Consider the following 72089-nt stretch of genomic DNA (forward strand, 5'->3'; position numbering starts at 1 on the left):
GGTTACCCATGATGACATCTGACGAGTCCTCTGCCTGAGCTGCATTCATCAAGTTGACCTTGGCGAGCTTGGGGTTATGCTTGACCACAGCTGTACTTGCCGATCTCACAGGAGGAGGAGGAAGACGCCTCTGGTTGAAGCATTTGTTGGCATAGTGACCCTTCTGTTGGCACTTGTTGCATGTGACCTCTGAAAGCGGACGGTGATACGGAGCACTTGATCTTGGAGCTTGAGACGAAGTCTTGTTCTGAAAGCCAGGGTTGGGTGGGTGGGAAGATCCACTGCCACCTTTGCTCTTCTGATACGGCTGACGGAACGGAGGAGGAGGAAGCCAATACTTCTGCTGCTTGGCCACTTGAGTAGAGGAAGAAGGAGTAGCATCTCTGACTCGCTTCTTGGAAGCATCACACCTCAGTTGAGCGGCCTCTTGCTTCAATGCCATGTTGTAGAACTCATCGTATCTCAAGGGCTCAAAGAGGACAAGAGCTAGCTGAATTTCTTCCCTGAGACCACCCCTGAACTAGTATATCATGCTCTTCTCATCGGGGACGTCCTGCTTAGCAAAGCGGGCGAGCTTCTGAAACAACTTGTTGTAGTCATAGACAGTCAAAGAGCCTTGCTTCAGGTTGCGGAATTCCTCATGCTTGCTCTCAACCATGCTCTGATGAATATGATGAGCTTTGAAGTCTTGATGGAATTCATCCCAGGCAATCACACGGCCTCCTCTAGAATCCTTGTACTGCTGGAACCATTCTGCAGCTTGATCTTTGAGTTGGAAGGAAGCGAACTTGATGAAGTCCTCAGTCCTGACGTTACTGCACTCGAAATGCTTGCCCAGATCCACAAGCCAATCGTCAGCATCAGTTGCCTCAACACAATTGCCGAAAGTCTTTGGCCCGTTAGCAAGGAACTGGTTGAGTGTAGCAAAGTGTTTCTGATTGTTGCCTTGGTTGCCTTGGTTCGCTTGATTGCGCTGTTGAAGAATTTGCATGATCAACTGTGTGTTTGCATTGGTTGCGGCCATCACAACTTGCCATGCCTCTGGAGGAGGAGGAGGTGGTGGCGGATCCTGACTCTGATTCTGATTGGTGCTCTTAGCGGGAGCCATCCTGAATAGGGTGACAACCGTTAGCACATTGACAGATAAATATTGAAGCTGAATCAAACTGGTTGAAATTGCAACATATAGTCTTCACATCCGAACAAAATGAACGAATGCATTCCTCTAGAAATGGTCACATATCCATAAATTGAGAAGCCACTTAGAATTTAGGTAGAGGAATAAACCAACAAGGTACGGATCAAGAACGAATACCCGGTAAGAAGCTTGCGAGACCGAGGAAGCTATGGAGTTGCTTCATGTTCTGAGGTGGTTCCCAATTCACAATTGCAGACACCTTCTCAGGATTCACCGCAATGCCCTTGGCAGAGATGATATGACCAAGATAAAGAACCTCATCAAGCCAAAATTCGCTCTTGGAGAACTTGGCGTAGAACTTGTGTTCCCTCATCTTATCGAGTACCAAACGCAAGTGCTTGGCATGATCTTCCTTGTTCTTCGAAAAGACCAGAATGTCGTCGAGATAGACCAAAACGAAGTCATTGGTGTAGGCTTTGAAGATGAAGTTCATCATGCGAGAGAAAGTCGGAGGAGCATTGACGAGGCCAAAAGACATGACAGTGTATTCGTATGAACCAAAGCTTGTCCTAAAAGCCGTCTTGGGAATATCTTCCTCGCGGATTCGAATCTGATGATAACCCATACGGAGATCAAGCTTGGAGTATACTTGGGCACCTTTGAGTTGTTTGAACAGCTCGTTGATGTTGGGAAGTGGGCATTTGTTCTTGATGGTCTTCTTGTTCAATGGACGGTAATCAACACAAAGTCGGTCCGTTCCATCCTTCTTCTTCACAAAAAGAACACCACAACCCCACGGAGAAGAACTAGGTCGGATGAGACCCATTCTCTCTTGAATATCGAGTTGCTTCTTCAGCTCCTTCAACTCTTCAGGTCCGAGCTTGTAAGGACGCTTGCACACAGGTTCCATGCCAGGCTCAAGATCGATGACGAATTCAACTGGCCGGTGCGGAGGCATTCCTAGAAGCTCTTCTGGAAAGACGTCTTGATACTCGCAAACGACTGGAATTTGCGATATGGCATCCAGTTCACCCTTGTCATTGAGAGAAAATAGACAGATGGTATCATCCCGAGCGGCAAAGACAATTACATCCTCAGACGAATGAGTCAATTGAATCTGCCTGGCTGCACAATCAAGCTGAGCCTTGTGCTTAGAAAGCCAATCCATTCCGAGAATAAGATCAATGTCCGAGTCACCAAGAACGTTTGGAGAAGACAAGAACTTATAGTCACCCAAAGTGATTGTAACATCCGGAACACATACTCGAGATGTCATTTGACGGGCTGGAGAGACAATAGCCAACGGTTTCGACAACACTTGAGTAACAAAATCATGCTTAGATGCAAAAGGTCTCGACATGAAACAATGCGATGCACCAGTGTCAAAAAGAACTCTTGCAGGAATATCATTAACAGGAAGGTTACCCATGATGACATCTGACGAGTCCTCTGCCTGAGCTGCATTCATCAAGTTGACCTTGGCGAGCTTGGGGTTATGCTTGACCACAGCTGTACTTGCCGATCTCACAGGAGGAGGAGGAAGACGCCTCTGGTTGAAGCATTTGTTGGCATAGTGACCCTTCTGTTGGCACTTGTTGCATGTGACCTCTGAAAGCGGACGGTGATACGGAGCACTTGATCTTGGAGCTTGAGACGAAGTCTTGTTCTGAAAGCCAGGGTTGGGTGGGTGGGAAGATCCACTGCCACCTTTGCTCTTCTGATACGGCTGACGGAACGGAGGAGGAGGAAGCCAATACTTCTGCTGCTTGGCCACTTGAGTAGAGGAAGAAGGAGTAGCATCTCTGACTCGCTTCTTGGAAGCATCACACCTCAGTTGAGCGGCCTCTTGCTTCAATGCCATGTTGTAGAACTCATCGTATCTCAAGGGCTCAAAGAGGACAAGAGCTAGCTGAATTTCTTCCCTGAGACCACCCCTGAACTAGTATATCATGCTCTTCTCATCGGGGACGTCCTGCTTAGCAAAGCGGGCGAGCTTCTGAAACAACTTGTTGTAGTCATAGACAGTCAAAGAGCCTTGCTTCAGGTTGCGGAATTCCTCATGCTTGCTCTCAACCATGCTCTGATGAATATGATGAGCTTTGAAGTCTTGATGGAATTCATCCCAGGCAATCACACGGCCTCCTCTAGAATCCTTGTACTGCTGGAACCATTCTGCAGCTTGATCTTTGAGTTGGAAGGAAGCGAACTTGATGAAGTCCTCAGTCCTGACGTTACTGCACTCGAAATGCTTGCCCAGATCCACAAGCCAATCGTCAGCATCAGTTGCCTCAACACAATTGCCGAAAGTCTTTGGCCCGTTAGCAAGGAACTGGTTGAGTGTAGCAAAGTGTTTCTGATTGTTGCCTTGGTTGCCTTGGTTCGCTTGATTGCGCTGTTGAAGAATTTGCATGATCAACTGTGTGTTTGCATTGGTTGCGGCCATCACAACTTGCCATGCCTCTGGAGGAGGAGGAGGTGGTGGCGGATCCTGACTCTGATTCTGATTGGTGCTCTTAGCGGGAGCCATCCTGAATAGGGTGACAACCGTTAGCACATTGACAGATAAATATTGAAGCTGAATCAAACTGGTTGAAATTGCAACATATAGTCTTCACATCCGAACAAAATGAACGAATGCATTCCTCTAGAAATGGTCACATATCCATAAATTGAGAAGCCACTTAGAATTTAGGTAGAGGAATAAACCAACAAGGTACGGATCAAGAACGAATACCCGGTAAGAAGCTTGCGAGACCGAGGAAGCTATGGAGTTGCTTCATGTTCTGAGGTGGTTCCCAATTCACAATTGCAGACACCTTCTCAGGATTCACCGCAATGCCCTTGGCAGAGATGATATGACCAAGATAAAGAACCTCATCAAGCCAAAATTCGCTCTTGGAGAACTTGGCGTAGAACTTGTGTTCCCTCATCTTATCGAGTACCAAACGCAAGTGCTTGGCATGATCTTCCTTGTTCTTCGAAAAGACCAGAATGTCGTCGAGATAGACCAAAACGAAGTCATTGGTGTAGGCTTTGAAGATGAAGTTCATCATGCGAGAGAAAGTCGGAGGAGCATTGACGAGGCCAAAAGACATGACAGTGTATTCGTATGAACCAAAGCTTGTCCTAAAAGCCGTCTTGGGAATATCTTCCTCGCGGATTCGAATCTGATGATAACCCATACGGAGATCAAGCTTGGAGTATACTTGGGCACCTTTGAGTTGTTTGAACAGCTCGTTGATGTTGGGAAGTGGGCATTTGTTCTTGATGGTCTTCTTGTTCAATGGACGGTAATCAACACAAAGTCGGTCCGTTCCATCCTTCTTCTTCACAAAAAGAACACCACAACCCCACGGAGAAGAACTAGGTCGGATGAGACCCATTCTCTCTTGAATATCGAGTTGCTTCTTCAGCTCCTTCAACTCTTCAGGTCCGAGCTTGTAAGGACGCTTGCACACAGGTTCCATGCCAGGCTCAAGATCGATGACGAATTCAACTGGCCGGTGCGGAGGCATTCCTAGAAGCTCTTCTGGAAAGACGTCTTGATACTCGCAAACGACTGGAATTTGCGATATGGCATCCAGTTCACCCTTGTCATTGAGAGAAAATAGACAGATGGTATCATCCCGAGCGGCAAAGACAATTACATCCTCAGACGAATGAGTCAATTGAATCTGCCTGGCTGCACAATCAAGCTGAGCCTTGTGCTTAGAAAGCCAATCCATTCCGAGAATAAGATCAATGTCCGAGTCACCAAGAACGTTTGGAGAAGACAAGAACTTATAGTCACCCAAAGTGATTGTAACATCCGGAACACATACTCGAGATGTCATTTGACGGGCTGGAGAGACAATAGCCAACGGTTTCGACAACACTTGAGTAACAAAATCATGCTTAGATGCAAAAGGTCTCGACATGAAACAATGCGATGCACCAGTGTCAAAAAGAACTCTTGCAGGAATATCATTAACAGGAAGGTTACCCATGATGACATCTGACGAGTCCTCTGCAATCAGGTGTTGGGGATACAGGGGAAGCATAATATCTCACCCAAATCTAGCAATTCCTACATCGAGCTGTATCCATCCTTCAACAAATAACCGAGAAAAACTTCGGAAACCATCTACCTCAACCTTCGAAAAGCATCCGTTATACAAGTTATGGCGATACTCCCGAACTCCCACCCCAGTACTGGGTGGCGTCGAGGTTATCTCACCAACGAACTGCATAAAAGAGATTTTTGATGTCGGCGTGCTAAACTCAGGTATTCCAGAACTGCAACGATAAAATTGTGACGACAACACCTCGGAGCTCAACTCCCCGGGACACTGCCACAACCCCTAAAGACAGGAGGCACCAAGAACAATGTTCTCGTCACAAAGCCATCGGAACGATTCCAAGATACCCGCGTGATCCTAAATTTTTTTTTGTGAAATTTGAGAAGAGAAGAGTCAAAACTCTACGTCAGGATGCCTTACCAGAGCGATGAGGAGACTGGGAGTAAAAAGAATTCCTAAACTCTCCGATATATAATTCCTAAATGACTCAAAACATTTTTCTAGACTCAAATCGGCCGCTAAAAACGATCAAGCAATGGGGCTCCTATGGTCGGGGAAGGCTCTGATTACCAACTTGTATCACCCTCGATGCGGCTATAGCTCCCACGTGTCGAGGCACGACTTAGAGACATAACCGCATTGAAAGCAATGTCGCAAGTTAGGTAATCTTCACAACATCCCATGTAATATAGATAATAAAAGGGGAGATACATAGTTGGCTTACACTCACCACGTCAATCACAGTACATAAATAGCATTACAACAATCAAACACTCATGGCCCGACTACGGCGCCAAAATGAAAGATAACCCAACGTGCGACATGGTCCCGATCACCCCCAACTGGGCACCACTACTGATCATCAGGGAAAGACACATAGTATCGGCGTGAGTCCTCGTCGAACTCCCACTTGAGCTCAAGCGCGTCATCTGGAATGGAGTCATCAGGCCCTGCATCTGGTTTGGAAGTAATCTGTGAGCCACGGGGACTCAGCAATCTCGCACCCTCGCGATCAAGACTATTTAAGCTTATGGGTAAGGCAAGGTAAATATATGGAGCTGCAGCAAGCGACTAACATATATGGTGGCTAACCTGTTCGCAAAAGAGAGCGAGAAGAGGAGGCAAAGCGCGAACGAATAACTAGAGGACATCCTGCGGCAAGCATTACTCCAACACCGTGTTCACTTCCCGGACTCCGCCGAGAAGAGACCATCACGGTAACTCACACTGTTGATTCATTTTAATTAAGTTAAGGTTCAAGTTATCTACAACCGGACATTAACAAATTCCCATCTGCCCATAACCGCGGGCACGGCTTTCGAAAGTTCAAATCCCTGCAGGGGAGTCCCAACTTAGCCCATGACAAGCTCTCACGGTCCACGAAGGAATAGACCTCCTCCCGAGACATTCCGATCAGACTCGGTATCCCGGTTCTACAAGACACTTCGACAAGTTAAAACAAATCCAGCAACACCGCCCGAATGTGCCGACAAATCCCGATAGGAGCTGCACATATCTCGTTCTCAGGACACAATCGTATAAGCAATCCGTACAACTAAAACCAGCCCTCGAGTTTCCCCGAGGTGGCGCTGCAAGGGGCTCTAGGTTGGACCAACACTCAGAGGAGCACTGGCTCGAGGGGGTTTAAATAAGATGACCCTCGGGCTCCGGGAACCCAAGGGAAAAAGAGGCTAGGTGGCATATGGTAAAACCAAGGTTGGTCATTGCTGGAAAATCTTTAATCAAGGCAAACTATCAAGGGGTTCCCATTATCACCCAACCGCGTAAGGAACGCAAAATCCGGGAACATAACACCGATATGACGGAAACTAGGGCGGCAAGAGTGGAACAAAACACTAGGCGAGACGCCGAGCCTTCCACCCTTTACCAAGTATATAGATGCATTAAGATAACATGGCAATATAATGATATCCAACAAGTAAATAATGTTCCAACAAGGAACAGTCTCCAATCTTCACCTGCAACTAGCAACGCTATAAGAGGGGCTGAGCAAAGCGGTAACATAGCCAATCAACGGTTTGCTAGGACATGGTGGGTTAGAGGTTGAATATGGCAATTTGGGAGGCATGATAAGAAAGTGGTAGGCATCGTAGCATAGGCATAGCAAAAGAGCGAGCTTCTAGCAAAGCAAAGATAGTAGTGATTTCGAGGGTATGATCATCTTGCCTGCAAAGTTGTCAGAGTTGACTGGATCCTCGAAAGCAAACTCAACGGGCTCCTCGTTAGCGAACTCGTCTCCCGGCTCTACCCAAACAAGACAAACAAGCAACAAGGACACAATCAACCACATGCAAACTCAAACAACATGATGCAAAGATGATATGCTATGCGGGATGCAATATGGGATGCATATGCAAGACTTCACGAGGAATGAATGAACCTGGCCTCAACATGGAAACCCAAGTGTGCCACTGGAAAGGTGAGATGAAATCGCTTGAAAACGATATAAAGAACGCCGGAATCGGAGTTACGGTTTGGAAATGGCAAGCAATTCAAATATGACCACGTTCTGCGATTTACAGCAAGTAGCCATCTAAATGCAACAAGATGAACATTCTACAGCACCCAAACATGACAACAAAATACATGGCAGGGATCCACTCATGATGATTAACAAAAGACTAGCACTGAGCTATGGCCAATTCATCCATTAACAGGTTCAAACAAGCATGGCAAAAATGCATTTGATAAACAGATTTCAGACTTTGTGAAATTAACACTTGTCTGGAATTTCAGATCAGATAGCACTCTTTGGAGCATGAAAACAATATGCTACAGGACCTGAACATGACAAATTAAAGCATGGCATGGAGCTACTCAAAGATCTTAACAAAAGTCCCTTAGTGACCTTGAGCCGTAATTGCCTAACACATGGTTTGAATTTGTGGATGATTATACAAAAAATTTCCGCCGGATTGAATTTTTCTTCTAGAAATCTTTTAGATTCGGCCGCGGGAGGCACTTTTATGGAAATCACTTTAGGAGAAGCTACTAAACTCCTAGATAATATTATGGTTAATTATTCTTAATGGCGCACTGAAAGATCTACTAATAAAAAAGTGCATGTGATAGAAGAAATTAATGTTTTCAGTGGAAACATGGATGACTTATGAAATTATTTGCTAATAAAAGTGTTTCTTCTGATCCAAATAATACGCCTTTGTCTACTTTGATTGAGAATAATAATGAATCTAAGGATGTGAATTTTGTTGGTAGGAACAATTTTGGTAACAACGCGTATAGAGAAAATTTAATCCTAGGCCTTATCCTAGTAATTCCTCTAATAATTATGGTAATTCCTACAACAATTCTCATGGAAATTATAATAATGCCCTCTGATTTTGAATATAATATTAAAGAATTTATTATTTTGCAAAAGAATTTTAATGCTTTGATTGAAGAAAATTTGCATAAGATTGATGAGTTGGCTAGGAACGTTGATAGAATTTCTCTTGATGTTGATTCTTTGAAACTTAGATCTATTCCACCTAAGCATGATATCAATGAGTCTCTCAAAACCATGAGAATTTCCATTGATGAGTGCAAAGAAAGAACCGCTAGGATGCGTGCTAAGAAAGATTCCTTTATAAGAGCGTGTTCTTCTAGTTTCCATGATAATAAAGATGAAGATCTAAAAGTTATTGATGTGTCCCCTATTAAATCTTTGTTTTGCAATATGAATCTTGATAATGATGGGACTGAATATGATCCACCTTTACCTAGAAGGCGTTCCAAAAATTCGGAGTTTTTAGATCTTGATGCTAAAATTGATAAAAGTGGGATTGAAGAGATCAAAACTCTAGATACTAATGAACCTACTATTCGGAGTTTTTATTGTATTTCCTTGTTGCAATCCGTGTTAAATTCTCCTCATGCTTATAGTCAAAATAAAGCTTTTACCAAACAGTTATCATCAACAACTTCAACTAAATGCATCAAATGTTACAAATAATACATACAACTTAGTTTAATAAATTAATGAATTAAAGCGAGAACAAACCTTCAAATGTAATTTAGAGTGAATCAATTAAGACCATGTAAAGCTATTACTAGTCCAATATTAATTAATAACTTGCACATAATTGCAACCATTGACATAAAAAGGGAATATGATGAGTCATGTTTTGAGAATGTGTACAACATTACTACCATTGACATAAAAGGAGAATTTGATGAGTCATATCAGCTTGTTCATCTTACCATTATACTACACAACACTGCAAGCTAGTTTAAAAAAAATAAGAGTATAGAATGAACATTAGAATAGCCTAATCTATCTTTGACAACATGCACAAGGATACAAATTTAGTCCCCCGCAAGCTATGAAGATTTGGTTTATGTCTAACAACTTGTACAACAAGATAAACTTAGATCCAAAAGGATTGCAATCTAGATAATTGTTTGACATGTAAAGTCGATAAGATGAGTCAGTGCCAATTATCATGTTTTCGTCACTCTTAGATGATATGTACAATAAAAGGCAACTTTGATGACCACTCCAAAATTACATTTGTATGTAGTGCCACCAAACACAACACACCAAATAATCAGTTTGATAAGCATCAAATCACTTTAAAAAAATAAAAGCTATAATGAAAAGAAACCTAACCATGGTAGCTATAAAAAGGTTGCGATATGTAGACTCCATACCATCATCCATCCTTCACACAACTAGAGCACAAGTATCAAATCCAATTAAGTAGTAGACAACACAAATCCACCATGAAGACCTTATTCATCCTAACAATCCTTGCGATGGCAACAACTATCGCCACCGCAAATATGCAGGTCGACCCCAGCGGCCAAGTACAATGGCCACAACAACAACCATTCCGCCAGCCCCAACAACCATTCTACCAGCAACCACAACAAACATTTCCCCAACCCCAACAAACATTCCCCCATCAACCACAACAACAATTTCCGCAGCCCCAGCAATCACAACAACAATTTCCGCAGCCCCAGCAACCACAACAACCATTTCCCCAGCCCCAACAAGCCCAACTACCATTTCCCCAACAACCACAACAACCGTTCCCCCAGCCTCAACAACCCCAACAACCATTTCCCCAGTCACAGCAACCACAACAACCTTTTCCCCAGCCCCAACAACCGCAACAATCATTCCCCCAGCAACAACAACCGTTGATTCAGCCATATCTACAACGACAGATGAACCCTTGCAAGAATTACCTCTTGCAGCAATGTAACCCTGTGTCATTGGTGTCATCCCTCGTGTCAATGATCTTGTGACGAAGTGATTGCCAGGTGATGCAGCAACAATGTTGCCAACAACTAGCACAGATTCCTCGCCAGCTCCAGTGTGCAGCCATCCATAGCGTCGTGCATTCCATCATCATGCAGCAAGAACAACAACAAGGCATACAGATCCTCCGGCCACTGTTTCAGCTCGTCCAAGGTCAGGGCATCATCCAACCTCAACAACCAGCTCAATATGAGGTGATCAGGTCATTGGTATTGAGAACCCTTCCAAACATGTGCAATGTGTATGTCCGACCTGACTGCTCCACCACCAACGCACCATTTGCCAGCATAGTCACCGGCATCAGTGGACAATGAAAAATGGAAGAGTTATGCTAATAGGTAGATGGATCATCGTTGCTTAGCTGATGCACCAGTCTTTGTAGCGATGAGGAATAAAGTGGCGTGCACCATCATGTGTGACCCCGACCAGAGCTAGTTCAAGCTTAAGAATAAAACACAAACAAAGTTCTTGTTTGCTAGCTTCGCTTTTCACTGTTCCATTCACCTTTTAGTTTCATGTTCGTTCCTAACCGCAATCCTAGCCTTACACATCAATAGCTAGCTACTTCTGCTGGCAGGTTACTATTTAATCTATCGATTAATGGTTGATGTATTAATCCAGTTAATAGGTTGATTGATATATTAGTTACTGCTCCCAAGCCAACCGAGCGCTATCAGTTAGGGATTTCCTGAACATTGCACACAATAATAATTCAATGTATTTCAATGTCTAGAAGTGAAAGGGCCATTTTAGCACCAAAACAAGAGGCTGATTAGAAACCATCCATCACTCTAAATGTTAATCTGAATATTTTTGCATTGGTGCAATTTTGAGTTTGATGGCACCAAAGCATTCTTCAAAAGCAAATTTTAGGGGACTCCAAAGAGGTGAAAATCAAACCAAAGTTGCACATGGTAAAAGATAAACCATGCGGTGAGCAAGAGAAAATAATTAGTCACAATAGCAAGAACCAAACACTTGATATGATTTCGTGCAGAGATGGAAACAATTTATATATGAAAAACAAAGCATAAGTTGCATTAGTTTTAATTGATTATAGAAATTTCTTTTACCTGTAGAATAACTCAGTTGTTATCTCTTTAAACATGCATTGTGATATTGACTTGTCTCAATCTATGAACACAAAGCAAATATTGCATTTGCGGTTATGGTCTCCAAACAGATGAGAAATCAGTCTGTGTAGAAGTTCCTTAGAAGGATATGTTCTGAATCAAGGAAATATTGTAGGAGTAAGAACTGGGGAAAGTAGTGGCTGCACCCACTCTCGGTGCACCCACGGTGCACTCACGCAAGAAAACATATCAAAACATTTCGAAAAAATCTGAAACTTCGTGGAGATGATCATCAACAAATGTCATGAGGGCTTGCAAAGTTTGGTGGTCAAATAACATTCGAGAAGCGCTCTACAAAAAAGACAAAATTGCAAAATCTGCTCAAACAGTGCACGTACATTTTGACTAATTTTCAGTGATTTTGTGTTTTTTGTAGAGAGCTCCTCGAATGTTATTTGACCACCAAATTTTGCAAGCCCCCATAACATTTGTTGATGATCATTTCCATGAAGTTTCAGATTTTTTCGAAATGTTTTGATATGTTTTCTTGCGTGGGTGCACCGGGAGTGGGTGTAGAAGAACCACTCTCGTAAGAACTGGAATGGGGAAAAACTGGAGCGCCTTATCCAGCCTCCTCTCTACATTCTACATCGATATCGTCTGTTACATCTTAGCCCCCAACTGTTACATGTTCACACATTTATATAACCCAACAGGATATAATAGTTTTGAGCTAAACAAATTTACTATTGTACTCGTGTCTTGCATAGTTAAAGTTGAAAATCAACGTAAGCAGTGGATAGTTTGAAAGACAAGTGTGGGAAACAAATAGTAGGATATAAATTTCAGTAGAATGTGTGATCAGTTGTTGACCACATAGCCCAGCAAACTACTAAAACTAAGCAAAACAAGATATTCTACCTTGTACGAACTGTCACAATGATAAAACTATGATTTGTTTTTGAAAAATCTGTAGCCCGGAACTAATATAAATTCAAACAAATCTGTCACAGATCCCTGAGCCCATCCAAAAATTAATGGTAGTGGAAACTGAAAGAAGTATTAACCCGATTAGACCCAAATGATCTATGTTCCAACAATTAATGATAGTTGAAACTAAAACACGAGTGGTCTATGTTCTACTACCTATGTGTATAAATATAAGACGTTTGGCGGTTTAAATTGAACTGCCAAAATGTCCAATATTAAGGAACAGCGGGTGTACCAAGTATATTCTATGGTCCAAATTTGTTCATGTAAAGTGTATCTTTAACTGATGCCCTAAAAAATAGCGATGTAATCGGCCGAGTAAAAGATTTGTGGAGTAAATTTACTCAACTAAGTTTTGGCTGCACCTAACCGATCTCCTAAATTTAGCGGAAGTAATATTTTCTTGTCAAATTCATTTCATTTTCAGCCACCGAAATATATCGGAATATACAATTAACAAATTCTTCATGAAAAAAATGAAACCAAAAAAACTAAAACCATAATTAGACACTTTAATAGAAATTCAACTTCCATAACTGCTGCTGAAAGTTGGTAAACATATTTTAGACTTAGTGAAATTAACACTTGTCTGCAATTTCAGATCAGATAGCACTCTTTGGGGCATGAAAACAATATGCTATAGGACCTGAACATGACAAATTAAAGCATGGCATGGAGCTACTCAAAGATCTTAACAAAAGTCCCTTATTGACCTTGAGCCAAAAGGGATCAGAAAATACATTTGCAAGCATGTGAACATGGCAAAAACATAATCAGTTCTCAGACTTAGTGAAAACTGGAGCATGCTGAAACAGATATCAAGTAAGCATGTTTACGAGCTCGATGCACTCACTACAGAGCAAGTCATGACAATCTAAGCATACACACATCAAGAATACACAAAATACAAGCTAGACATGGCACGAAAAATAACATAGCATGCACGGATCAACTACAACATCCTCGGCAAAATTGCTAACAAGTAGACAATCTGCCCAGATTCAAGAAATAGCAAAAGTAGAGCTCGATTGACTCAAGCTAGGGTGCTCCATAATTGCAAACAAAGACATAGATGGATAGAGCACTACAAGATTAACAAAACATCCTTACTGATCATCCTCAAAAGAGGCACGGATCACTAGGAATCAACATGAACATATGGAATATTGAGATAACCAGTCCAAGGACTTAGTGGAAATGCTAAGTCCCTGAAATCAGCATTAACGAATGCTCCACTTTGCAAGCTTGTGCTAGTCACCACACACATCACAAAAATACATGGGTTGCACCTCTGGATAGATGGCAAAACATATAACAAAACTCATGTAGAGATCAGGGGCATATCATGCACACAATAATCATGGCAAAAATGACAAATATCTAATTGGAGCATCAGATCTGACAATTATCTCAAATAGCACTCTTCCAACAGCATTTCGGGCATCAAGATGAACTCAAATGAAAATGATGCAATGAGATGAAATGATGTACTCTCTGAGGTGAACATTTTGATATGCTATATGCCCAAAACGGAGCTACAGATGCGGAGATATAGCATGATGAAAAACGCACAAAAACTAGGGTTAGGGACGAAAAAGTCAACCGAGAGGGAGTTTCCAGATCCAGATCGGGATCTCGCGAGTACTGTAGCGGCACAGAGTCCGAGGTTCGTCGCCGGATTTGGGCCGGCCGGAGTTGGACGGCGAGGCGGCCGGAGAGAGGGAGGCGCCGGAGTGGGGCGGCGCCGGCCGGTGAGGAGGAGGCGGCCGCGGTCATCGACGAGGTAGCGCGGCGGGGTGGCGACCGGAGCGGCGCAGTCGCCGGGGAGGTCGAGCTGCGGCGCGGTGGCGCGGGTCGCCGGAGACGGAGGAGAGGGGCGGCGCGGTGAGCGGGAGAGGAGGCGGGGCGGAGCGAGCCGCGGGGGCTGGGGTTGGGCCCGGCGGGCTTCTGCGATGTGGGGCGCGCCGGCGCCATGTGGCGGAGAGATGTAGGTCGGGCGGCGGTGGGCGGACGTGTCCGGTCCGCTCCGGACACGTCCGGCGGCGGGAGGAGGAAGAGGCTAGGTTTAGGGGTGTTTTGACTCGAAATTTCGGGGGGAGGTCTAGTTTTATAGGTAGGAGGAGCTAGGAAGCTCCAAATGGACTGCGGTTTTCGGCCACGTGATCGTGATTGAACGCTCTAGATGATGGAGAAGGTTTTGGTGGGTTTTGGGCCAAAATGGAGAGGTGTTGGGTTGCAACACACACGAGGCCTTTTCGGTCCCTCGGTTAACCGTTGGAGCATCAAACGAAGTCCAAATGGTACTAAACTTGACAGGCGGCCTACCGGTAGTAAACCAAGGCCGCTTGGTAAGTCTCGGTCCAATCCGGAAATGTTTAATCCCCACACACGAAAAAAAGGTAGAAATGACCACCGGAGGAGAACGGGGCGCCGGAATGCAAAACGGACAACGGGGAAAATGCTCGAATGCATGAGATGAACACGTATGCAAATGCAATGGACATGATGACATGATATGAGATGCATGACAACGATAACAACACACGGAGACAAAGACCCGAACCCGAGAAAATAAAATAACTTAACGCCGGAAACGGCAAGAGTTGGAGTACATATTGGAAAGATCATATCCGGGGTGTTACAGTTTTCCTCTCCTCCACTTCACCCTTGCCGTTTTATTCGCCCTCTCTCTCTATCCTCCCTCTCTTTCTCTATTTGCCTCTTTTTGTCCGTTTCTTGTTTGCTTGTGTGTTGGATTGCTTGCTTGTCATGATGGCTCAAGATAACATTAAATTGTGTGACTTTACCAATACCAACAACAATGATTTTATTAGCACTCTGATTTCTCCTCTTACTGATGCTGAATCTTGTGAAATTAATGCTGCCTTGCTGAATCTTGTCATGAAAGATCCATTTTTCGGCCTTCCTAGTGAAGATGCCGCTACCCATCTAAATAGCTTCGTTGATTTGTGTGATATGCAAAAGAAGAAAGATGTGGATAATGATATTGTTAAATTGAAGCTATTTCCTTTTTCGCTTAGAGTTCGTGCTAAAGCTTTGTTTTCGTCTTTGCCTAAAATAGTTTTGATTCGTGGAATAAGTGCAAAGATGCTTTTATCTCTAAGTATTTTCCTCCCACTAAGATCATCTCTCTTAGAAACGATATTATGAGTTTTAAGCAACTTGATCATGAACATGTTGCACAAGATTGGGAGAGGATGAAATTAATGATACATAATTGCCTAACACATGGTTTGAATTTGTGGATGATTATACAAAAAATTTCCGTCGGATTGAATTTTTCTTCTAGAAATCTTTTAGATTCGGCCGCGGGAGGCACTTTTATGGAAATCACTTTAGGAGAAGCTACTAAACTCCTAGATAATATTATGGTTAATTATTCTTAATGGCACACTGAAAGATCTACTAATAAAAAAGTGCATGTGATAGAACAAAATAATGTTTTCAGTGGAAAGATGGATGACTTATGAAATTATTTGCTAATAAAAGTGTTTCTTCTGATCCAAATGATACGCCTTTGTCTACTTTGATTGAGAATAATAATGAATCTAAAGATGTGAATTTTGTTGGTAGGAACAATTTTGGTAACAACGCGTATAGAGAAAATTTAATCCTAGGCCTTATCCTAGTAATTCCTCTAATAATTATGCTAATTCCTACAACAATTCTCATGGAAATTATAATAATGCCCTCTGATTTTGAATATAATATTAAAGAATTTATTATTTCGCAAAAGAATTTTAATGCTTTGATTGAAGAAAATTTGCATAAGATTGATGAGTTAGCTAGGAACGTTGATAGAATTTCTCTTGATGTTGATTCTTTGAAACTTAGATCTATTCCACCTAAGCATGATATCAATGAGTCTCTCAAAACCATGAGAATTTCCATTGATGAGTGCAAAGAAAGAACCGCTAGGATGCGTGCTAAGAAAGATTCCTTTATAAGAGCGTGTTCTTCTAGTTTCCATGATAATAAAGATGAAGATCTAAAAGTTATTGATGTGTCCCCTATTAAATCTTTGTTTTGCAATATGAATCTTGATAATGATGGGACTGAATACGATCCACCTTTACCTAGAAGGCGTTCCAAAAATTCGGAGTTTTTAGATCTTGATGCTAAAATTGATAAAAGTGGGATTGAAGAGATCAAAACTCTAGATACTAATGAACCTACTATTCGGAGTTTTTATTGTATTTCCTTGTTGCAATCCGTGTTAAATTCTCCTCATGCTTATAGTCAAAATAAAGCTTTTACCAAACAGTTATCATGAACAACTTCAACTAAATGCATCAAATGTGACAAATAATAGATACAAACTTAGTTTAATAAATTAATGAATTAAAGCGAGAACAAACCTTCAAATGTAATTTAGAGTGAATCAATTAAGACCATGTAAAGCTATTACTAATATTAATTAATAACTTGCACATAATTGCAACCATTGACATAAAAAGGTAATATGATGAGTCATGTATTGAGAATGTGTACAACATTGCTACCATTGACATAAAAGGAGAATTTGATGAGTCATATCAGCTTGTTCATCTTACCATTATACTACACAACACTGCAAGCTAGTTTTAAAAAAATAAGAGTACAGAATGAACATTAGAATAGCCTAATCTATCTTTGACAACATGCACAAGGATACAAATTTAGTCCCCCGCAAGCTATGAAGATTTGGTTTATGTCTAACAACTTGTACAACAAGATAAACTTAGATCCAAAAGGATTGCAATCCAGATAATTGTTTGACATGTAAAGTCGATAAGATGAGTCAGTGCCAATTATCATGTTTTCGTCACTCTTAGATGATATGTACAATAAAAGGCAACTTTGATGACCACTCCAAAATTACATTTGTATGTAGTGCCACCAAACACAACACACCAAATAATCAGTTTGATAAGCATCAAATCACTTTAAAAAAAAGCTATAATGAAAAGAAACCTAACCATGGTAGCTATAAAAAGGTTGCAATATGTAGACTCCATACCATCATCCATCCTTCACACAAATAGAGCACAAGTATCAAATCCAATTAAGTAGTAGACAACACAAATCCACCATGAAGACCTTATTCATCCTAACAATCCTTGCGATGGCAACAACTATCGCCACCGCAAATATGCAGGTCGACCCCAGCGGCCAAGTACAATGGCCACAACAACAACCATTCCGCCAGCCCCAACAACCATTCTACCAGCAAACCCAACAAACATTTCCCCAACCCCAACAAACATTCCCCCATCAACCACAACAACAATTTCCGCAGCCCCAGCAACCACAACAACAATTTCCGCAGCCCCAGCAACCACAACAACCATTTCCCCAGCCCCAACAAGCCCAACTACCATTTCCCCAACAACCACAACAACCGTTCCCCCAGCCTCAACAACCCCAACAACCATTTCCCCAGTCACAGCAACCACAACAACCTTTTCCCCAGCCCCAACAACCGCAACAATCATTCCCCCAGCAACAACAACCGTTGATTCAGCCATATCTACAACAACAGATGAACCCTTGCAAGAATTACCTCTTGCAGCAATGCAACCCTGTGTCATTGGTGTCATCCCTCGCGTCAATGATCTTGCCACGAAGTGATTGCCAGGTGATGCAGCAACAATGTTGCCAACAACTAGCACAGATTCCTCGCCAGCTCCAGTGTGCAGCCATCCATAGCGTCGTGCATTCCATCATCATGCAGCAAGAACAACAACAAGGCATACAGATCCTCCGGCCACTGTTTCAGCTCGTCCAAGGTCAGGGCATCATCCAACCTCAACAACCAGCTCAATATGAGGTGATCAGGTCATTGGTATTGAGAACCCTTCCAAACATGTGCAACGTGTATGTCCGACCTGACTGCTCCACCATCAACGCACCATTTGCCAGCATAGTCGCCGGCATCAGTGGACAATGAAAAATGGAAGGGTTATGCTAATAGGTAGATGGATCATCGTTGCTTAGCTGATGCACCAGTCTTTGTAGCGATGAGGAATAAAGTGGCGTGCACCATCATGTGTGACCCCGACCAGAGCTAGTTCAAGCTTCAGAATAAAACACAAACAAAGTTCTTGTTTGCTAGCTTCGCTTTTCACTGTTCCATTCACTTTTTATTTTCATGTTCGTTCCTAACCGCAATCCTAGCCTTACACATCAATAGCTAGCTACTTCTGCTGGCAGGTTACTATTTAATCTATCGATTAATGGTTGATGTATTAATCCAGTTAATAGGTTGATTGATATATTAGTTACTGCTCCCAAGCCGACCGAGCGCTATCAGTTAGGGATTTCCTGAACATTGCACACAATAATAATTCAATGTATTTCAATGTCTAGAAGTGAAAGGGCCATTTTAGCACCAAAACAAGAGGCTGGTAAGAAACCATCCATCACTCTAAATGTTAATCTGAATATTTTTGCATCGGTGCAATTTTGAGTTTGGTGGCACCGAAGCATTCTTCAAAAGCAAATTTTAGGGGACTCCAAAGAGGTGAAAATCAAACCAAAGTTGCCACATGGTAAAAGATAAACCATGCGGTGAGCAAGAGAAAATAATTAGTCACAATAGCAAGAACCAAACACTTGATATGATTTCGTGCAGAGATGGAAACAATTTATATATGACAAACAAAGCATAAGTTGCATTAGTTTTAATTGATTGTAGAAATTTCTTTTACCTGTAGAATAACTCAGTTGTTATCTCTTTAAACATGCATTGTGATATTGACTTGTCTCAATCTATGAACACAAAGCGAATATTGCATTTGCGGTTATGGTCTCCAAACAGATGAGAAATCAGTCTGTGTAGAAGTTCCTTAGAAGGATATGTTCTGAATCAAGGAAATATTGTAGGAGTAAGAACTGGGGAAAGTAGTGGCTGCACCCACTCTCGGTGCACCCACGGTGCACTCACGCAAGAAAACATATCAAAACATTTCGAAAAAATCTGAAACTTCGTGGAGATGATCATCAACAAATGTCATGAGGGCTTGCAAAGTTTGGTGGTCAAATAACATTCGAGAAGCGCTCTACAAAAAAGACAAAATTGCAAAATCTGGTCAAACAGTGCACGTACATTTTGACTAATTTTCAGTGATTTTGTCTTTTTTGTAGAGAGCTCCTCGAATGTTATTTGACCACCAAATTTTGCAAGCCCCCATAACATTTGTTGATGATCATTTCCATGAAGTTTCAGATTTTTTCGAAATGTTTTGATATGTTTTCTTGCGTGGGTGCACCGAGAGTGGGTGTAGAAGAACCACTCTCGTAAGAACTGGAATGGGGAAAAACTGGAGCGCCTTATCCAGCCTCCTCTCTATATTCTACATCGATATCGTCTGTTACATCTTAGCCCCCAACTGTTACATGTTCACACATTTATATAACTCAACAGGATATAATAGTTTTGAGCTAAACAAATTTACTATTGTACTCGTGTCTTGCATAGTTAAAGTTGAAAATCAATCGTAAGCAGTGGATAGTTTGAAAGACAAGTGTGGGAAACAAATAGTAGGATATAAATTTCAGTAGAATGTGTGATCAGTTGTTGACCACATAGCCCAGCAAACTACTAAAACTAAGCAAAACAAGATATTCTACCTTGTACGAACTGTCACAATGATAAAACTATGATTTGTTTTTGAAAAATCTGTAGCCCGGAACTAATATAAATTCAAACAAATCTGTCACAGATCCCTGAGCCCATCCAAAAATTAATGGTAGTGGAAACTGAAAGAAGTATTAACCCGATTAGACCCAAATGATCTATGTTCCAACAATTAATGATAGTTGAAACTAAAACACGAGTGGTCTATGTTCTACTACCTATGTGTATAAATATAAGACGTTTGGCGGTTTAAATTGAACTGCCAAAATGTCCAATATTAAGGAACAGCGGGTGTACCAAGTATATTCTATGGTCCAAATTTGTTCATGTAAAGTGTATCTTTAACTGATGCCCTAAAAAATAGCGATGTAATCGGCCGAGTAAAAGATTTGTGGAGTAAATTTACTCAACTAAGTTTTGGCTGCACCTAACCGATCTCCTAAATTTAGCGGAAGTAATATTTTCTTGTCAAATTCATTTCATTTTCAGCCACCGAAATATATCGGAATACACAATTAACAAATTCTTCATGAAAAAAATGAAACCAAAAAAACTAAAACCATAATTAGACACTTTAATAGAAATTCAACTTCCATAACTGCTGCTGAAAGTTGGTAAACAGATTTTAGACTTAGTGAAATTAACACTTGTCTGCAATTTCAGATCAGATAGCACTCTTTGGGGCATGAAAACAATATGCTATAGGACCTGAACATGACAAATTAAAGCATGGCATGGAGCTACTCAAAGATCTTAACAAAAGTCCCTTATTGACCTTGAGCCAAAAGGGATCAGAAAATACATTTGCAAGCATGTGAACATGGCAAAAACATAATCAGTTCTCAGACTTAGTGAAAACTGGAGCATGCTGAAACAGATATCAAGTAAGCATGTTTACGAGCTCGATGCACTCACTACAGAGCAAGTCATGACAATCTAAGCATACACACATCAAGAATACACAAAATACAAGCTAGACATGGCACGAAAAATAACATAGCATGCACGGATCAACTACAACATCCTCGGCAAAATTGCTAACAAGTAGACAATCTGCCCAGATTCAAGAAATAGCAAAAGTAGAGCTCGATTGACTCAAGCTAGGGTGCTCCATAATTGCAAACAAAGACATAGATGGATAGAGCACTACAAGATTAACAAAACATCCTTACTGATCATCCTCAAAAGAGGCACGGATCACTAGGAATCAACATGAACATATGGAATATTGAGATAACCAGTCCAAGGACTTAGTGGAAATGCTAAGTCCCTGAAATCAGCATTAACGAATGCTCCACTTTGCAAGCTTGTGCTAGTCACCACACACATCACAAAAATACATGGGTTGCACCTCTGGATAGATGGCAAAACATATAACAAAACTCATGTAGAGATCAGGGGCATATCATGCACACAATAATCATGGCAAAAATGACAAATATCTAATTGGAGCATCAGATCTGACAATTATCTCAAATAGCACTCTTCCAACAGCATTTCGGGCATCAAGATGAACTCAAATGAAAATGATGCAATGAGATGAAATGATGTACTCTCTGAGGTGAACATTTTGATATGCTATATGCCCAAAACGGAGCTACAGATGCGGAGATATAGCATGATGAAAAACGCACAAAAACTAGGGTTAGGGACGAAAAAGTCAACCGAGAGGGAGTTTCCAGATCCAGATCGGGATCTCGCGAGTACTGTAGCGGCACAGAGTCCGAGGTTCGTCGCCGGATTTGGGCCGGCCGGAGTTGGACGGCGAGGCGGCCGGAGAGAGGGAGGCGCCGGAGTGGGGCGGCGCCGGCCGGTGAGGAGGAGGCGGCCGCGGTCATCGACGAGGTAGCGCGGCGGGGTGGCGACCGGAGCGGCGCAGTCGCCGGGGAGGTCGAGCTGCGGCGCGGTGGCGCGGGTCGCCGGAGACGGAGGAGAGGGGCGGCGCGGTGAGCGGGAGAGGAGGCGGGGCGGAGCGAGCCGCGGGGGCTGGGGTTGGGCCCGGCGGGCTTCTGCGATGTGGGGCGCGCCGGCGCCATGTGGCGGAGAGATGTAGGTCGGGCGGCGGTGGGCGGACGTGTCCGGTCCGCTCCGGACACGTCCGGCGGCGGGAGGAGGAAGAGGCTAGGTTTAGGGGTGTTTTGACTCGAAATTTCGGGGGGAGGTCTAGTTTTATAGGTAGGAGGAGCTAGGAAGCTCCAAATGGACTGCGGTTTTCGGCCACGTGATCGTGATTGAACGCTCTAGATGATGGAGAAGGTTTTGGTGGGTTTTGGGCCAAAATGGAGAGGTGTTGGGTTGCAACACACACGAGGCCTTTTCGGTCCCTCGGTTAACCGTTGGAGCATCAAACGAAGTCCAAATGGTACGAAACTTGACAGGCGGCCTACCGGTAGTAAACCAAGGCCGCTTGGTAAGTCTCGGTCCAATCCGGAAATGTTTAATCCCCACACACGAAAAAAAGGTAGAAATGACCACCGGAGGAGAACGGGGCGCCGGAATGCAAAACGGACAACGGGGAAAATGCTCGAATGCATGAGATGAACACGTATGCAAATGCAATGGACATGATGACATGATATGAGATGCATGACAACGATAACAACACACGGAGACAAAGACCCGAACCCGAGAAAATAAAATAACTTAACGCCGGAAACGGCAAGAGTTGGAGTACATATTGGAAAGATCATATCCGGGGTGTTACAGTTTTCCTCTCCTCCACTTCACCCTTGCCGTTTTATTCGCCCTCTCTCTCTATCCTCCCTCTCTTTCTCTATTTGCCTCTTTTTGTCCGTTTCTTGTTTGCTTGTGTGTTGGATTGCTTGCTTGTCATGATGGCTCAAGATAACATTAAATTGTGTGACTTTACCAATACCAACAACAATGATTTTATTAGCACTCTGATTTCTCCTCTTACTGATGCTGAATCTTGTGAAATTAATGCTGCCTTGCTGAATCTTGTCATGAAAGATCCATTTTTCGGCCTTCCTAGTGAAGATGCCGCTACCCATCTAAATAGCTTCGTTGATTTGTGTGATATGCAAAAGAAGAAAGATGTGGATAATGATATTGTTAAATTGAAGCTATTTCCTTTTTCGCTTAGAGTTCGTGCTAAAGCTTTGTTTTCGTCTTTGCCTAAAATAGTTTTGATTCGTGGAATAAGTGCAAAGATGCTTTTATCTCTAAGTATTTTCCTCCCACTAAGATCATCTCTCTTAGAAACGATATTATGAGTTTTAAGCAACTTGATCATGAACATGTTGCACAAGATTGGGAGAGGATGAAATTAATGATACATAATTGCCTAACACATGGTTTGAATTTGTGGATGATTATACAAAAAATTTCCGTCGGATTGAATTTTTCTTCTAGAAATCTTTTAGATTCGGCCGCGGGAGGCACTTTTATGGAAATCACTTTAGGAGAAGCTACTAAACTCCTAGATAATATTATGGTTAATTATTCTTAATGGCACACTGAAAGATCTACTAATAAAAAAGTGCATGTGATAGAACAAAATAATGTTTTCAGTGGAAAGATGGATGACTTATGAAATTATTTGCTAATAAAAGTGTTTCTTCTGATCCAAATGATACGCCTTTGTCTACTTTGATTGAGAATAATAATGAATCTAAAGATGTGAATTTTGTTGGTAGGAACAATTTTGGTAACAACGCGTATAGAGAAAATTTAATCCTAGGCCTTATCCTAGTAATTCCTCTAATAATTATGCTAATTCCTACAACAATTCTCATGGAAATTATAATAATGCCCTCTGATTTTGAATATAATATTAAAGAATTTATTATTTCGCAAAAGAATTTTAATGCTTTGATTGAAGAAAATTTGCATAAGATTGATGAGTTAGCTAGGAACGTTGATAGAATTTCTCTTGATGTTGATTCTTTGAAACTTAGATCTATTCCACCTAAGCATGATATCAATGAGTCTCTCAAAACCATGAGAATTTCCATTGATGAGTGCAAAGAAAGAACCGCTAGGATGCGTGCTAAGAAAGATTCCTTTATAAGAGCGTGTTCTTCTAGTTTCCATGATAATAAAGATGAAGATCTAAAAGTTATTGATGTGTCCCCTATTAAATCTTTGTTTTGCAATATGAATCTTGATAATGATGGGACTGAATACGATCCACCTTTACCTAGAAGGCGTTCCAAAAATTCGGAGTTTTTAGATCTTGATGCTAAAATTGATAAAAGTGGGATTGAAGAGATCAAAACTCTAGATACTAATGAACCTACTATTCGGAGTTTTTATTGTATTTCCTTGTTGCAATCCGTGTTAAATTCTCCTCATGCTTATAGTCAAAATAAAGCTTTTACCAAACAGTTATCATGAACAACTTCAACTAAATGCATCAAATGTGACAAATAATAGATACAAACTTAGTTTAATAAATTAATGAATTAAAGCGAGAACAAACCTTCAAATGTAATTTAGAGTGAATCAATTAAGACCATGTAAAGCTATTACTAATATTAATTAATAACTTGCACATAATTGCAACCATTGACATAAAAAGGTAATATGATGAGTCATGTATTGAGAATGTGTACAACATTGCTACCATTGACATAAAAGGAGAATTTGATGAGTCATATCAGCTTGTTCATCTTACCATTATACTACACAACACTGCAAGCTAGTTTTAAAAAAATAAGAGTACAGAATGAACATTAGAATAGCCTAATCTATCTTTGACAACATGCACAAGGATACAAATTTAGTCCCCCGCAAGCTATGAAGATTTGGTTTATGTCTAACAACTTGTACAACAAGATAAACTTAGATCCAAAAGGATTGCAATCCAGATAATTGTTTGACATGTAAAGTCGATAAGATGAGTCAGTGCCAATTATCATGTTTTCGTCACTCTTAGATGATATGTACAATAAAAGGCAACTTTGATGACCACTCCAAAATTACATTTGTATGTAGTGCCACCAAACACAACACACCAAATAATCAGTTTGATAAGCATCAAATCACTTTAAAAAAAAGCTATAATGAAAAGAAACCTAACCATGGTAGCTATAAAAAGGTTGCAATATGTAGACTCCATACCATCATCCATCCTTCACACAAATAGAGCACAAGTATCAAATCCAATTAAGTAGTAGACAACACAAATCCACCATGAAGACCTTATTCATCCTAACAATCCTTGCGATGGCAACAACTATCGCCACCGCAAATATGCAGGTCGACCCCAGCGGCCAAGTACAATGGCCACAACAACAACCATTCCGCCAGCCCCAACAACCATTCTACCAGCAAACCCAACAAACATTTCCCCAACCCCAACAAACATTCCCCCATCAACCACAACAACAATTTCCGCAGCCCCAGCAACCACAACAACAATTTCCGCAGCCCCAGCAACCACAACAACCATTTCCCCAGCCCCAACAAGCCCAACTACCATTTCCCCAACAACCACAACAACCGTTCCCCCAGCCTCAACAACCCCAACAACCATTTCCCCAGTCACAGCAACCACAACAACCTTTTCCCCAGCCCCAACAACCGCAACAATCATTCCCCCAGCAACAACAACCGTTGATTCAGCCATATCTACAACAACAGATGAACCCTTGCAAGAATTACCTCTTGCAGCAATGCAACCCTGTGTCATTGGTGTCATCCCTCGCGTCAATGATCTTGCCACGAAGTGATTGCCAGGTGATGCAGCAACAATGTTGCCAACAACTAGCACAGATTCCTCGCCAGCTCCAGTGTGCAGCCATCCATAGCGTCGTGCATTCCATCATCATGCAGCAAGAACAACAACAAGGCATACAGATCCTCCGGCCACTGTTTCAGCTCGTCCAAGGTCAGGGCATCATCCAACCTCAACAACCAGCTCAATATGAGGTGATCAGGTCATTGGTATTGAGAACCCTTCCAAACATGTGCAACGTGTATGTCCGACCTGACTGCTCCACCATCAACGCACCATTTGCCAGCATAGTCGCCGGCATCAGTGGACAATGAAAAATGGAAGGGTTATGCTAATAGGTAGATGGATCATCGTTGCTTAGCTGATGCACCAGTCTTTGTAGCGATGAGGAATAAAGTGGCGTGCACCATCATGTGTGACCCCGACCAGAGCTAGTTCAAGCTTCAGAATAAAACACAAACAAAGTTCTTGTTTGCTAGCTTCGCTTTTCACTGTTCCATTCACTTTTTATTTTCATGTTCGTTCCTAACCGCAATCCTAGCCTTACACATCAATAGCTAGCTACTTCTGCTGGCAGGTTACTATTTAATCTATCGATTAATGGTTGATGTATTAATCCAGTTAATAGGTTGATTGATATATTAGTTACTGCTCCCAAGCCGACCGAGCGCTATCAGTTAGGGATTTCCTGAACATTGCACACAATAATAATTCAATGTATTTCAATGTCTAGAAGTGAAAGGGCCATTTTAGCACCAAAACAAGAGGCTGGTAAGAAACCATCCATCACTCTAAATGTTAATCTGAATATTTTTGCATCGGTGCAATTTTGAGTTTGGTGGCACCGAAGCATTCTTCAAAAGCAAATTTTAGGGGACTCCAAAGAGGTGAAAATCAAACCAAAGTTGCCACATGGTAAAAGATAAACCATGCGGTGAGCAAGAGAAAATAATTAGTCACAATAGCAAGAACCAAACACTTGATATGATTTCGTGCAGAGATGGAAACAATTTATATATGACAAACAAAGCATAAGTTGCATTAGTTTTAATTGATTGTAGAAATTTCTTTTACCTGTAGAATAACTCAGTTGTTATCTCTTTAAACATGCATTGTGATATTGACTTGTCTCAATCTATGAACACAAAGCGAATATTGCATTTGCGGTTATGGTCTCCAAACAGATGAGAAATCAGTCTGTGTAGAAGTTCCTTAGAAGGATATGTTCTGAATCAAGGAAATATTGTAGGAGTAAGAACTGGGGAAAGTAGTGGCTGCACCCACTCTCGGTGCACCCACGGTGCACTCACGCAAGAAAACATATCAAAACATTTCGAAAAAATCTGAAACTTCGTGGAGATGATCATCAACAAATGTCATGAGGGCTTGCAAAGTTTGGTGGTCAAATAACATTCGAGAAGCGCTCTACAAAAAAGACAAAATTGCAAAATCTGGTCAAACAGTGCACGTACATTTTGACTAATTTTCAGTGATTTTGTCTTTTTTGTAGAGAGCTCCTCGAATGTTATTTGACCACCAAATTTTGCAAGCCCCCATAACATTTGTTGATGATCATTTCCATGAAGTTTCAGATTTTTTCGAAATGTTTTGATATGTTTTCTTGCGTGGGTGCACCGAGAGTGGGTGTAGAAGAACCACTCTCGTAAGAACTGGAATGGGGAAAAACTGGAGCGCCTTATCCAGCCTCCTCTCTATATTCTACATCGATATCGTCTGTTACATCTTAGCCCCCAACTGTTACATGTTCACACATTTATATAACTCAACAGGATATAATAGTTTTGAGCTAAACAAATTTACTATTGTACTCGTGTCTTGCATAGTTAAAGTTGAAAATCAATCGTAAGCAGTGGATAGTTTGAAAGACAAGTGTGGGAAACAAATAGTAGGATATAAATTTCAGTAGAATGTGTGATCAGTTGTTGACCACATAGCCCAGCAAACTACTAAAACTAAGCAAAACAAGATATTCTACCTTGTACGAACTGTCACAATGATAAAACTATGATTTGTTTTTGAAAAATCTGTAGCCCGGAACTAATATAAATTCAAACAAATCTGTCACAGATCCCTGAGCCCATCCAAAAATTAATGGTAGTGGAAACTGAAAGAAGTATTAACCCGATTAGACCCAAATGATCTATGTTCCAACAATTAATGATAGTTGAAACTAAAACACGAGTGGTCTATGTTCTACTACCTATGTGTATAAATATAAGACGTTTGGCGGTTTAAATTGAACTGCCAAAATGTCCAATATTAAGGAACAGCGGGTGTACCAAGTATATTCTATGGACCAAATTTGTTCATGTAAAGTGTATCTTTAACTGATGCCCTAAAAAAATAGCGGTGTAATCGGCCGAGTAAAAGATTTGTGGAGTAAATTTACTCAACTAAGTTTTGGCTGCACCTAACCGATCTCCTAAATTTAGCGGAAGTAATATTTTCTTGTCAAATTCATTTCATTTTCAGCCACCGAAATATATCGGAATACACAATTCACAAATTCTTCATGACAAAAATGAAACCAAAAAAAACTAAAACAACAATTAGACACTTTAATAGAAATTCAACTTCCATAACTGCTGCTGAAAGTTGGATCAATATTTTCTCTATGTCTTTGTTTTGAACTGAGTTAATTTTCTCAATTGGCTTGTCAAGCTTGGACACTTCTTTATTCTTTGCTTCTACACAATTCGATGTTGCATCATCTTTAGTCTCATTTCTAGTCTCCACTTTAGCAAGGAGTGCATGAACATCTAGCAAATTTCATGCTATCAAAAGATCAATGTACTCTTCTTATTAATACCCAAACTTGCATCCTTCTACACAAAATACAAGCAATAAGCTAAAAATTGCGACAAATCCGAGGAACAACAGTACGAACAAGCACTGACCCCATCCTTTTCGCACATGAAGTACACCCATCTAGGATGCTCCGGCGTGCTCAAAACTCGGTGCACCACTAGCCATGGGAGGTGGTCACACTTGATGAACGGCAGTGTGAGCCGACGTGCTATTGAGCTAGTGCCGAGCTCGGCCAACGGCCACCAGGGTGGCTGTGGCGGCGGTCCAACGACAAGTGAAATCCGGGCGCCTAGAGGAGGAGGCAATACTGAGATGCGGCGCACAGTCGTTGCCGGGGTTGCGCGATTCAGTACCCATCCAATCCAGGCGACCAGATGCCCCGAATCCAGCGCCGACGACGAGGCATGTAGATTTGCCGATTTAGGAGGCGGCGACGGCAAGAGAGTTTCAAATCCGGTTCGGCGCGAAAGGCGGCGGGTCGTATGGACCTTCGACTATGCCAAGTGGTGGCCGGCGGCAGTAGGAAGGAGCCAAAGTAGATGATGCACGGGGATGGTGGGAGCGGGTGAGGACGGCGAAGACTTTTTTCCTCCTGTGTTAGGTGGCCGAGTAAATATAGGCGAGCAGACAAGGAGTAAAGTATTTACTCCTATTATGAGTTTAGGAGTTCGGCTAGCTGCCCTAAGACCCCATCCGAGATGGTCAAGTACAAATAGCCAAAATTGTGTTGCAGGTATGAGCCTGGTTACTTTCGCCATTGGAGTACACTGAGCATAATTAGACAGTTTCAGCGCCTCTTACTGCCTGCTTTTGCAGCACCAAAGTTCTATGGGCTTGAGGCGAGGTAGATAAACACGCCAACAAAGGAAAGAACAGATGCCAACGGCCCATGTTTCCCGTCAATTCTCTGCAGATGAATGGTTGATCCGTTAGACACTAACCGATGATTAAATCTGGTTTGCTATTTGGATGTAATAGATAAGCTGGTCGAAGAAGAGAATCTAATGAAATTACCTTAGCCTGAAAAGTTCCAGGTGCCAAAGGTGGATACACAGAAGTGAAATGTCAGCAGCCAGCACCAAAGATATTGCATTCAAACATTAGTATCATGAAGTGATATGATAACTACCAATTCAAACTTCTGCTGTGGAGGTCTGTCAGCGAGAATATCAAATGGAAGGATGGGAGTTGAATATACCTCCTTCAGAAAAGGAAAGAAGGTATTTAAGCTCAGGGAACAGAACATTGCAAAGCAACACAAAACACAATGATATTCAGCACAACAACTGCTAGCTAGCTGTAAGTTCATGAGATTCAGGGCCCGTCTATGGATCCATGGAATGCCAATCATATCGGAGTCCTTAAGCAAAAGCCCTGTGAAGCTCATCCAATAATGGCTACCAATCACGGGTCGGTACAAGGGTTTCCCATGACATGTTCTGTTAAACATATAACAATCAGAATTCCAATTAATGTTGGTACAGTGGAACCAGTTGTCTGAACATGCCACTCGAGTTTTGCAGTAAAACAAAAATCAATCACCAAATGAAGCATGTAACCCCAACAAACCTGGAGTGCAGCCTTCATGGGAACGCGGTATTTGATAACCGCCGGAGAACCCTGAAACCTGCCCTGCGCTTTGGTCTCCAAGACAAAGTTGTGGGATGCCGTAGAACCGATGGACATAGAAACACAAGGTACATACATTGGTTCGTCAACGGAAAATGCCAGCATGGTAACAGTAACAGAAGGACTGCGCATTAGCTAGGAAGCGTGCTCACGGATCAAGCTTCTCCACCATCTTTGATGTGCTCCCGGAGACGAGCTCAAACGCCTCCTGTGGCCAAGAGTCATCGTTCAGTCTAACATCATAGGCTGTCCTGGACAAATAAGAATTTACAGTGAATCGGAGCTGATGCCGATGAAGACAGGCTTGTCGGTAAAGATCTATGGAGACAAAAAAAAGTAGATTTACATAGACTTCAAAATGGCTGTTGAAATTGATTAAAAAGCATGGGCATTGCACCAGGCATTAAAAATATCATATGGAGTAGAACAAACAATCTAATAGTCGATTTATGTACCAAGAATTACGTTTTAGTGATCATGTCACTGGCAGGAAATGGCAATTAATTCATGATATGGTAACAATCGATATGATTCTGGGCCGCGTAATCAAGCAGATAGGCACGCATTCAGTCTGCAGAACCCACCCACAATGGTATGGAGACAGCAAAAATATCATATGGAGTATAACTAAAAATCTAATAGTCGATTTATCTAGTGAGATTTCAATTCACTCAAGTTTCTAACTAACAATATCATATGCAGCCGAACTGCGAAATTTGAAGGCTAAGACGCGAGAGAGGGGGCGAGAGAGGGATCTGGGACTCACGCAGAGCCCTGGTTGTAGAGGTCGAGGGTGACGGCAAGGCGCTCGATGCCGGGACCAGGGCGGGACAACTTCACCCTCTTGTGCGCCACCACGAACGGCGTGTCCCCTACGGCGACAGGGGCGAGCACCGCCAGGAGGGATAGGGCGACGGCGGCTGCGCCATCATTCGCTCCGCCCGGAAACAGAGGATGAGAGAAACTGGTTGTTGGTACTGGATTACTTGCAAACATTTCCATGAACAGCCCTTGGGCATGCAAGAATTACAAACTTACTTCCACAAAAGACATTGCAAATCTGGTTTTGTGCATAATATCAACTAGTACAGTACTATTAGGTGTAAAGTAAACAAGATGAGTCATTACGATTATCAGTTACCTGTTTCTGCAATGGCCAGATGATATATATGCACATTAGAAAGTGACTTTGCCGATCCACGTAGGGCTATGCTTGTATGTAGTGCTTCACGTGATAGCAATACCAGATGATCTGTTTTAGGAGCATCCAAACACTCTGAAGAAAAGCGAGCCCGTAGACGAAACCATCCTTGATAAATAGGCCTTCATCGTCCTTCACACATACATCAAAGTCGAACAAAGGCTAGCCACGCGCGTGGTCCACCATGACGGCATTGCCCATCCTCGTCTTCCTCCTTGCACTGGCGACCAATGTTGTTGCACAGTTGGAGACTGCCTGCCACCTTGGCATTGCCCAACAACCATTTTCGCAGCCAGTTCCACAGCAACCACAACTAGTCCTGAAGCGGCCACAAGAATCTTTTCCAAAACAGCCCCAAGAAACCTTCCATCCATCACTTCATCAAAAGTTGACCCCGTGCAAAGTGTTCATCCAACAGTTGCACATCGCGGTGGCAACACCACCATTCCTTGAATCACGGGTGTTGACGAAAAGCGGCTGCGAAGTGAGGCAGCAGCAATGCTGCCAACAACTCACCCGGATCCCTATGCCATCCCGATGCCAAGCCATATGTGGCCTAGTGCACACCATCATCATCGAGAAGCAACAAGAGCAACGGCAACAACGGCCACAACTAGGACACGGTTCCCCCCAGCGTCAGCAGGAACGACTAGTCCAGTTTGAGGCGACGATGAGCACCGCGCTTCAAACCCTGCCTACAATGTGCGACGTGCGCGTGATGCCATGTTGCATCGTGGCCACCAGCACCGCCATCCCGCCAGCCGGCGACATCGGCGAGTGATAAGAAGAGAAAGGTTGTGGTACAATATATATGTAGCACCGACCAAGCCGATGGGTCAATCCTCTAGAGCTGGTACGAATGAACGCATTGAAATGCACCTGTCATGTATGACCCCTTCCACAAAATGAGCTCATTAATTATATGTCCACGATAAACACGCAATGCATCACTCGACGGCTCAGATGGACGGCCAAACTTCATAGAAGGTTTAACCATGGGTATCTCAATCTCACCCCTGTTTTAACCCAGGGACCTGGGTAAGCAAATAGGATGAACTAGAAGGACTCGAATCAATAGTTCCACGGGCATCAGGGGAGTGAGGAAGCAGAATAAAAAGCTCATCCTTTTGGTTATCTGCAGAGAGTCTTCCGTCCCCTCCAACAAACCTTCTCCTCACCCTCCAATGGCGGCCGCGACCTCCTCCTTCGCCACGCTCGTGAGCTCCCTCCCCTCCTCCTCCTCCCCCCTTCTGCTCGGACCCGCCTGGTCTCCCTCCTCCTCCTCCGCCTGAATCTTGTGCTGTGTATGCTGTTCTTTCTTGCAGGCCATCGCCCGCCCGGCGGCGGCGGGGCCGGCGGCGCAGAGGGCGCTCCTCGCCTCGAAGGCCCCCTCGTCGGCGCTCTCCCTCCGCGGTGTCCGCGTCGCGTCCCCGGCCCTCTCCGTCTCCCATCAGAGTCGCGCGCGCTTCGTCGCCTCCGCCAGCGCCGAACCCTATGTAAAGATTCAGCATTTATTTATCTATTTATCTATCTGGCACAAGGGCCGCAATCTATGTGGAGCTTGCATATCTATTACCAAATTGCAATCTAGTAGACGTGTATCCTTTGCCTTCCGATGCGAACATCCACACAATTTGGTATATTCATGAGAAAAATTAGTTCACTCGCCGAGTTTTCGTGTGAAGAAATGCAAGTTGAGATTTACCGTCAGTTACTTCCTTCTGTAATAAACATTAGGCTCTGTGCATGACTGGCATGCCATGTGTTTATGTTAGTCCATTAGGTTCAGTTAGTGTTAGTCGTCAGTGGTCTGAGGAATCAAATGTGCAGCTGTTTCTATCTAGGTACTGTGGCCGCTACCTGTGTAAAGCCTGCGTATCTGGCGCACCGCTCCTGGTTCAGCCAGGAAGCCCATTGCAGTCTAGTAGACATGTAGTGTGTGCCTTCGGATGTGACTTCCATGCCATTCCTTATGTTATTTGGTATCTGTAATTTTCATGCGAAAAATCAGGTCACTAACTGAATTTTTTTGTGTGCGTGGACAAATTTGCAAGTTGAGGTTTTATCATCACTTACTTATGATAACCGCCGGGTTATGCCACTGTTAGATGCAGAGTACCATCAGCATGTGTTAGTGTTTAGTTTATTATGTCCAGTTACTGTTAGTCGCCGGCCGTCTAAGGGAATAAATGTGCCACTGTATGGTTTACACAATATGCCGTTTTTGTGGTTGCATTGGTGGGTGTCTTTTACCTTATTATATGTCATACATTTCATGGTGTTTGAAGCTGTTCTTTCATCATGCATTGCAGGCACCTGAGCTTCAGTCCAAAGTTACAAACAAGGTGTACTTTGACATAAGCATTGGCAACCCTGTCGGGAAGAACGTTGGGAGGATTGTCATCGGGCTGTATGGGGATGATGTTCCCCAAACCGTTGAGAACTTCCGTGCTCTCTGCACTGGTACGAGGGACTGTTGGAGCCCTGTTCTGTTATCCCATCTGTAAAGGATTGCTCTGATGAGGTATATGACCAATTTCTCCTTTTTGTACCAGGGGAGAAAGGGTTCGGATACAAGGGATCAAGTTTCCACCGTGTCATTAAGGACTTCATGATTCAGGGGGGAGACTTTGACAAGGGCAACGTATGCGTTTCCTACCTTCATCTATTCTTGTTTGTTGCACGTGCATGCTCATGCCGTATTGCGATTGCATTAAGAAAAACTAAAGAGTGTACTACCTGTTTTGCACGTAATCGTTTCACATGAATGTACCTGTTTCTGTTTGTTGATAGTTATGCTAGTTCTTCCTCTCCTTTTCTTCTGAATTGTATAGTTTAGCTATTTGAGTACTCTGCTGTTTAAGCATTATTTTACGGACCAGAGGGACTGGGGGAGAAGGATAGGGAGTTTAAATCCTTTACTACTAGCTTTGCTCGTGTACCGGCATTCAATTTGTTATCGTGCTGCATTTTGATCCTGGATCTTATCCATGTTTGATTGTCATTAATAACTTGCACAAGTGCATCCTACTCTGTTTTGTTGTCAGTGGCCTTGTGGTAAGAATTCAAGGTGATTGCCATCGCGCCATCCTTTCCCATATTGAGGCATACATGATTATGTGTTTCATCTGCATTTTGATCTACTTATGCATGGCTGGCTGAAGTACTTTGAGACATCAGATTGCCTAAAATGAAACATACAGCTTCCAACAATGGCATTGAATAACTAGAAACTGATATTTTTCAGGGTACTGGAGGGAAAAGCATATATGGCCGCACCTTTAAGGATGAGAACTTCCAATGTATGTGTTGCAATGAACCTTTGTCACCCAATCTTTGCTTCAGATTATATGCTAACTGATTATATATTATTTAATGTTCTTAGTGGTTCATACTGGACCTGGAGTGCTCAGCATGGCGAATGCTGGACCGAACACCAACGGCAGCCAATTCTTCATCTGCACAGTCAAGGTAATTAATTGTTTACTTCCTGCTATCAGTCAGTCCATTTGAATAATAGTACCCTTTTTCCATTGCTAAGTTTGAAGTTCATATAAATCCCCGATTGAGGTTTCTCCTACCTTGCTTGCAGACACCGTGGCTGGACGGGAGACACGTTGTCTTTGGCCAGGTTCTTGAAGGCATGGACATCGTAAGGACGATAGAGTCATCAGAGACCGACAGAGGTGACCGTCCGAAGAAGAAGGTGGTCATTAGTGAGTGCGGGGAGCTTCCAGTGGTCTGAGTTTTATTTAGATGGCTATCACCTTCCATCTGCGCATCTTGATTTTGCTGTGGACTTGTTACTTGTCTTTCTCCAAGTAGTTAGAGACCGCACTGAGTTGAACTCGAGATTTCTACTCTGAGGCATACGGCATTCATCAACTGTTCGACTGGAATAAGAATGTGATTGCTTTCCTGAACCTGTTTTGTAGCATTGCTCATGGTAGATAATGCCTTGTGAATTTTTTGGCGGATCCATGAAATGCCTGGATATCTCTATCTATTCGTTTTTATCTGCTAAATTTCCCTGAAGAGCTGCAAACAAATTATGCCATGTAAAGGCTCGGTATCATTCCTGGCAATTCCAGTTCCGACACTTGTCATGAGCAAAATTTAGCAAACACAACCTGCTGATTATCTGAATGATTCGCGCAACAATACAAACTTAGTTTGGCAGACCAACAGAATATTGATCAAAGCTTCACATGTGTACTGTAAAGCCTTTGGCATGTAAAGGGAATTTGATGAATCATGTCATGCTCCACTTCTGCAAGTCACACTGTACTATAAAGTCTTGTGTATCGTTACAGGCCACACAAGACTACAAACTTAGTTCAATGCAAGGCATGCTAGTCTGGTTTATGCGTACAAACTAGTTTCAGAGACTCCGATGCAATCTAGATTGATGTTTGACATGTAAAGTGAATAACATGAGTTATGCCAATCTTCTATATCTAAATAGCTAGCCCCCATTAACTATTTCTCTCAACATGCAAGCATGCCACATCATACGCACAACATGCATGAGAAGAGCCTCACCTCCACTATCATATGTCTCTCAACATGCAAGCATGTCACTTCATCATGAAACATGCATCATAACATGCAAAAATACATGAGAATTTTATTATATCATGCTATTTATATTTAATAAACATTTTACAACAAATATTCATGTTTCAAACGACGAATCAAATAGAAATATGTTGCAAAGTATTCCCGCAACAACGTGCGGGATATCATCTAGTTTATAAAGCTTTGGTGACAGTGGAGTGATATGTGCAACAACAAAGAACTTTGATGAGAAATCCAAGAATACACTTATAAGTAGTGTCCCCAAACACAACATACGAAATGATGAGTTGAGAAGCATCCCCGCACTTTCCAAGAAAAGTAATTGCAAAGATGAAAACAAACAATGCCATGGTAGCTATAAATAGGCATACACCATCAAGATCCTCCATCATCCACCATTCACATTAGAGAACAAACATCAAAGCCAAGCAAACAATATCCAACATAAATCAACTATGAAGATCTTCCTTGCGCTTGCCTTTCTTGCTGCTATGGCTACCAACGCCATAGTCACCACTGATATGAAACTACCCCAGTTGCAACCACAAAAATCATTTTCACAACAACAACCCTTTCCACAACCACAACTACTCTTTCGAGAGGAGCAATCAGCTCCACAACAATAGCCATTTCCACCACAACAGTTACCATTTGGGCAACAACAATTTCCACAACCACCACCCTATCCCCCACCGCAACAACCACTCTATCCCCAACCACAACAACAACCATTCCCACAGCAACATGAACAGCCAGCTCAGGAACAACCATTTGTACAACAATTGAACCCCATGTAGGGATGTATTCCTACAATAGTGTAATCCTGTGACAACTTTATCATTTCTCCAGTCACAGGTGGTGCAACAAAGCAGATGTCAGGTGTTAAGGAAGCAATGTTGTCAGCAACTGTCACGTATTCCCAAGCGATCACAGTGACATGCCATCCACAATGTTGTGCACGCCATTATTTTGCAACAACGACAACAATTGGGAGAAGGTACTTTGGTCCAACCTCAACAACAACTACTAGGTCGAGGTTCCATCCAACCTCAACAACATCAGTTGAATCAGGGTTGGATCGACACAATAAGGACATGGGTGCTTCAGACCCTACCGACAATGTGCGACATCCACGTCACACTGTACTGCTCTATCACCTCATCAGCATAGCAACGTCACTATATATACTAGCATGAGTGGCTAATGAGAAGACAAGAGATCTCATACTCGATAGATGGACTACCGTTGTTAGTCGATGGTCCTATCCATGCAGCGCCGAAAAATGAATAAAAGAAAAAGATATATATTCTTTGATGCATATAGATTATCTATTGGTGTTCCGTTCATGAACATGTTGAGTTGTTTGTCCAAAAAACAATATATGCATTAATTAGCTTTGTATGTAGCACATTTGTAAAAATTGAACTGAGCCGAATCTCTATTAAGGTAATTATTTAAGGAGTAAGGATTAACAAGAAACCAACTCTTTAATGGCGAGCATTATGGGTTTTGACCTTCAATTGGTCCATGTAAGATTTCTTTTGAATGTTGGCGGGAGAGATGCCAATCCATTGATTAGAAAGGGATATTACCGGTAACACCCCCAAAGGAGGAATGCACCACATAAGGCAAGTGTCAAACAAATAAGAAATGAAAAAGGTCTGCTTGAGTAATCAAGGAAAGCCAGGAGAAAACCTAAACAACACCTAGCTAGACTAGACCTAAAGCTGCACAAAACATACAACATGCCAGAAAGCTAACACCCCAAAACATACATGGCTGATCACTCAAGCGCCTCCTCTGCTACCAGAGAGCACACCAAAACCGTTGTATCAATATGGGATCCCACAGTTACCATATCGATGAAGCTTGATGATATCGAAGAGGAACACTATGTCCGATAGAGCAGACATATGCCACTTCAATCCCGTGAGGTTGGCGAACATAGCTCGCCTGACTGACCTTGCATGTGGAGGTCACGCAAGCTGCCGCGGACCACCTCCATGAGTCTTGAGTCCATCCTGCCGAGTCTAACTCCAAGACAATGCCCGAAGAGGAAACACGTGCCAAGCAAAGCCAGAAGCGTTGTCATCGTCCCATCCAGGAGATCAGATCTAGGTTTTCCCTCGCAGTATGCTGGGAGATGGGGGAGGACATCAACATCGATGCCTCCAACAAGGGAACGATGCCCGTAGGCACCACCATCGATGACTATGACTATAACCAGAGTATGGCTTTTGCTGGTAGCCTAACCCTCCCAAACCCAAAACCCCGAGAACCTATCCAGCCTAGAACCTCCATGACACGTGGTAGGACATGAGGCCTCAGACTTGTGACACATGAAGGACCCCTTCGTCGTAGGCCCGCAAAAATCCAGACCGGGTCTTGGAGTTGGCAGACCTCATGCCTTAGGCAGATCCGGAGCACCGCAGGAACCTCCCTGTGCAGATCATCTCTATGCTCACACTAGAGACGGCGAGAACCGACCGCCTGCCCTTTGGGCAGCCGATCGAAACCACAAGGCCATCGGAGTCCTCACGCCGCCACCCATCAGATCCGCGTTGGGAGCACCGACCACGCGCCTCTACACGATGATACGATCCCCACAACCATAGCTCATGACACCACTTATTATAAACTACGTAGTAGTTCATTGCAGAAAACTAGACGGGACACACGATGTTTTCTTAACAAGGTTCAACATCGTGGTTAATCCCCATGGCATGATTACGGGCGCACCTCCCCATGTACCATCACATATACAAGTTGACGATAAGCCCAGACAGCACTCCAACCACCTTTGCCATGCACCCCTGCCAAGTGTGCGAACCGTCCCTCTCGTGATCTCTGTCATAGCGTAACTTATGCCTAGTATATTTTGGCTATGTGGGGTATCTTATATAATAGTACTCGGTTACACGTGTCTGACTGAAACACCTAATGCTCCACATACTCCAAGTCTAATAGTAGCCCAATACACATATTCGACACAATTTTAAAAGATGCCCAATTGTTGGCCAGCAAGCTTCCCTCGGTCTCAGTATCATGGTGGACACCATGGCCACTGCTGAATGTTGTGCCCAGCAAGTCAAGGATACAATAGTGTTCAAGGCATGGCCTATGCACCTGCCTATTATTACAACAAACCCAAAGAAGAAAACAACACTTAATTAGCAGAGGACATGATTAATCTAACATTCCTTAACATGTTTTTTTGCTTTGTTCATGATAGATAATGCCTTGTGAATTTTCTTGCGGATTGATGAAATGTTTGGATATATCTATTCATACTAATATCTGCTAAATTGTACTATAATTTCCCTCAAGAAATGCAAAAAAAAAATGTGGACGCACATGCTTTGCAAATGCTCTGTATCATTCCTAGTCCCAACACTTGTCATGAACAATCTTGAACAAATTCAGCAAACAATACTTGATTATCTTAACGATATGCACAACACTACAGACTTAGTTTGACAAACTGGCGGAATCTTGAAGAAACCTTCATATGTACCTACGTGTAAATCCTTATACTAATCCTGTACAACATTACAATCCTTGACATGTAAAGGAATTCGATGAAATGATGTCATCGTCTACTTTTGCAAGTTACTATACTAGTCTTATGTATCTTTACAGGCCACACAAGATTACAAACTTAGTTTGGTGCAAGACAAGCTAATCTAGTTTATGTGTAACAACTTGTAGAATATAACAAACCCAGTTTTAGAAAATGTTGCAGTCCGGATCGACGTTTGACATGTAAAGTAAATAAGACGAGTTATGTCAATTATCAAGATTTGTTGATAGAGGAATGATACATGCAACAACAAAGAACTTCGATGATCAGTGCAAGTATATGCTTCTAAGCAGTTGCACCTAACGCAACATACCAAATGTTAGAGTCCGAGAAGCATCCATGCACTTTTAAGAAAAGGAAATGCAAAGATGAAAAAAGGTGATGCCATGTCAGTTATAAATAGGCCTAAACAACCAAGACACTCCTCCAGCACCCACCATTCACTCAACTGGAGAACAAACATTATCTAACACAAATCAACCATGAAGAAATTCCTCGTCCTTGCCCTCATTGTTGTCGCGGCGACCACCACGGCCGCCGAACCCTTTACGGCATTCCGTACTGCTTGGGAGCCGCACCATCCATCATCTCCAGAGCAGCAACCAACTCCACAGCCACAAGAACAACCAGTTCCACATCAAAAGTTGAACCCATGCAGGGATGCCCTCCTACAACAGTGTAGCCCAGTTGCTGATATGTCGTTCCTCCGGTCACAGGTGGTGCAACATAGCAGCTGCTTGGTAATGTGGGAGCAGTGTTGTCAGCAACTAAAAGCGATCCCCAAGCAGTCAAGATGTGAGGCCATCCACAACGTCGTGCACGCCATCATTTTGCAACAGCAACAACAATTGGTACAAGGTATTTCCACCCAACCTCAGCAGCAACAACAACAAGGTCAACAACAACAAGGTCAGGGTTCTAGCCAGCCACAACAACAAACACAAGTGGATCAGGGTTGGATTGCGGTGATAGGGACATGGGTGATTCAGACCATTCCGGCAATGTGCGACGTGCATGTTCCACCATACTGCTACACCACCATATCACCATCCATTGACGTCACTACCGGCATGGGCGGCTACTGAGAGGTCTAGTATCCGAAAAACGGACCAGCATTGTTTAGTCAGTGGTCCGATCCATGTAGCGGTGAAAAATAAAGTGCCATGCATTATCATGTGTGGACTAGACTGGCACTAGTTCAAACTTGGGAAATAAAAGGCAAACTAAGTTATTTTCTGCATATAGTGTTATTGGTCGGTGTTTCTATTCGGGCACACGTGGAGATGTTCATTCCTAACCACAATATTATGCATTAACTAGCTTTGTATGTAGCAAAATAACCAAATGGTTGTAGAAGTCAGACTGAGCTAGATCCCTATTAAGGTGAGGAGTAAGGAACTAAGGACTAACCACAAACTAACTCTTTAATGGCGAGCCTTCTGAAATTTGACCTTCTTGAGATGATTCACAACTAGTTCTAAATAGTATATGGCATTGGTGTCAATGTGGTCCATTTAAGATTTTACTGTTGGTTTTGACTGTAGAGAGCGGGCAATTTGTCATTTCTGTCCATATCCTCGAGGAAATTTTGCTGTCCAGAAAATGCATTAATTAATTAAGTTTGTGCAGAAAAAACTCAAACAGACAAAGGAAGGAAGCCACTCTTTTTCCACTCTGATTGAGATGCCACTCTGATTGGTTGCTTCCTCCCTCCTCTTCCACAGAATAAAGAAGCTAGTCTCGTTCTGCATATTATGGAAACCACAAGTTCTTTCAGAAACAAAACTTTCTAGAGACCACTCCATTTTCCCTGCTGTCCAGGCAGTACATACATAAGGGATAATTCACAACAAGGATGGAAAGCATTCCATAAATAAAGAAAAGGCCATCTTCTATCTCGCTCTAGAAGCATAGCTGTAGCTGGCTTGAGTACTCATCATCATCATCATCATCATCATCCCAAAGAACTAGAAGAGAAGAAGAAGAAGATGCAGGACTGGAGTCCGGTGCTCATCTCCTTCATGCTCTTCATCCTTCTGTCCCCAGGGCTTGTCTTTCAGATCCCTGGCAAATCACGGACGATCGAGTGCGGCAAATTCCACACCAGTGTCGTCTCCATCCTCATCCACACCATCATCTTCTTCGCCCTTGATGCCTTCTTCCTCGTTGTCGTTGGCGTCCGCATCGAGTTCGGCTCCTCATCATGAGTAGTAGAGTACTCTGCTTCATCCTGTTCTAGCTGTTCCTTTTGCTCTTTCTGTCTGTTTGGTTCTTGCTGCTTGTTAATTAGTTTGCCTGGGCTCAATCATTGCTGACCTGGGATATGTTACATATGTTGGGATCATGTGAAATTTATATTCTTGAGATTTATATGTTGGGATCATGTGAAATTTACTGTGTATCTCTGGGATCATGCTTTTTTGATAATTTTGCTATGCAACTTTATTTAGTTCTTCGCCTTGTCTATATGTCCTTTGAGAAGTTGCGGCAAATCGATGCCTCAACTCAGTAGAACAAAGGAGAAGAAGCTAGAACACACACAATTTGTGTGGTGGGTATATGACCTTAGTTGTTGCATCCGTATATTCTTTTTCGTTAGTTTCATTATGTTATCCTATACCACAATTTTTTCTTGATGGAAAGCGAAATATGCAACATGAGCACAAACCCAAAAACTTGAGATTGGGCGCATGCCTTATTCACATCATCATCCTACTTATGGCTCTGGCTAGCGCTAGTTCAACAATGGATGCCCGAATAACCTAGTTGATCAGTGCATGCGAATTACATTTACAGCTCCTATGTTCCCCCACTGCACCACGTTCAATCTTCAGGTTGGATCTATTCAGGATTTCTTGCTGAATTTCTGAATTTGGATAATTCAGATGCATGCATGGATTAATCAAAGGTGGGCAGCTGATCCTCCATCTAATTCGGAACTACTCCCTCCGTCCCACAATATAACATGTTTTTGCTGTTGCAGCTAAGTCTCTCAGCCCCTATTTCACCTCAAGTTGCTTCTCACAACACGGTCCGACGTTTTCTTCTCTATATTTCTCTTGACATAAAGCAAATATGCATACATCTATTAAATACACACATGCACGCACTAACCGGCCATGGCACTCGGTCACTGACAGCACAACTCCATGCACTAAGTCACGCCACCAGCGCAACTAACTCCACGCATGCGCCGTAACAAACCACTACTTACTTGCCCGGTCTCTGTGCACCGCTTCTCACTGCTACGCCAGCTTCGCCCGGTACAGGCCTCCTGCCATGCATGATCTTTCTTGAATGAAACCAGCGGCTCACACACATCTCACGTATTTCTGCACACACTACACATACTGTAGCTACATGTAGAACTAAAATGAAAATACGGATACAAAATATCAAGATTAAATCCAACATTTGCTAGCTATGTTAGCTTGCAAAAACGTCTTATATTATTGGACGGAGGGAGTAGTTAAGAACAACCTTCGTTAGAAAAGAGAGCATTGAGCATTTGCCTGCTAGTTGACCTCACCAGTTACCGCTCACACACAAAGTAGAAAAGTTATATGTTCTTCCATTATCTAGAGAACAAATATCCTCACTCTCACCGTCTCTGCATGTCTGTCATCAGCAAACTAAATAACAATAAGTTAAATGGTTCAACTTCTTGTTGGATTAGAATCTTGACGAGTGGTGTCATGCTCTACCAATGCCATGTTCTCTTATCACCTTAGGAAACACAACAAAGTTCGTTCCAGAAAAAAAAAACTCAAGCTTTACTAATCTTGTCTATCTCAAGCCACAGAAGACCACATACTTAGCTCTACACAACCGTACAAAGTTCCATACGCCGGCCGCAATAAAGAATAAAACCTTGATAAGGGTTTGGCATGTAAAGTGAAAAAGGCAAGTCATTTTCCCCTCAAAAAGTAAGGTGAGTAAGATATATCAAGTACCATGCTTTCCTGACACTCATATGATCTTTTGCACAACTAGCCAGGCAACTTTGATGATCGATCCCATATTAAACTTGTGGGTAGTGCAACATAATAGAGCATACAAAATGATCCGTTTCAGAAGCATCCAAAACATTGAGGAATGCAAAATGAAAAGATTTTTTGACGAATGGAATTTCATTCAATCTTCGCATCAAGGTGGTACAACCACAGCGAGTGCAAACCCAGCATTTGCATGTCCACTGCTCAATGCGCCAGAAAAAAACACGAAATCAATTGCGAATGCAAAGAAAGGAAGAGATAATGCCATCGCGGCCATTAATTAAGAGTGACATCAAGTTTTCTTTTTTGAAACCAGATTCTATAGTGTGATATTCATTAATTAAGAAGAGAATTGTCCTAACAATTACCGGAAAACCAGGCTAAAGCCGTTATAACACGCCCCCAAAATGCTGGGCATCACACAAACACGACACAAACATCAATGCCAAGTAGCAGTAGTCATGACCAATTGACCATCACAACCGTTCCTCATCCTTGCCCTCCTTGCTATCGTGGCAGCCAACACCAATGAACAGCTAGAGATGGGTCGTATCAAAGGCAGTGAAAGCGTTTCATGCATTTCATCTTGCTGGGAAAGGCCAAACAAGGAATGGACATGAAAGAAAGCATTCTCTAAGTTCGAATACTTAAATCCATAAATCAGCCAAGTCAAGGCCTCGAATGGTCAACAAATGGGATGTCAGCAGACTTGGATGGGTCGTGCATTCAGGAACAAAGGGCGAAGAGAGTGACATACAGTTGGTTTTGCTTGGTAACTATATGCATCTCTTTTTTCTATTTTCTTATTCTTGTCGTTTTTATCCATGCAGAGAAACCTGTCTCAATCGTTTTATCGTATTGTTTAAATTCGTGATATGATAAATAATTGAATATAGAACTAATCACATGCCTTCATAGATCGGCCTAACTGATGGGGGAGCCTGTCGACATCATGCAACAAACAAAAAGCCATACTGCTGATACACTTGGTCCATCCAACATGCATGCATGAACAAAACAAGAACACACCAGTATGTATACGATTTTTTCTTCTTATCTTGAAGAAATTATTCGTCCATATATGTTTGTGTGTCCACTGTGTCATTCGAATGGTCGTAGCAAATCAATTGAATTGTCCATGTCACCGACGAGCTAGCTAGCATAGTACTGTCTTTGTGTGTGTGTGTGTGTGTGTGTGTGTGTGTGTGTGTGACTTTAGGTGTTTGCGTCTCCTCTACATACACTGTTTTCCATGTACTATCTTTCCCGTCGGTAACAATAATCGGTGTTTTTTTCCTTTATTATCTTTGATGATATTATATCCATGCGTATGTATGTATATCCACTGTGTCCTTTGAAATGGTCGCAGCAAATCAATTGAATTGTCAATGTCATGGACCGCTAGCTACCATATTGTTTGTGTGTGTGTGTGTGTGGGGGGGGGGGGGGGGGGTTAGGTGTTGCCTCTACACAATTAAGCACTTGCCTTGTGGTAAATTGACCTCAGCACTCACTCTCACAGAGGAAAAAGTGGGAGGTGTCCAGCCAGAGACACCTCGCTCACACCCTCTCACTGTCCACATGTCTGTTAACAACAAGCTCATTAAAAACAAGTGAAATCACTCTTCTCGTTCTCCTTGCTGCTAATCACAATCCTCATTTTCTTAAAAAAAAGGAAAGAAAGTTCCATGCATAGTATTAAACAAGTGAAATTTTAAGAAGTTTTCATTCTTGAAGTTGGTTGTTCTCTTTACTGATGCCCTAGTGCTTGCTGTTGTTGATGTTGAAATCACCTACTAGCTACCTAATCATAATTAGGAATTGAATAAACACATCCATGGAGTTAATTAACGGTATGCTAAAAAACCGTTGATCTGCCTAATTGAATGGGAAAAACATGTCTCGACCATTGCAATAGCATCAACAAAAGGCATGTCAATACACTTGGGCGGGTATTGCATTCAGGGACAATGGGCGAAGAGAGCGACATACAGTTGATTTTGCTTGGTAACTATATTTGTTTCTTTTTTTAGGACCCTGATAAGTGCCACACGTCAGGTACGTGCACATGGCAACTTAGAACATTTTTTATCTAAACTTTAGTTACACGAGTATGGAAACTTTAGTTGACAAGCATGACAACTTTTGTGCTTTCGTTTATTTTTGACAGAAACTTGCCATGTATCACTGCAATTTGTCATCCTTGCCTAACTGAAATTTACATCAAAAAACGTCAGGGTTGGAGTGCCACGCACCTGAAGTGTGGCACTTATCATTTAGGTTTTTTTTTATTTTGTTATCCTTGTCGTTTTTATCCATGCGAGAAACTTGTCTCAAGCGTTTAATCGTATAATTTAAATCCGGGATACAATAAATAATTGAATATTGGACTAAGCACATGCCTGAATTGTGAAGTTCATATATCGGCCTAACAGAATGGGGGAGCCTGTCGCCATCATGCAGCAAACAAAAGCCATACTGCTGATACACTTGGTCCATCGACATGCATGCATGAACAAAAGAAAAACACACCACTATGTATACAGTTTTTTCTTCTCATTTGGAGAAATTATTCGTTCATATATGTTTGTGTGTCCGCTGTGTCATTCCAATGGTTGTAGCAAATCAATTGAATTGTCCATGTCATGGACCAGCTAGCTAGCATAGTATTGTTTTTGTGTGTGTGACTTTAGGTGTTGCGTCTCCTCTACATACATTGTTTTCCACGTACTATCTTTCCCGTCGGTAACAATCATCGATGCTTTTTCCTTTATTATCTTTGATGATATTATATCCATGCGTATATATGTATATCCACTGTGTCCTTTGAAATGGTTACAGCAAATCAATGGAATTGTCAATGTCATGGACCGCTGGCTACCATGTTGTTTGTGTGTGTGTGTGTGTGTGTGTGTGTGTGGCTTTAGGTGTTGCGTATCCTCTACACAATTAAGCACTTGCCTTGTGGCAAATTGACCTCAGCACTCACTCTCACAGAGGAAAAAGTGGGAGGTGTCCAGCCAGAGACACCTCGCTCTCACCCTCTCACTGTCCACATGTCTGGTAACAACAAGCTCATTAAAAATAAGTGAAATCACTCTTCTCGTTCTCCTTGCTGTTAATCCCGTGTTGAAATCACTTAACTAGATAGCTAATCATAATCCTCATTTTCTTTAAAAAAGGAAAGAAAGTCCCATGCATGGCATTAAACAAGTGAAATTTTAAGAAGTTCTCTTTCTTGAAGTTGGTTGTTATCTTTGCTGATGCCCTAGTGCTTGCTGTTGTTGATGTTGAAATGACCTACTTAGCTACCTAATCATAATTAGGAATTGAATAAACACATCCACGGAGTTAATTAACGGTATGCTAAAAAACCGTTGATCTGCCTAATTGAATGGGAAAAACATGTCTCGACCATTGCAATAGCATCAACAAAAGGCATGTCAATACACTTGGGCGGGTATTGCATTCAGGGACAATGGGCGAAGAGAGCGACATACAGTTGATTTTGCTTGGTAACTATATTTGTTTCCCTTTTTTAGGACCCTGATAAGTGCACATGGAAACTTCGAACATTTTCGGTGGCAAGTTTTGTTACACGAGTATGGAAACTTTAGTTGACAAGCATGACAACTTTCGTGCTTCAGTTTATTTTTGACAGAAACTTATCATGTGTCACTGCAATTTGTCATCCTTGCGTGACTGCAATTTCGACCAAAAAAACGTCAGGGCCGGAGTGCCACGCACCTGAAGTGTGGCACTTATCATTTAGGTTTTTCTATTTTGTTATCTTTGTCGTTTTTATCCATGCAGAGAAACCTGTCTCAAGCTTTTAATCGTATAATTTAAATCCAGGATACGATAAATAATCAAATTTTGGACTAAGCACATGCCTGAATTGTGAAGTTAAAAATTGGCCTAACAGAATGGGGCAGCCTGTCACCATCATGCAGGAAACAAAAGCCATACTACTGATACACTTGGTCCATCCAACATGCATGCATGAACAAAAGAAAAACACACCGGTATGTATACAGTTTTTTCTTCTTATCTGTAGAAATCATTCGTTCATATATGTTTGTGTGTCCACTGTGCCATTCGAATGGTTGTAGCAATCAATTGAATTGTCCATGTCATGGACCAGCTAGCTAGCATAGTATTGTTTTTGTGTGTGTGACTTTAGGTGTTGCGTCTCTTCTACGTACATTGTTTTCCGTGTATTACCTTTCCCGTCAGTAACAATCATCGGTGGTTTTTCCTTTATTATCCTTGATGATATTATCCATGTGTATATATGTATATCCACTGTGTCCTTTGAAATGGTTACAGCAAATCAATTGAATTGTCATTCTCATGGACCACTAGCTACCATTTTGTTTGTTTGTGTGTGTGTAGCTTTAGGTGTTGCGTATCCTCTACACAACTGAGCATTTGCCTTGTGGCAAATTGACCTCAGCACTCACTCTCACAGAGGAAAAGTGTGAGGTGTCCAACCAGAGACCCGTCGCTCTCACGCTCTCACTGTCCGCCTGCCTGCCTGCCTGTTAACAGCAAGCTCATTAAAAACAAGTGAAATCACTCTTCTTCTCCTCCTTCCTGCTGTTAACCTTGTGAAATCACCTAACTAGGTAGCTAACCATAATCCTCATTTTCTCAAAAAGAATTAAAGAAAGCCCCATGCATGGAGTCAAACAAGTCGAATTTTAAGAAGTTTTCTTTCTTCAAGTTGTTGTTCTCTTTACCGATGCCCTAGTTGTTGCTGTTACTGATGTTGACATCACCTACTTAGCTACCTGATCATAATTAAGAATTAAACAACGACATCCATGGAGTTAATAGTATGCTAAAAAAACGTTGATCTGCCTAGCTGAATGAGAAAAATATGTCTCGATCATAGCATCAACAAAAGTCATGTGAAGATACTTGGGTGGATCATGCATTCAGGAACAAAAGGAGTAGAGCTTGCTTGATAAATTTTATTTTTGCCTTCTTATCATGGTCAATTTTATCGGTGCAGAGAAAGGCTAATTATCAAGGAGCCGCGGCAGGAAAGAAAGTGTTTCATAGATGAATTCAGGAGTGAGTATGGCTGAATTGTGTAAACCGTAGATCGGCCTAACTGAATGGGGGAACCTGTCTCCATCATGCATAAAACAAAATCCATACTGCCATTTCGATGCACTTGGATATAATTAAGGAGCACAAACTGATATGCAGCTGATCTTGCTTGGTAACTCTTGCAAGTGTTCTTTTTCTTGTTATCGCCGACAATATATTCATCCATGCATATAATGTACTCCCTCCGTTTCTAAATATAAGTCCTTTTAGAGATTTCAATACGGAATATATACGGATGTGTATAGACATATTTTACAATGTAGATTCACTCATTTTGCTCCGCATATAGTCCGTGTTTGAGCCTCTACAAAGGCTTATATTGAGGAATGGAGGGAGTATATCCACTGTGTCCTTTGAGATGGTTGCAGCAAATTAGTGGAGTTGTCATGTCAATATGCCATGCCATGGACCAGCTAGCTAGCTAGCATATTGTTTTTGTGTGTGTGGCTTTAGGTGTTGCGTATCATCTACACACACATTTTCCTCTCCTCCTTTTCCTCCTTTCGCCCTCTTCCACTTGTTCTTGCTCGATGGAAAGCGATGTTTCAGGCACAGGCAGAAACACACGAGAGATCATCATCATCTTCATGTAGCTTCCTGAAGGTTAATCGCAATTACATCTCCCGTATTGGTTCCACTGGATTGTATTCTAGATTAAGGTACGATACGCTGGAATAGATAAGAAAAGTTCAGGACAAGTCGTTGTCAGTTAGGAGGAGCTAGCTGGTCACGCAATGAGCATTGCCAGTTGACCTCAGCACTCACTCTCATGGAGGACAGGACGAGAGTGAGAGGTGTCCAGCCAGAGAGACCTCACTCTCACACTCACTGTCCACCTGCCTGCCCTGCCTGCCTGTCTGTTATCAACAAGCTCATTAAAAAAAAAGAAAAATTGCGGTTGTTGTCCTCCTTGGTGTTGTTGTGGCGTTGAAATCACCTAGATATAGCTAGCTAATAATAATTGTTTGAACTCCCCATCCATGCAGTTAAACAAGTGAAATTTAAAGAAGTTCTTTTTTTGACGTTGTTCTCCTTCTCTTGTTGTTGTCGAAATCACCTACTTAAGTACCTAATTATAAATGGTCAAAGAAAAATACACAAACCTTCCTGCCAAGTTAGGGTTTCTTTTTCACTTTCGTGACTCCGGCGGCTAGGGCACTCATTCCCTTCAGGCTTCGCCGGTGAGCCCATGGATCCACCTCCCCTCTGCCTGCCGCTCAGGCGGCCGTGGTGAGGGAGGGGGATCTCGGTGTCTCGACTTCGGCTAGTAGTTTAGGTTATGGTTTTTTTCTCTCGCATGGTGGTGGTTCATTTCGAGTTGGTCTTCCAGACTTTGATTCTCATCAAGTTTGTTCATGGGGATGGATTCGATGGAGCTCCGGTGTAGATTCCTGATGTCTCCTCGGTGCGATGAGGTTAGGGTTTCTCATTGTTTGTGTGCGACGATTAGATATTTTAGATCTATTCAAGGGTTCAATGGCGATGATTCCAGCTCTAGTACGCCGCATCTTAGGGGCACGTGCACAAACACTTTCCAACTGTCATCTACGAACTCAAACCGGCTTAGGTAGGGGAGCGTCAACAGCTGCGCATAGACGGCCACTTCGGTGGTGCTCGATTTAATTTTTATTATGTATATAGGATGCTTTGCCCTTTTCACGAACCTTTGTAAAAGATCTAGGTCCTTTTTCGCAAAAAGGACTACCTTATCATAAGATTTGAATAAAATATTTTCATGCATGGAGCTGTTGACAGTATATAATTATTTAGAAAAAAAATATTTTCTTTTCTGAAGCGCAAGTGCAAAAGGCGTGACTAGAAAATACAGGTGCAAAAGGTGTGACTAGAAAATGAGCGATGTGGTCGTAGGCGGTAGGGAAAGCGAGACGTCACCAACCGAGTGGGAATGGCGATGAAAGGGAGCCCTCACGCCTTTCCCTCCACAATCACACCATCCTCCTGCCCCTGCTCCTGCTCTGCTCTGCTCCATTGCCTTGCTTTCTCTGCCTGCCTCGAGGAGCTAGCTAGAAAGCGAGAAAGAAACCCGCCGGCGTCGGAGAAGAGGAAGGGGAGGGAGAGGGAGGATGTCCGACTGGGGGCCGGTGGTGATCGCGGTGGTGCTGTTCGTGCTGCTGTCGCCGGGGCTGCTGCTGCAGCTGCCCGGGAAGCACCACTTCGTGGAGTTCGGCAACATGCACACCAGCGCCATGGCCATCCTCGTCCACGCCATCATCTACTTCGCCCTCATCGCGCTCTTCGTCATCGTCATCGGCGTGCACATCACCACTGACTAGACACCGGCTGAGCTCCATCACCCCGGCCGGCCAGCTCCAATTAAGCTGCTCTTCCTTTTTCTTTTTTTCATCCATCTGACTCCCGCCTCTCTGTTTTGTTTTGCTCTGGTCTTGCTGCTTGCAAGTACTTGTAGTAGTGTATGTGATCAGGTTTGTTTGTTGTCCTTGGTAATTAAACTCGCGCGTATGTAGCTGCCTGATTAATAAAGAGATGTGTACTTAATTTTCCATGGGAGTGGCACAAACAAGTTATTTAATCGTCTGAAGCTCTAGATTAACTGGTAGATGTGTATATATATAATAAGGTTCCCATTTTTCTTGCAAGGCAACTACCTTCTTTTCAGCTACTCCTACAACGCGCATGAAATTTCAACCACCCCTCCAGCATTCCCTTCTGATATCCACAGTATGGATTGATTACAATCAGTAGTTGCCCATGTGCATTCTTGGATTCATGACTCTAATGCAGCTACTAGTTGGATTTTAGCCAAGTAAATATGCAATACCCAATCAATTAAAACTACTCCCTGTAATGATCTAAAACGATCTTATATTTCTTTACAGAGAGAGTAGCTAGCTATGTATACTTTTCAGCACATATAATACATGCTTGATTAGTCGAACTGCCGACCTAGAAGCACGCGCACGCCCTATACACCCGAGACCAGAGGGAGTACGTGTACAACATTTTCAAACCGGCAGTAGGAAGCGTGATGAACCGTACATGCAGTGTACAAGCTTCGTCATAATAAAATTTTGAGCCGATAAAAGGTTAATTAGCTAAACTGATAACAAGATTCATTATGGCGACTTTTGTTAGTCCTGTGCATTCCAATCAAAGAGGAAGATGAGGAAAATCATCGTGCAGTCGTACTGCACTGTACTCTTGTGCTGTTGATGCCCGGGTCGGGTGGGCGGCTGGCCGGTGTGCACGTATGGCACGGCCAAGTCCCACACCAATCAATCGATCAGTCGTGATCAAGCTGACGGTGATAACTGCCGGTCCAACCACTACCATGGCAGCTACCGCCTTAACGTTGATGCTGCTAGAATATTGCCTAGCTACAAAAGCACCTCTTTAGTAGTATTATTATTTCTCTTTTTCTTTTTTTTCTGGTGATTAAGGAGCTTTTATTAATTACACAGCTGAAATGTATTTATTTACAATCAAGCACGTATGGACTCGATCGCATTCAGAAAGTTACTCCCTCTGTTTCAAAATAAATGTCGTGGTTTTAGTTCGTAGTTCTCAGCCGACTACTCGTACTCGTCATCCTCCGTTAGAAAAAACGGCTAGATCTCTCTCTCTCTCACATTTTGTGCTTCGCTAATCTCAATGTCCGGGACCAAACCAACGGCCCTCCGTGGCAATGTGGTGGTGGTGGTCGTCGTCCGAGAAAGTAGTGGAACCATTTCAAATTTCCTTGTCTCAGTCGTGTTCCGACGCCCTCACGGCGTTATGCATGTTTTATTTTGCGAAATGTGCAAGCATTTTGAAGGGAGAAAATAAATTAATTAAGCGAGAAATGATTAAAATAGATCAATTTGTAGTAGGTGCTACGCAAGCGTCACCTTCATGCATGTACACTTCAATCGACGATCGTCCTGGTAAGTGGCAACGACAAAAGGACATGATGATTCCGGTTACCACTAGCAGCTTGTCTGTGTGGAATGAGCTATGGCGCCTAATTCGCCTAGGTGGCCTGGTGCGTGGTCTCGATCAATGCCGATAAGGAGGATGAGAAGAAAAATGACATGATGTACACATGGGTGGCCATGCATCCATCCATGCTCTCATGTAGCATGATGACTTTCTCTACCGGGATATTCCCATCGATCGACAGCATTATTAACGCTAGGCAACATCATTTACACAGACTTTTATGGAATATGAGCTTTGTTGTTGAGCTCTTTTACAGTACCCCTAATTATACATAAGCCGTCCATTTTGTCATATCCAAAGGATAATCTGCACAGGTATTCCAACCTAGTATCAAAGGAGCGCCGACACCAAAAGTTGTGGAGTACCGTTATCTTAAGGGTAAAATGGTACCATGGACAATTAAGTACGGTAACTGCTGTAATTTTAGTTATGAACACAACGTGGATCGGATCATTTTCTGACTCATTTTTATCAAAAGATCATCACAATAATTAAACCCCGAGTTCATCAGCTGGACCATGGGGACGAGGCCCTGCCGGCGAGACGGGTGCCAGAGATCTGTAATTACTTTCTTCTTGATAAGCGATGCATGGCAAGAGAACAAGATGCAGAGTTGCAGACCTTGAGCACCGGAGAATCAAAACCAATGGGACAGGTGACTGCAAACATCAATTTAATTTCAACCAATGAAACCAATTACGGAAGGAGCAAAATTGATTCTGTAGAATTCGGGCGGTGCGCCGGCGTGGACTATGGGATGATCCAGATCAGGCCCTGTTTGGTTCATAAGTCCTAGGACTTTTTCTAGTCCCAACTAAAAAGTCTCTAGTCCCTAAAAAGTCCCTCCCTGTTTGTTTGCAAAGACTAAAAAGTCCCTAGTTCCTTCCTAGAGGTTATTAAATGACCATATTGCCCCTAATATATAGAAAAATAACAATCAAACAACACCATGGGGTGGCGGGCCATTAAATGCATGGAGGGACATTGTTGGAAAAGTCCCAAAAAGTCCTAAAAAAGACTCTCAAGGAGAGTCTTCTTCATTTAGTCCCAAATGCCTAGTTTAGTCCCTAAAAAGTCCCTCCCGTTTGGTAAAAAAGTCTCTAAAGTCCCTACACAAAAAAGTCCCTGGAAACAAACACCCCCTCAATCAGCGCCTCCGCACCCACCAAGATGTAAGCATCAACGATCTTGCATGTAAACCGTATGTAGGCATAAACTGCGCCGAGAATTATGTTCAGGGAGAAAGTCAATATTGCCCTTTCCAATCAATGGTGGATATCGATCCGCACTCCCCACCTCCAATTGGGAGTACAAGGGTACCCTAAAAAAACCTCTTGTTGAGTTACTTGTAAGTCGCTTGAAAATAACACATGTGACATCGAACTAATCATGCATGAGAAGAAAAAAGACCCACATTAACTTAACATGCATCATGCATGTTACTCATATTGAATCATACAACCATACACTAATCAAATTACACCACTTTATATGCATTTAGTTCCGGTTCTCATATTGTCAATCCAAACAATCATGTTTCATACAACCGAGCCTCACTAAAATAATTGCAAACAAATTCCATAGCAATCGCGTGGGGTTTTATCTTCCTCTCAACAGCACAAGTAGCAACAAGGTAACTGAGGAATGTAAGGAGTACAAATTGGTCATTGAGCATGGCTGGATTAGAGCTTAGCCTCTGCACTTCTTGGAGGCCTCGCAGCCGCGGCTGTACCGATTGGCCTGGTCTTCCACGTGGGTCAGCCCGTTGCGGCCCGGCACCTCGTCCGCCTGCATCACGTCGTACAAGATCATCTTGGCGTCGACGCGCCCCGCATGCTGCGCCAGCAACAGCACCGCCATCGCCACAGCCACCACCAGCACCTGGCCGGCCGCCGGCGAGCTCTCCTTCTTCTGGTACGCCATTCTAACTAGCTTGCCGACGATGACGTCTCCTTCTTATGGTTTTTCAAACAGGGCGATCTCCTTTCCATTGATTGCTCAACGAGAATTTAGCCGGCCGGGGTAGATTTTCCTGAACTTGACCGGTGGCATGGCGATTAAGCCTAGCATGCAAAGTGATGCACGCCGTCCGTTATTCTTAGGCTCCGGCCATGCAATGGACAGTTAGGGACCGTACCTATATCGCTATATCAGAAATGGCGCCAAACAGAGGAGGAGATAAAACACAAGGCAGAAACAGAAACAGGGTGACGCAGCAATCGGCTCTACATTTCTAAGGTCGATGAAAGGAAAAAAAAAGAAACCACGACTAATCCATTGTATGGTAGGGTGCTACGGCAATGGCCATGATCAAAAGACTTGCTTGCAGTCTGCTGTAGGGTAGCTGCACCGACCAGGGAGCAAATGACGACACGATAGAGCGTATGTCCTATGTGATTAAGTCTCTCGATCGGTTATCTAGTGCCTTTCGGTGTCTTCTTTTTGTCAAGCTATTTCATCTTTCATTTTGAGTTTTTGATATTAGGGTTGCATATGTTTTGTTATTCGGTTGCCTGTGTGAACTCTACGGTTATATCACCTCGATGTGGGAGCCAATGTGTTTGAACCAATCTAGAATTGCATGTGAATGTTACAAGTGTGATTGATAGGTTCATGTTATAACCGCAGTTTGCTTTGGTAAGAAACTGAAAAAGCAAACCGTTGTCGTGTTAGGACAAAAGCCATCACTGAATATAAGTTGCTTGCCTTGTGAAAGAAGATGGCAAACACCCAGTCATATCTGGATCGATATGGGCGCAGCTATAGCGACACGGAAGCCAGCGTCTCCTGAAGAAACGCCCGGGTGGGCCGCCCTTGAGACAGAGTTGTTTAGTTCTACCCTAAGTATTTGTTTTTTCGCTCATTTTTCTTTTTATTTTTTTATTTCTATTTTTGTTATATTAAAAAAAGTAAATATATTCCACAAACAAATACTAAATTTTTGAAAAAAATGTTTGTCCATTGTTAAAAAAAGATTGATAGCATTAAATAAATCATGTTAACAAAATAATCTTCAAGTATTTAAAAAATTGTATGTGAAATTAAAAAAAATTTAATTTTTTTAAAAACTGTTCCTAATGTAATGTACAATATGAAACAAATTATAGATCAAAACATATATTTGCAAAATATTAGTTGTGCATTTGAAAAAATGTTAATGTGTGTAGAAAAAATGTTCCTGATATATAAGACAAATGTACAAAGTACATGCAAAAAATTTACATCAAAAGATATATTTTAAAAATATTTCATATATTTGAAAAATGTTAAATATGTATAGAGAAATAATGTTCCTGATGCATACGAAACAATTTCCAATGTGTATGAAAAAATTAGACATGAAAACATGTATTTTTTTAAAAAATTATTCTATTTAAAAATATTTGTCATGTTGATGAAAAGAAAACCCGACTTAAAAAAGACTCAAAAAGAAAAAAGAACGTACATAGAGCGAATTAGAAACAACTGAGTGAACTAGCGATATGCAAGAACACGTTAATGGTCCAGCCCATACATGCGGACTCCAGAGGTGAGCCTGAATAGGCGTGATATAGCTATGACGATTGGACACCCTTCATAGCTTCACGAATGCTATATCTCGCTCAAAGTGAGATTAGCATTTGCCACGCCCGAAGGTGCAAGAATAGCATCAGGTCGTTGTAAGGTTTGCAATCCTACCATCAGAACTTCTATCCGATTCAAAATCATGTTTCTGACAACCTTGGGTCATTTGCTCACGCTCAGGTCATTCGCTCACTCGGTTCCACATACTAGTTTGGTTAGTTTTTTTTTTTCTTATTTTCTTTCTTCTTTTGTTTCTTCATCGGTTATCTTTGTTTCTTTCATGTTTTACCCTTGTTTTCCTTTTTTTACTCGTTTATCTATCCTTTTTTTTTCCTTTTTCTCAGTTTTCTTTGTTTAGGGTTTAGGGATTTCATTGTTTTCTCCTTTAATGTCAACCCTTTTGACATATATTTTTTCTATATATCAAAAATATTTTTGATAGAGAGGTTCAACAGTTTTCAAATACATGATTGCCTTTACTAAACTTATATTTTTTGATGTCTACTTGTTCCATAAACATAGTATTGGGGTTATATATAAGGGATAGGCCTAAGTACACATATGACCCAACCAAAGGCCCAGACTAATCAAGGATACGGTCCCAAAGACAATGGGGCATTGGAACTACAAGCCCAAGGCATCAGATACAAGGGGAATACTCGCTAAGGAGTCCAGTGTCTATAGTAGGATCACACACCCCCTAACAGACAAGACTCGATAGTCGGTCATGAGCAAGATAGGAGCAGTAAGATAATCTACAGTCGGACATCATCAAGATAGGAGTAGTCGGACCATCTACAATCGGCTACGTCCTAGGATGCCATGACCCCCATGATGCATTCATCATTGCCGTTACATAACAGAGTAGTTAAATACGGCAGTTAGCAGTAATAATAGCCACGAACGGTCAATCATGCATGTGACCATCAATAGTATTTACACCAGCCTGTTATGCCACTCCCTCCTAGCGCACTCCATATAAGACAAGAGTAGGACATCACACTGAGGGTTGAACTCTCTCACATTGTAACCTACGCAAGAGCGAGATCACACAGGAGTAGGGTGTTACCAACACCGTAGAGGGCCCAAACCTGTATAATTATGTGTGTTTAATCCCATTTGCTTTACGTACCAATCAGGTTATGATTGCCTCTACATTCACATCATCATAGTATTGTCATGATTATATCCATGACAGGAACTAATTTTTTACATTTTATATAAAAAAATTGATATTTTTAGATGCATTATACATTTTTTATACATATCAGGACCATTTTTACATACACATTTAAAAAAACTAAATAAATGATTGACTTTTTTGAAAACTTATACTTTTATGTCTAATATTTTCATACACACTGTACATTTTTTGTACATAAGGAACCTTTTATATTTACATTTAACATTTTCAAATACGAAATCAATATTTTCTAAACATATATTTTTATATCTACTTTTCCCATAAACAATATATATTTTTTGTATACATCAGGAACATTTTTTATATACAAATTTAACAGTTTTGAAATACATGATTAACATGTCTCATATATATGTTTGATGTCTAATTTTTCATACACAATATACAATTTTTTATAAATTAGAAACATTTTTTATACATGTTTAACATTTTTTTCTAATGCTCGATTAACATTTTGAACTTTTCTGTATAAAGTGAATTTTACAACAGATATATTCAGAATATTTCATAAAACAAGCAAGAGTAAAAAAATGCAAATATGTGTAAAAGGAAGGAAACAACAGTAGAAGGCATGTATAGGCGCTGGGCCGGCCCAATAGGGCTGCTGCCTGAAGCGTGACATCCTACTGTGTTGCGTCAAGCGAGACATAGGCTTGCCCTCTTAAGGAGCAACTATCCAATGGTTACCCCTTCGCGAGGTCCTGCAAGGGTCATTATTGTGGTCTGAGAGCACGCCAAGTGGTCCGTCAAACTGCTGTCACATGTCGTGTTCTAGGTGCTCCATGTGGATTTCGTTTTTATTTTTATTTTTTGTACACATTTTCGGGTTTTTAGATTGTCTTTTCAGCGGTTTTTGGCTTTTTGGTTTTTGCATGGTTTTCTCTAGATCTTGGAGAAAATAAAGATCTTTTTATTTTCTTATGAAGCACAACTCTGCTTCCTAAAAATTTTTTATGCTTTCACGAGAAGCACAATTTGTGTTTCTCATGTAATCACAAAATTGCTTGCGCCCGATGCACAACATGTGCTTCCACGATTAGCATAGCTATGCTTCCACGCGAATCAAATATGTGCTTCTGCTACCATCAGAAGCACAACCTATGCTTCCATATGCTTCTCGAAAAGAGAAAGGTACACCCTGTGATTTCACGAGAAGCACATCTGTGCCTCCCTGAGAACTGCAGCCTTACTTCTGTGAGAAGCACAGTCTATGCTTCCCAAAAAAATGGACAAACACAATGTGTTCTTTCGCCAAAAATGTGAAAACCGCAACCTGCTTCTTGGCTCCTCCTATTTTTTTTAATATTCGCTTTTTTCGGTTGCTGTTTTTTGTTTTTTACAAGGTATTTCTTTTTTATTCATTTTTTCTGCTTTTTAATAAAATTGCTAATAAAAAGCTTGTCGAAATCTATTAACATGGGATCGAGTTTCGAAGACCTCGACACAAGAAATTCAAGGGTGAAGACGGTTTGGCATTTGAACGGATGGTTTAAGAGATAAGATGGTTTGAATAAACAAATTTATAGAAAAGAAAAATTCTAGCTTATGACAAGTGACGTACTACATGTGTGTCTAATCAACACCTGAGAAGATGGAGTGACCTTTGAAAAGATAACGCTAATTAGTGATTTCTGCCCGCTTAGCTTTGGTGCTCCTCTGCTATTACATGCCTTGCGATAGGGCACAACCCCATCGTGGTTCGGCCACGACATGGTATGGATGTGACAAAAACGGGAGGAACTAAAACATGAAACATGTGGCGGTTAATTAGAATCAAAGAGAGAATAAACAGTATTTAATTAAGAGAAAAAGTATGTTTTTTGTCGGTCAACCTTGTCGATGTTCTAGAAATAGTCCTTCATCTCGGAAACCAAGGAAACCTAGTCCATGAATTGTTAAAGCTAGATAATTTTCGTTCCTCAGGTTGCTTCGGATGGTTATATTCTCATGTGGCATGATTTTGACCAATGACCTCGCAACTCACCTTCGCCACTTTTATCGCTAGACTAGATTCTAGCAGCACGATAAGCACCATACGATAAGAATATATTAAAGAAAACATCGACATGTCGATCTTGCTAGTGTAGAACCGCCTTCACTGTAAGGCCTTCTTAAATAAAAATCCCATAAGTTTAGCATTTTGGTATGACATGCTAGTGTTTTTTCTCGGTCGCGTGAGAAAATAGCGGAACTAGCTGTTAGATTGTATTGTCTCCGATGCATTCACGGCCTTATTCTTTGGTGATCGAAATGTATGGGATGGTTCATTAGGCCATGTCCAATGGGGAGGTTCTTGAGTAGACGCTTGATGATGGGGAACAAATCAAGCACCTACAGTAGCACCGCACCCTCCAATGCGAAGAGCTATTTCATAGGTGCTTATACAACCAAAATTACAGTAATAAAGCACCTAAGCGATTGGAGCAAAGTACAGTGTTGGATGCTAGTTATACAACCAAAACTACTGGGATTGTTTTCCTTAGCTCCCACTTAATCGCCTTCATTGGAGATGGCCTTAGGGCATGTTCAATGGAGTAGGTCATTGTCTTATAAAGTAGGTCTTTCCCTGGCTCCCACTTAATCGCATCCGTCTAGGCATATAAGTCAAGGTGGATATATATTAGCCCCTGCAATCCTTGGTAGCCTCGCAGCCGTCGCTGTACTTGTTGGCCTGATCCTCCGCGTGTGTCAGCCCGTTGCGCCCGCCCACCTCGTCAGCTTGCAAAGCGCCGTAGGTGAGCGTGTCGGCGGCGTCCGCGCCCTGCTGCGCCAGCAGCAGCACCGCCACCAACGCCGAAACCAGCAGCACCTGGCTCGCCGTCGACGACGCCTCCTTTGTGTGGTACGCCATTATCGCTTGTGGTAGTTTATTTACTGTCTTATCGCCTATGGTTGTCTTATCGCCTATGTAATTTTGTGGAACATTGATCTGCCTAAATTTGATCGGCTGCACGGCGATTCAGCTTAGCAAAATGCTACACGCCCTCCGTCTATTCTTAGCGCCCGGCCATTCAACCACTGTGGTGTTGCGTGGGGTATTACGTGAACCAGACGTGTCTATACCAGTCGGGAGGTGATGATGAAACGAACGACGAATGCACCATGTGATTAAGTATTTGGAACTGTCGTCCTCACTACGTCTTCTTTGTCTCGATCTATGATGTAGACGCCGCTATGTGGTCTACGGATCTGATTGTAATTTTTATTATTTCTCATGTTCGTTATATTGTCATAATTGAAAATGAACATATTATATGTTTTCTTGCAGAAAATATTGTACGTGCGACTGTAACGCCTCAATGTCTAAGTCGATTGAAATCCCTTGTATTGAAACACGTGACTGAGTATCATCGGTTGATATATTTTGAACCAAGTTGGACCCGCGTGTTTTAATTAATTTCTGTTAGAATACAAACTTCTAATAGGATTAGGACTCCTATTTGATTTGTAATAGGGTTAAATGTGGTACGGCTTGACTCTTATATATACCTCTTGTATCGACATAATATTGCATCAACAATTATTCAATATAATTCTATATGGTATTAGACTTACGATTCTAGGGTATGGTATTAGTTTAGGTCTTCGATCGATGACTTCCGTCTCTGCTCCGATCGGGACCATTGCATCTGGTGCAGCCGCCATCGGACCGATCGTCGCTGAATCCATCTCCTGTGCCTCGCTACATGCAACGCCATGCATGCCCCAGCATGGCTACGGGCTGCATGCTGCTGCACTGTTCCAGATGGCTGGCTTTACCCCGCCGTCAGCGCATGGCTACGGGCCACACGTCTACGGCGCCATGCAACACGGCGCGTCGCCCGCAGGAGCAGCAGCCAGACACTACTCTGCGTCATCTACAGGGCACTACGCGACCTCACCTGTGACTTCGTCCAGTACGTCGTCCGCGGCTCTCTGCAACACACCTGCGGCGTCGTACAATACACCGGCGATCTACGGCGGGTACCAGCCGGCTCCTCCGATCGCACCGTACTACGATGCTCCTGCTCCGCTCCCGGCTTCATCAACTGCACCACTTCCGCCGCCCGGATGGCACCCATCTCCTGATCCATGGACATGGTTAGTCCAAGCATGGCCTATGCCCTGTTCCGCCCCTATGCCATATGGTGCCCCGCCTGCCTATACCGGTGGCTGGCAGCCCGGTATCACGCTGCTCCCTTCTCCGCGCCATCGATCTACAACACCAGTCCTTATGCATTCTATGTCGCTCCATCGTCCCCTACATACAACAGTACAATGATGGTGTCTCTCTCTTTACGCCGATGCCGGCCCTACTGCCGACGCCACCACACCCGCAAGCTCCCATGACTACACCGGCCTCTACTTCGACTCCGAATTGGGACCAAACTGCTTTTCTACAAGTCATGAACAACTTTTTTCTTGCACACCTTCGTCTTTTCCCTCTATTACTCTCGGTGATGGATCTTCTATTCCTATTTACTGTGTCGGTCAGGCTCAAATCCAATCCCCAATTAAGCCTTTGCTTCTTTGTGATGTTCTTGTAGCTCCCGCCCTTATTAAAAATTTGATTTCTGTTCGCCAAATCACCACTGATAATCTTGTTTCTGTTGAGTTTGACCCCTTTGGTTTGTCTGTGAAAGACTACCGGACCAAGGCCGAGATGCTTGATTCAATAGCTCCAGTGATTTATATTCTCTCCGTGGTGTTCTGGCCGCTACTCCTCCAACATCTATGGTGGCCTCTGTTGATCGGTGGCACCAACGTTTGCCAATAAAAATATGTTATCCACACTTCTTAGTGAATTTTCAATACCTCGTAATAGAGACTCTCATAATTATTTTATGTGTCAGTCATGTCAATTGGGCAAACATGTTCGCCTTCCCTTTAGTTCCTGTCAATCTTCTAGTACTTTTTCTTTGGAATTACTTCATTGTGATCTCTGGACATCACCAATAGAAAGTGTATCTGGTTTTAAGTATTATCTCGTGATTCTTGATGATTTTACTCATTATGTTTCGACTTTTCCTTTACGCAACAAATCCGACGTTCATAATATATTTCTTAACTTTCAGCGCTATGTCTCGGTCCACTTTTTCCTCCCTATAAGATTCGTACAATGTGATAATGGTCGTGAATTCGACAACTTTAAAAATTGAAATTTCTTTCTTCAATATGGAATTTTCTTGCGTTTCTCCTGTCCTTATACCTCCCCTCAAAACAGCAAAGCCGAGCGTTTTCTTTGTATTCTTAATGACATCATTCGCACTCTGCTTGTTCACTCTTCTATGCCTTCGACGTTCTGGGCCGAGGCCCTCCACATGGCCACATATTTACTCAATGTTCGTCCATCTAAAGTTAACCCACAAACTACTCCACATGTTTCCCAAACTCCTACTCCACTTCTCATAACAAAATTTCCCCGCGCTCAACCCCGTGTGTCCATCTAGGTTTTTCTGATGAGCACAAGGGTTATAGTTGTCTAAATCTTGTTAGTGGTCGTGTTCATGTGTCTCGTCATGTAACATTCGCTGAAAACATTTTCCCCTTTTTCGAGTGTCAACAATTAGATTCCAACTCACCCACGCCGTCCACTAGTCCCTCTCGTCGCAAGCATCTTCCCTTCTTTCACCCGCCGACCTATACAGCGAAACCAGCTGTAGTAGCGGATCCTACCGCCACCACTTCTGTCAGCACCTCTGTCCCGGCAGAGGAAAACACATCACACTCTGACGCGACAGACCTCCTGCCACCGAAGTTGTCACCGCCATCTCCCGTGTCCGCTTCCTGCACTTCGCCGGACGCGTCACCACATCTTTCCACACCCCTCCTGCTCATGCTATTCCTGTTCCAGCTCCTACTAATGATCATACCATGCGCACACGTGCCAAGTCCGGGTTTCGTTTACCTGCAAAAGATCGTCTCAATCTTCATGCATCTTTATCTCCTTCCTCTCTACTCAAATCTTACAAATTAGCTCTCCTAGATCCTAATTGGGCCGCAGCTATGAAAGATGAATATGATGTCCTTTTGCAGAATAACATGTGGCAGTTAGTTCCTCGTCTTTCCAATGCAAATATCGTTTCGGGCATGGGTTTTTTCGCCATAAATTTGATTCTGATGGGAGTCTTGCACGTTATAAGGCTCGATGGGTATGCCGTGGTTACTCTCAGCAACACGGCATCAATTATGATGAGACTTTCTCTCCAGTCGTCAAGCCTAACACTATTCACACTGTCCTTAGCATCGCCATCTCTTCTTCCTGGCCAATTCATCAATTAGATGTCAAAAATGCTTTTCTTCATGGCTCTCTTCAAGAAACAGTCTATTGTCAACAACCTCTTGGCTTCGAACATTCCACCTATCCTAATCATGTTTGTCGTTTTCAAAATTTTGTTTATGGTCTTAAACAAGCACCACGTGCCTAGTTCCAACGCTTTTCTATGTATGCTCAAACCATCGGTCTTACCCCTTCCCGTTTTGACACTTCTCTCTTCACCTTTGATCACAACACCAACACTGCTTATCTTCTTTTATATGTTGATGATATTATCTTCACACCTTCCTCACAACATTTTTTAGATCATATTATCTATCTTCTTTGCCACAAATTTTCTATGACAGATTTAGGTCTTCTTCACCACTTGTTACGTATTGCTATTATCTGTGACTCCTTTGGTCTTTTCTTATCTCAACGACATTACACTCTGGATCTTCTTTCTCATGCTGGTATGCTTGATTGTCAAACTTCTCGTACCCCTGTTGATACAGGTTCCAAACTCTCTGCCGACGGTGATCCTTTCTCTGATCCTTCTCTTTATCGTAGTCTTACCGGTGAACTTCAGTATCTCACTCTCGCTCGTCCTGAGATTTCTTTTGCTGTTCAACAAGCTTGTTTATACATGCATGATCCTCGTATTCCACACTACAATCATGTCAAACGTATTCTTCGATATCTCAAAGGCACACTAGACTTAGGTCTTCATATCAACAAATCCTCTCCCACCTCCTTGACAGCTTACTCTGATGCAGACTGGGCTGGTTGTCCAGATACTCGTAGGTCCACATCTGGATTTTGTGTTTTTCTTGGTAACAATTTGGTTTCTTGGTCTTCAATACGGCAGTTTACGGTCTCCCGCTCGTCTACTGAAGCCGAGTACCGCGTTGTGGCTCATGCGGATGCTAATGCGGTTTGGTTGCGCCAGTTGCTGTCGGAGCTGCACCGTCCTATTGAGCAAGCTACCATTGTTTATTGTGATAATATTTCAGTTGTCTACATGTCAGGGAATCCGGTTCAACACCGTCGCACCAAGCATATTGAGATTGACATTCATTTTGTTCGAGAGAAGGTGGCTCTCGGTCAAGTTCACGTTCTCCATGTGCCTACTTCTGCTCAGTTCACTGATATCTTTACTAAAGGCCTGGCGAGTACTCCGTTTCAAGACATTCATTTCAGTCTCAACGTCGTCGAGCCTACCGTTGACACTGCGGGGGATGTTAGAATACAACCTGTAATAGGATTAGGACTCCTACTCGGTTTGTAATAGGGTTAGGTCACGTGCGGCTTGACTCTTATATATACCTCTTGTACTGGAGAGGGCACCATATGAACCCATGGGCATATGCACCCACTTTTCATAAAATGCATTTTAAGCACGTTTTAAAATGTCAAAAAATCAAAAGAAAATAGCACGCATACATGTTCGCAAATGTGTATACGCGGCACAAAGTTTTATGAAAAAATATCTTTTTGTTTTGTCTCCGCAAAAAAGACAAATTTCAGTGCTTCTAAATAGTGTTTCACGACATAATTTTTTGTCTTTTTGCACAGGCCACAAAAAAAGTTATTTTTCCGTGAAACTTTATGCACGCACATAGAACATGGAGACGTACCCGTGCAATTTTTTTCCAGATTTTTTTAGAATTTAGAAATGTGTTTTTCAAAATGGGTTCATATGTACCCGGGTTTATATATCCATGCATTTCTCTCTTGTACTGGCACAATATTGCGTGAACAATTATTCAATACAATTCTACGATTTCAGCATCGACAATTAACGTGGTATAACTCGAGGAAGGCAGATTCTTGAAAGAGAATATTGTTATAGTGATAGGATAGAAGTTACCATCAGTGATTTGCAGGACGTAAGGTCGATACGAGGTGTTTGTAGAGAAAAAAAAATACACCTTGGTGTTGAAGGAGACATAGTGGACTAGTAAAAGAAGACGGCAAGAAGAAAACAAAACGCCCCATTATGTTATATTCGATGCTGTTCTTAGGCTAGTGATGCTCGACTCTTACGGCCTGCGTGTCGCGAGACAAACCCATTTTGGTTGACACATGACCCATTCCAAAGAATGATATTGATGTGACAGAAACAAGAGAAACCAAAACACCACTAGCTCTCGAACGTTACCATGCGTAAGGTGAGTAGGGAAGATGCTTAAATAAACCAATATTTCTTAAAGCATCGATGTTTATTTGTATAAGGTAGACGTTTAATTAGGTGTCTCGTTAGAAATACACTGATGCTTAAAAACGCTTAAAAAATCGATTTATTTTTCTAGGCACCTCTCTAAACACCTAGCATTGTACGGCACCTAAGAAGGCTATCAGAACATATATGGAGTCGAAACAATCATGCGTCCACACATGTCACCTCTAAAATCGAGGGACCTAAGAAGGCTATCAGAACATATATGGAGTCAAAACAACCATGCGTCCACACATGTCACCTCTAACATCGAGCAGCCGTCGCCAACAACACATGCTACTAACAAGGAAAATCTTATGTACATGCCATGCAAAAGAAAGATGCAAGGATACTGGGGGTTTCGGATCCCTCGGGACAAGATGAGTAGATTTTTTTCCATGTTGTTGTGTTTTTTAATAAAACTTCAAATTTATTAATTAGAAACAACTGTTACATCGTCAATAAAGAAGGTACAATCTTATTCATAGGCTCCTCAAATCAATCACTAGTGACAATTTTTTTTGCTAGCCTAGCAATTTCATGAGCCACCTTATTTACTTCCCTATTACAATGTTCAAATCTAATAAAAAAAATCACAAGCCAAAAAATAACAATCATAGACAACTATAGCCGCCGCTCCAGCCGGGTGTCCTCAATTCTTCATTGTGTCAACCACTTCTATATTGTACGAGTTAATAACAAGACGATTGCAACCCGCCTTCTGTGCAAGGAATAACCCAAATTTTAGCGCCGCAACTTCAGCTGCTAATACATCAGCTCGACAATCAATCCTCCAGTTTCCAGCGACAATGAACCTGCCTTTGTCATGTCTAAGAATCGCCCACGCTGTACCCTGAAGCAGATCATGATGAAAAGAAGCATCAACATTCAGCTTAACAAAAACCCTAGAAGGGATGCTCCATCCCCTGTTTTACTAGTTGCCTTAGGGGAGTAGGCATTAACATAGTTTGCCATTATGGCACGAGCTCCCATCGAAATTTGGTTTGCATCTTGAAACTTTCCTTTTCGAACAAGTTTCTATTTATCGCAAGGTTTTGGTTACCGGTCAAATTTTCAAGATTTCCCATGATTACCGCGTATTTCCGTGCCTCTGGGTAAATCCTCATACCGAGCAAAAATTATCAATTTTTTTGAATTTAAACACTTGATTTATAGTAAAGTATGTAGGATCTACTTAATGCCATGAGAGTTGGTTCTGGCTGTCTGTAGCAACCTAATTCCTGTTTTGAGAGGTCTCTGATTCAAATGTTCGATCATTCACGTATTTGAATTAATTCAACTATAAAATTCATTCGAAATATTCTCGGTATTTCTCAGTAACCGTGGTAACCACGTTTACCAATCCCTAGGGTAAAAATGCCTCATTCGGTAACCAACACATCGGTTTATCACACCATAAATACCAAGCTTTTATAGCGATTAATTCACGCGCGTTCTGAATGCCCCCTATAGATATTTCCTGATCTTGCATATAGATATTTCTGTTGTTGTTGTCATCAAGGGGAGTGAGAGGGGTTGAAGTTTTTGTTTTCTTTGAGGGGGAAGTCAGAGTTGGGGGCTGGAAGTGAGTGATTAGGCCCAACATAAGCGCTGCGTCATGGGCACCAAATTGGAACAGGGCTATAGTTTTCTGAGCGAAAATTCTAGACTCACGGACTCTTACGGGCTAATTCTCCTGCACGCGTTATTCAGATGGAGAAGAAGCAGTTGGCGTGGACATTTCGTTTCTTATCGATGTCCGAGAGAAAAGCTACTAGCAAGTTCGTCCACGTGGTGAATTATAGATTTAAGTTTGTTACAACATCCAATCATCCATATAATCTCTGTGTTTCTTCTGTTTTCTACCAGTCATATTTCATATGTGCATAAGAGTTAAAATGCTTTCAGCGGGCATGTTGGAGCGCGCATACCAAGTTCCCACATTGCAAATATGATCCTGGGCTCCTAGCCATTAATATGTTTAATTCCACATTTTCTTCATCTAATTTCTAAATGATAATGTGCAACATCTATCTCCTGGTGAACCTTTTTTTCTTGCGACTGTACCTCCTGGTGAACCTATTTTACGATAAGATTTTTAGGGCATTTTTTTGATGAGTTTTTCTGGTAGCCCTTAAATAAAATCAAATATAATCAAGTGCAATTCACATTAAGTTTTCTACTCCTAGTTAGTTGTAAAGAACAAGTTCAATTCAGTCTGATTTAGTTCTTGACATGACCGTGCTGCCAGCAACTCCTTTTCTCTAGCTAGCACAATAATTGTACTTGTTTGATGTAAAGGACATAAATACAAGGAAATAAACTGGAAGCTTATTTCAAATTAACTAGCTAGTGGTGTTTGTGTAGTTCAAGAAAAAGCTGGTCTTTTTCTCGACAAATAAGTTGACATGCAAAGAATCAGTGAATGTATTTGCAAGAAAGCAAACATAATTATCGATAAAATTGGTTGTGATTGTCACTGTAGACAATGGCAGTAGCTAGTTGGAACTAGATACAAACCAATAAAAAACAAGATCTCAAATCTCCAACCAATAAAGAGTTCAACCCAAATTTTACAATAACACTATTATATTTAAATAGTGATTATTGCAATACATGGATAATTAATTAATGCACTAGGTTGCGCTTGTGACCAGGTAAGACAAACTTATGAACTTGCAAGGATGGCAATCAGATCGACATCCGCACAATGCTGATATGAACATTGTCTTGATACAACTTTATTTGTATTTTATTTCAGAATTTAAACAACTAGTTTGGGCGGGTCACACATGGTGTTGTGTGACACTTTATTTGTCACCGCTACATCGACATATCCATCGACTAAACAACGGTGATCCAACTATATATTACTAGAGATCTTTTCTTATCAGTAGGCACCAACTCCAGTGCCAACGCCGAATGGCGCACTAGTGGTGGTTCCGTACAACGGCACGTTGACATTGCACATCGTTGGCAAGGTACGGAGTGCAATGGAAGTCATCACCTCAAACTGAGCTATCTGGTGTGGCTGCAAAAAGGTACCCTGTGCCAATTGTTGTTGTTGAGGTTGTTGCCCGAGTTGCTGCTGCGATTGTTGTTGGGGTTGGGAGACACATTGGCCCAACTGTTGGGGTTGTTGTTGCTGAGCTTGGATGATACTCTGAACTTGTTGTTGTTGTTGTTGTTGTTGTTGCAGGATGATAGAGTAGATGATAGCACGGATTGACTCATGGCGGGATTGCCCGGGGATTTGCCGCAACTGTTGGCAACATTGTTGCTGCATCACATGGCAAATCCTCTGCTGCAACATTTGTGACCTAGCAAGACATCGCTGCATTGCCACAGGGATGCACTGCTGCTGGAGGAATACCTTGCATGGGTTTAGTTGCTGCAAAACAGATGGATGAATAACTGGTATTTGTTGTTGCTGTGAAAATGGTGGTTGTTGTTGCTGCGAAAATGGTGGTTGTTGCTGCTGTGAAATTGGTGGCTGTTGTGAAAATGGTGGTTGTTGTTGCTGTGAAAATGGTGGTTGTTGTTGTTGTTGCTGCTGCGAAAATGGCGGTTGTTGTTGCTGTGAAAATGGTGGTTGTTGTTGCTGCGAAAATGGTGGTTGTTGCTGCTGTGAAATTGGTGGCTGTTGTGAAAACGGTGGTTGGTGTTGCTGCAAAAATGGTGGTTGTTGTTGTTGCTGCTGCGAAAATGGTGATTGTTGTTGTTGCGAAAATGGTGGTTGCTGTTGCTGTGAATATGTTGGCTCTTGTTGCTGCGAAAATGGTGGTTGTTGTTGCTGCGGAAATGGTTGTTGTTGTTGTTGCTGTGAAATTTGCGCAACGGCACTTGCCGCCGCAAGAGCGAGGAGGGCAATGACGAGGAATGTCTTCATTGTGGATTGGTGTCAACTAGTGTTGCTTGGTTTTGATGCTTGTGCTTGTGATGATCTTTATACTTCATGCCTATTTATAGTAGCCCGGGCACCATCTCTTTTCTTCTTTGCATCAGCTTTAATAATTTTGTTTGGCTGCATCTGAAATGAATTTTTTTGGTACATTGTGTTTGGTTGCGCTAGCTACAAGCGTACTTTTGGATTAATCATCAAAGTTGCTTTTTAGTTGTGCATATGATCGCACACAAAGTACAGAAACCCCGATGTTTGTTATATATGACTCATCTTATTCACTTTACATGTCACACACTTATCAAGATAGTATCACTTTTGCAACCGAGTTTGGAACCTTGTATAGGCTATCAACCATAAACTAAAAAGGCAAAACTTTTGTAGGACTAAGTTGCAATCGTGTGTGGGCTGTTAAGATATGCTCGATTATTAAAGCCTTGCGTGTGGAAGGTTCTTCTAGAGTCGGTTGCTTTTTATACAACTAATTTTGTATTTTCCACTAAGATGATAAGATGAACCGACGCCTATAGAGCATGACATGACTCATCGAATTCCCTTTACATGTAAAGGATGATAATTGCTTACAAGATACTCCTACTAGCATATATCCGGTCCTAAGTCTAGACATGTCATCATTAGTTCCGTGTTTTTGTTTAGATAAATCATCAGTTCCATCTATTTGTGAAAGCTTTTTTTGGGGGGGGGGGGGTGATAGTTTTTTTTGGCGCTAGGGGAAAAATCTTTTTTGATCTAGGGGGAAATGATAGATGGGGCTGGAACAGAGGCCCACAGCCTAGAGCGAGAGATTAGGCCCAACATAAGCGCTGTGTGTTAGGGCACCAATTCGAATTGGGCTATAGTTTTCGTAGGCCCCAACGTCACAAGCCCAACTGACACTCCGCAGATCTGCGTCATCTCCTTGCTCCTCCTCCTCGCCGGTCAGACCGCTAGTCGGCGCAACCTCTCCCGGATCCCACCGCCTGCGGCCGGTCACATACGTCTGAGGCGGCAGCCTCCCTCCTGCCCTCCGCACCCGCTACCACCACCATTGGTCGACAAAAAGGTCACTTTTGAAGCTCCTTCGTCGATTGCGGGCCGTACGTCGACGGAAGCCACTCCGGCCTCCCCGCTAAAACAAGGTATCGATCCTGGCCGTCTGTCTCTTCCAGCGATTCAATTCACATGAATTCGAGAGGCGTACCCATCTCCATGCCAGCCACATGAATGAGGAGGGTAATGAAGCAGGATTCATCTGCGTAGCCTGATAGTGACATACATTTGTGGCTTTGGTAGCTGAGCAACTTTGTGCTTTCTATGGATGTCACTTCAAAAGTTCAAATAATCATCAAATTTCCGCCTTTGGGTGCTACAGGTGGAGTGGAGGACATTCAGTTTCCCTCTGATGTCCGAGAAGTCCGTCTTCGGTGCAGCGATTGTGGGTGTCAAAACCGGGGGATCTCGGGTAGGGGGTCCCGAACTGTGCGTCTAAGGAGGATGGTAATAGGAGGCAGGGGACACAATGTTTACCCAGATTCGGGCCCTCTCGATGGAGGTAATACCCTACTTCCTGCTTGATTGATCTTGATGATATGAGTATTACAAGAGTTGATCTACCACGAGATCGTAGTGGCCAAACCCTAGAAGCTAGCTTATGATTATGATTGTTGTTGTCCTACGGACTAAACCCTCCGGTTTATATAGACACCGGAGGGGGATAGGGTTACACAGAGTCGGTTACAAGGGAGGAGATCTACATATCCGAATTGCCAAGCTTGCCTTCCACGCAAAGGAGAGTCCCACCCGGACACGAGACGAAGTCTTCAATCTTGTATCTTCATAGTCCGGCCGAAGGATATAGTCCGGCTGTCCGAGGACCCCCTAATTCATGACTCCCTCAGTAGCTCCTGAACCAGGCTTCAATGATGATGAGTCCGGCGCGCAGATTATCTTCGGCATTGCAAGGCGGGTTCTTCCTCTGAATACTCCATAGAAGATTTCGAACACAAGGACAGTGTCCGCCTCTGCAAAACAAATTCCACATACCACCGTAGAGAGTATAATATTTTCACAAATCTAATCTGCTGACAACTTTTCATAACGTGACATCACGCCATGGCCCGGTCATTATTTGAACCGTTTTTCTCAACCAGCTACTACACATATTGCGAGGCAGTTTTCTTGGCACGTCTTGTCGAAG

At 42.4% G+C, this 72089-nt stretch overlaps 7 protein-coding genes and 3 pseudogenes across 8 annotated transcripts; 8 read left to right on the plus strand and 2 right to left on the minus strand.

Moving 5' to 3' along the window:
* The first annotated feature begins 9848 nt into the window (after positions 1-9848).
* On the plus strand, positions 9849-10961 carry LOC125541728 (gamma-gliadin-like; annotated as a pseudogene).
* A 6600-nt stretch (positions 10962-17561) lies between these two features.
* Positions 17562-18660, plus strand: LOC147988239 (gamma-gliadin B-like). The gene has a single exon (XM_087543619.1). The coding sequence runs from the start codon at positions 17639-17641 to the stop codon at positions 18494-18496; it is 858 nt and encodes a 285-aa protein (XP_087399745.1). The 5' UTR covers positions 17562-17638; the 3' UTR covers positions 18497-18660.
* A 6602-nt stretch (positions 18661-25262) lies between these two features.
* Positions 25263-26361, plus strand: LOC147988240 (gamma-gliadin B-like). Its single transcript, XM_087543622.1, has one exon. The coding sequence runs from the start codon at positions 25340-25342 to the stop codon at positions 26195-26197; it is 858 nt and encodes a 285-aa protein (XP_087399748.1). The 5' UTR covers positions 25263-25339; the 3' UTR covers positions 26198-26361.
* A 2921-nt stretch (positions 26362-29282) lies between these two features.
* LOC125528642 (uncharacterized) lies at positions 29283-31436 on the minus strand (annotated as a pseudogene). The gene is made up of 6 exons (XR_015616113.1): positions 31108-31436; positions 30494-30592; positions 30282-30390; positions 29842-29913; positions 29727-29732; positions 29283-29619 (listed from the first exon to the last, which is right to left on the minus strand). The product of XR_015616113.1 is annotated as an uncharacterized LOC125528642 (transcript).
* A 290-nt stretch (positions 31437-31726) lies between these two features.
* Positions 31727-32323, plus strand: LOC147988241 (avenin-like a5). Its single transcript, XM_087534326.1, has one exon. It carries the CDS (start codon positions 31727-31729, stop codon positions 32321-32323), a length of 597 nt encoding a protein of 198 aa, XP_087390452.1.
* Positions 32324-32607: 284 nt separating this feature from the next.
* LOC125528640 (photosynthetic NDH subunit of lumenal location 5, chloroplastic) lies at positions 32608-35459 on the plus strand. Its single transcript, XM_048693082.2, has 7 exons — positions 32608-32759; positions 32868-33038; positions 33855-34005; positions 34098-34186; positions 34790-34844; positions 34928-35013; positions 35135-35459. Exons 1-7 carry the CDS (start codon positions 32727-32729, stop codon positions 35285-35287), a joined length of 738 nt encoding a protein of 245 aa, XP_048549039.1. The 5' UTR covers positions 32608-32726; the 3' UTR covers positions 35288-35459.
* A 4645-nt stretch (positions 35460-40104) lies between these two features.
* On the plus strand, positions 40105-40940 carry LOC125528639 (avenin-E-like). Its single transcript, XM_048693080.2, has one exon. The coding sequence runs from the start codon at positions 40183-40185 to the stop codon at positions 40783-40785; it is 603 nt and encodes a 200-aa protein (XP_048549037.2). The 5' UTR covers positions 40105-40182; the 3' UTR covers positions 40786-40940.
* Positions 40941-41471: 531 nt separating this feature from the next.
* LOC125528644 (uncharacterized) lies at positions 41472-42070 on the plus strand. Its single transcript, XM_048693084.2, has one exon. It carries the CDS (start codon positions 41689-41691, stop codon positions 41905-41907), a length of 219 nt encoding a protein of 72 aa, XP_048549041.1. The 5' UTR covers positions 41472-41688; the 3' UTR covers positions 41908-42070.
* Positions 42071-50741: 8671 nt separating this feature from the next.
* On the plus strand, positions 50742-51335 carry LOC125528643 (uncharacterized). The gene has a single exon (XM_048693083.2). It carries the CDS (start codon positions 50898-50900, stop codon positions 51105-51107), a length of 210 nt encoding a protein of 69 aa, XP_048549040.1. The 5' UTR covers positions 50742-50897; the 3' UTR covers positions 51108-51335.
* A 17370-nt stretch (positions 51336-68705) lies between these two features.
* On the minus strand, positions 68706-69949 carry LOC125528645 (gamma-gliadin pseudogene; annotated as a pseudogene).
* Between the last annotated feature and the right edge of the window lie 2140 nt (positions 69950-72089).

This window comes from Triticum urartu, chromosome 1A (assembly GCF_056163025.1).
Source record: "Triticum urartu cultivar PI428250 chromosome 1A, HENAU_Tu73, whole genome shotgun sequence".
Taxonomy (NCBI): Eukaryota; Viridiplantae; Streptophyta; class Magnoliopsida; order Poales; family Poaceae; genus Triticum; species Triticum urartu.

Excerpts from the sequence above, each read along its gene's own strand:
- LOC147988240 (XM_087543622.1), top strand. The coding sequence starts at position 25,340 with ATGAAGACCTTATTCATCCTAACAATCCTTGCGATGGCAACAACTATC.
- LOC125528640 (XM_048693082.2), top strand. The coding sequence starts at position 32,727 with ATGGCGGCCGCGACCTCCTCCTTCGCCACGCTC. Across the intron at positions 33,039-33,854 it reads CCGCCAGCGCCGAACCCTAT|GCACCTGAGCTTCAGTCCAA; the intron begins GTAAAGATTCAG and ends CATGCATTGCAG. Across the intron at positions 34,187-34,789 it reads GAGACTTTGACAAGGGCAAC|GGTACTGGAGGGAAAAGCAT; the intron begins GTATGCGTTTCC and ends GATATTTTTCAG.
- LOC125528639 (XM_048693080.2), top strand. The coding sequence starts at position 40,183 with ATGAAGAAATTCCTCGTCCTTGCCCTCATTGTTGTCGCGGCGACCACC.
- LOC147988239 (XM_087543619.1), top strand. The coding sequence starts at position 17,639 with ATGAAGACCTTATTCATCCTAACAATCCTTGCGATGGCAACAACTATC.
- LOC125528644 (XM_048693084.2), top strand. The coding sequence starts at position 41,689 with ATGCAGGACTGGAGTCCGGTGCTCATCTCCTTCATGCTCTTCATCCTT.
- LOC125528643 (XM_048693083.2), top strand. The coding sequence starts at position 50,898 with ATGTCCGACTGGGGGCCGGTGGTGATCGCGGTGGTGCTGTTCGTGCTG.
- LOC147988241 (XM_087534326.1), top strand. The coding sequence starts at position 31,727 with ATGACGGCATTGCCCATCCTCGTCTTCCTCCTTGCACTGGCGACCAAT.